The 72,089-nt window shown below is 34.1% G+C and overlaps 2 protein-coding genes across 3 annotated transcripts; one reads left to right on the plus strand and one right to left on the minus strand.

Moving 5' to 3' along the window:
- Window positions 1-8,095: 8,095 nt before the first annotated feature.
- Window positions 8,096-12,759, minus strand: LOC113350974 (protein trichome birefringence-like 2). The gene is made up of 8 exons (XM_026595065.1): window positions 12,549-12,759; window positions 12,010-12,095; window positions 10,244-10,405; window positions 9,465-9,610; window positions 9,190-9,364; window positions 8,886-9,082; window positions 8,613-8,771; window positions 8,096-8,523 (listed from the first exon to the last, which is right to left on the minus strand). The coding sequence occupies exons 1-8, from the start codon at window positions 12,757-12,759 to the stop codon at window positions 8,133-8,135; spliced, it is 1,527 nt and encodes a 508-aa protein (XP_026450850.1). The 3' UTR covers window positions 8,096-8,132.
- A 17,230-nt stretch (window positions 12,760-29,989) lies between these two features.
- LOC113347605 (phospholipid:diacylglycerol acyltransferase 1-like) lies at window positions 29,990-35,505 on the plus strand. 2 transcript variants are annotated; one of them, XR_003359132.1, is made up of 7 exons: window positions 29,990-30,588; window positions 32,017-32,239; window positions 32,643-32,926; window positions 33,053-33,380; window positions 33,998-34,257; window positions 34,365-34,908; window positions 35,011-35,505. XR_003359132.1 is itself a non-coding variant. In XM_026591268.1 (6 exons), the coding sequence occupies exons 1-6, from the start codon at window positions 30,140-30,142 to the stop codon at window positions 34,852-34,854; spliced, it is 2,034 nt and encodes a 677-aa protein (XP_026447053.1). In that variant the 5' UTR covers window positions 29,990-30,139; the 3' UTR covers window positions 34,855-35,505. The 2 variants fall into 2 exon arrangements, 1 of the variants encoding a protein (XP_026447053.1); XM_026591268.1 differs by having other exon boundaries at window positions 34,365-35,505.
- The last annotated feature ends 36,584 nt before the right edge of the window (window positions 35,506-72,089 follow it).

The following is a 72,089-nucleotide window of genomic DNA, read 5'->3' on the forward strand; positions in this document are numbered from 1 at the left end:
TACATACGGATGGGAATTCTTATTTTCCCAACCTTTTACCTATTTAAAGGCTAGGAATACACATTTTTTCATCTGTAATACATGATTTATGATTGGGAAATTAAGGACTCCCAGACGTGAACAGTTTTAGAAACTGGTTTCGTCGAATCGAAATTTTCAGCCACTTATAAGTAGAAATAAATTACGGATTTTCTTAGTTTTTCTTTTTTATGATCATCATTTTCACCATGATGAAATTGTGATCATCATAGTTTATAAATGAGAGGAGAAGGAAAATGAAAAGATAATAGTTTTGGGTTTTTTTATGATCATCATCATGATAATGAAATTATGATCATCATATTCATCATAATTTATGAATAAAAAGAAAATAAGTAGATAATAGTTTTGTTTTATTTTTTTATGATCTTCATTTTCATCATGATGAAATCATGATCATCATTTTCATCATGATTCGTGAATGAGAAAAGAAGAGAACCAGAAGATTATAGATATAGTTTTATATATATAATGAATAATTAAATCTAAGTGAGGGTATTTTTGACTTTTGATTTACCTTAAGTTCCCCTCCAAATCATATGGAGCCCCCAAAATCCTATTGAGTTGAAACCTTAATAACAGGATTCTTAAGTTAATCTACTAACAAGAACAACATCCGAGAAATTGGTTATTTTCGAATAATAATATTGTCCCAAACATCCTTGTGCATTGACCCAAGAAATAGCAACAACGTAGTACGAAATGAGACATCCCTTAACCAAAGAGATCATTTAACTCGACCGGGTGTTGATCATCAGGGGCCAGTTATTCACTTTTTAAATTAATAGCAAACGGTAAGATTGATTTATAAGAAATCAAAATACACCATGTGTCGACTATTTAAGGTTGTCTAGAAAACGGGACGGAAATTCGTTTGTCATTTTGTAGTAACAGCACAGTGTTTCCCATTTCCTTTTCGTAAACCTGGGTTTTGTACACACACTTACACTCACATGGTATAAAAGTCGGTCATATGTTCCTCCCATCAGCTGCTTCACTAACTAAACCCTCTTCTTCCATATCAAAATTTAAGTTTTTTTCTTCAGAACAAAGAAGATGACTGGAGGTAAAAGAACAGGAAGTGCTCACATGATCCACCTTGTTCTTGGCAACCACAATGATGCGAAGAAGTGTAAGTATTTCTTATGCCTACCCAAAAAAAGTGTTTGTTTCTCTAAGATTTTAGATTCAAAGCTAAGTAAGGGTTTGTTCGAAATACATTTATTGCTTGCTATAATGGTATCGTAAACAACAGATAATAGTAAATGATCTAAATATTTCCATATCTTTCACATCTTTGTCTTAATTATCAAAATTGAATCTAGGTTTTAACATATAGGAAAATGGATTACATCATTACTGCATAATTTAGCCCAAAATAAAATGTTGCAGCGTTTGCCCCTTGAGTTGTATGCAAAACAATTGGTGTGTTTTTCCCCAATAAACTGGAATTTTTTGTATTTTTCTTATCGCAATCATTGTAATTGCATGAAAAGAAGATTGTTTAGTAACTGCAAATCTATGTATCATATTTGTTTACAAAATAAAACTGATGAATTTGAGTTTATAATTTCATAATAATTACAGTATTTATCATAAATGCAATTGTTTTAATGTTTTGTGAAAAATTGCAGATGAAGGTAAAAAGGAAAAGTCAAAAAAGGTTAAGACTCAACGTGCGCGCAAAGTTTCGAGACCCGTCACCAGTAGCGATGAGGACCCCGAGCAACCAAACAGTGAAGTGGTGGTTGTGCTTGACAACAATACTCTAGTTCAGTAGATAATATGGGAGTATCTTCATGGAAACTTATCTGAATTAAGTATTTTGTTGACGTTCTAGTTGTAAGGATTTTAGGTTTTTGTGGTAATCTGATTCATGGGTATCAGATGCTTTAAAAATTATCCAGTGTGTATGGTAATCTGAATCATGGGTATCTAGTTATGTGGTAATCATGCTTTAAACTTATTTTAGTTATGCAATTGAAATTCAAGATATAATCAAATTATTATACATTGCATTGTGTTTTATGATGTAGAAACTTACCATATGAATCTCATCTATATATGGCTTCTTCCATATTATGCCTGATCGACCAATACCAATGTCAATGGCAGCAAAAACTAGTATTGGTTAAATACAACCATTTATATGATATTTGTATCAAGTTTTATAATTTCTATCATTACTCAGAGAAAGTAATGACTTAATTTTGTGCAAGTTTTAAGGAGGCAAAGCCGCAAAAAACAGGATGAAGAGTTCAGTTATTCTATCATTTCTCACAAGGATATATGAAACCCTAAAAGGGACTGACTCCACAACTTAATGTTCTCTATTTTCCTAAAAGTTGGGATGATAATGACACGGGGACCTTGAATCCAATCCCATACCCGTTATCCATAAAAATTAGGGCGGAATGGGTAGGAAAGTATTCAAAAGGGATGTGTTTTTAATGGGTTACTCGTACCATTTGTAAAGATATTTAGAACTTAAAAATAGAGAAAACATAGATTCTAACATAATGGTCTTACAATGATAATAACCCAAACAGTGCATCTTGGATCTTTAAGTTCATAATAAAATACTTAAGACGAAAAATAAAAGAAACAATTGATCCATAAATGAAGATTGTATTACCGCCATTTCTTCTTCGTAATTCTTCATTAATAATCATTTTCTTTTATATTAATCATCTCATCAGGATCATTAATAGTATAACTTGACCTTAAAACTTAATGGAGCCCAAAAAGAAAATAATAGCACGTACACGTGTGTTTTTTTTTATTATTTTACTTATTTTTGTATGTGTGGAGTCATTTTTTTCTTTGGAGGACAAGCTAATAGTTGTTCAAATACGCGTCACCTTGAATAAGAGGATTGAGTTATATGATTGTTTGAATCAAGACCAACGCCACCTAGAATAGGGGTCAGAGTCTTGTGCAAGCTCCAAATTATTAAGCATCGGCCCGCTAGTTTTCCCTTGGATTTTATTTTTATTTGGTGTGTGCTAATATTTAAAAATCAACACATATGCTAGAATAAATATGGAACACCATAATATTAGATCTTCTTTTTCTTGTTCTACAGATACTAAAGCGAAACCCCGTGGTATAAACTAAATTTTTTTTAAGTTGGTTTCTATAAAAAAAAAAAAAAAGCGAATGGACTACGGAATCCAAAGTAGTAATTGCATAATGGTTACTTATTTTACTCATTTAGTCTCATATATTAAAATTATTTTTTAAGTTCAGAATCTTATTTTAGCAAAAGAAGAAGAAAAAAACGATGTCGTTTCACTTGATTCACGTAAGACACACAACCATTAATTTTTTTTCTTTTTTTTTTAACCTTTGGACAGGATTCCCTATTCTTGGCTTGAGTTTGGAGTTTAACTTCCCCAAATCCACTTGTTAACTTGTATCTCAGGATACATGTTAAGGATAATTATTATATAATTTAGCTGCATTCGGTGTTGTAAATATGTGAAGTTTCTTGGAAATTTAATTTTTATGATTTTAGAGACAAGTGTACATTTACCCTTCGGAAAAATAATTTTATTTTATGGTATAAGAACTCACTCAAATTAATCTAACTTAGAAAAAATAATTTTATATTATAACAGAAGAACTCGGATACATGAATCTTAATTGTTTATGTATTTTAAGTACCATCATATCTTTCTTTTTCTTTTTTAATATTTTTCTCTAAGTACCATAGCACTATTAGTCTATATTATTGATATAGTTTTTCAAGTCGTAAATAAAGTTCGTTCAACTCGGACTTGTGTAAACTCGATTCTAGACTTAAATATTAACTCTAATAAATATATACAAAAAGATGATATCAATATCGGAGAAACTGGGACTTAGGATTCCACCAAACTCATAACATAAGGTTCAAATATTAATTCTTTTAACAATTATAGTTTAACAAAGGTATGGACTCTTATTTTTGCCAAGGCAGATTCTTAAAACATTAGTTGTAAATCCTAAGCATGGGACATAAAAACATCTAAGCAAGCATGACCCATCAAATGAGATGACAACTAATTAATTAAAATCATAATTCAATTTTAATTAGTGCAAAAGTCATATAAGAATTAAATATAATTACCCACGTATGAAAATTGGCTTCCTCCGTCATCCCAGTGTTTGGGTTTAGCTCGTTATGGTAGAAACACGCTCAAAATATTTAATCAAGGCTCAAATGGGTGTTTTTATTGAAGAAGCGAATCTGTAACAAATACAGAATCCACTGTTACAGAGTTCAGTGTTACAGAGAAAAGGCTAACAGGAATAATTGTTGCAGAATTGTTACAAGGATATTGAATTTGAAAGATTAGGCAACGGTTATGGCCTTCTTCTTCCTCGATCCTGTTGATGATGAACACAACTGAAACTATTGATTTTTTCTCTGCAACTCCTCCAAACCCTCCGTTCGGTCCCCCAACTCCCGATTTTCTTTCCTTGACCTCACCACAGGCTATATATACATCTCCGGGAAAAAATATCTCGATTAATCATTCCAATATTATCTCTTTTCCTCCACCACAAGTTTCGGGAATAATTCTCTCCAAATCTTTCTTTACGCGTCTTCTGGCGTATTTTACACTTTCCAAACTCTTTAAAGGATGTATTGATATCAAATAGAGCATCTTAGTTACTCATCTGGCCACGTAACTTCCATAAATAGAGAAACAAATCTCAAAAATTTTCTCCTTCTCTGTTTTTACGTAACTCACGTTACTCTTCTATTTCTTCGAAACCAAACTTCTTACCGTTCCTATCTTGTCGCAAAGTGTTGGTCTGAATTTATTCCCATGAAAAACTCCGGCTATACCTCTCTCGAATCTTTCCCTGAAAACCCGATAAACCCATCCTCCACTGTTTCAATCAAACTCGGTGATCCAGCTCTACTTAATCAAATCTGATGGACCTATCCACCCTGTTTAACCTTAAGAAGTCTGTCCCAACCAATATTAACGATCGAGTCTCTTTAAATCTTGCCGAAAAATCCAACCCTAAGTCTGAACTTTGTTGGACAAACTTTCCTGCCAAATTCGAGATTTGAATCGTTGAAGATGACCTCCCCTTATTTGTGACTGGTCTCCCTTAAGCAATTGGGGTGTAGATAGACATATAGCAGGTTCCTCCAGGTGCTTTTATCAACTTTTCGAGCCAAATTTCTCCGCACAAGTGTATTTCTCCAAAAACACCTACAAAAACATAAAATAACCAAATAAGCACAAAATCGAGCACTAACAATATATACAATTGGGATCAAAATAGACACATAAATGCGTCTATCAATTATCTGATATGGCATTTGGATATTATCAAAAGAATACCAAGTATAACATTGTACAATCTCTTAAACATATAGGTATACCATTCGCATATCACACTTGTCATGTTAACATAATTTTCAGTTCAAGAACAACACAATGAAAGTTAGCACACTATTAAAATGATGTCACGTTTTATGTCTTAATTAGGACAACAGATATTCTCAGTGTATCAACAGGTCTACGGTGTGTATTTGTCTCATGGTGATATGGTGCATAATGTTTTATTTATTTATTAACAAAAAGTTCAAGTTGAGTAAAATATTTAACATCAAATAAACTCTTGATACTTGATTAAAATAGTTTTTTTTTCCCGATGACATCCAAATGCCTCACCATTTACCATTTTGGATGGTGTAGAACCATGGTGCATAAAAGTATAATATTAGAGTGGAACCATGTACTAAAATAATGAGCAATTGTGGAATACTTGTTTCTAGAAACAACAAAATTAAGTTTCCAAGAAATTTCAAATATCAAAGAAACGTTACAACCTCCAATCCAACTAAATTATAAGATAATCCATTAGAGCATGCTCGGTCGAACTCGCATGCGTTGCTATCTCAAACATGTTTGTCAATGTTAGTGCTTAAAACTATAAGTCTTGATTTCTATCCTATTTATAGATGTCTCGGACTAGGACATAGATAGTGTAGTTGATCTTTGATCTCTCGGCGTTAATCATTTGAAGACGAAGAACTACTAAGGGGAGCTTGTGGAACTTCATCAACAAAAGGTATGTGGAGACTTAGACTCATTTATCACTTGGAAAGTCTATTTCTAGTCTATCTCCTATATTGAGACATAAGTCGTGCTACGATATAGTTTTCTATTACACATTTGAGATTTCGAGCTGAGTTTATCTCGCTTATATATTTCTCGAAATATGTGTTGGAAAGCTTTCACTTTAGCCATGTTCATCTTACATCGTGACGAAAGTCCGAATAAGATCATATGAAAATCGTCGATCATCTAACATGGTTTGTGTGATACAATCATTTGGTGTTGCCTTGGAATGTTTCATTATAAGAAATTCAATAACTTGAAACTCGCTTTGACGAAAAATAGTTTGTGAACAACAACTATATAACGTCCTCTAAGAAAGTTTCAATGATTGAAATTAAGATTCGATGATATAACCATCTTTGGATATAAGCATATATAGTGTGTTCTCACATCAATACTTCTTTATATAAAGGAGGATGTTGAGGCTGACGTGTCAATACCATATTCAACCTCAGCAATATTGAAAAATTAAGAGGCCACGTCAACAACCACCCTTTGCAAACGGCGTCTATGCCGAAGGACACAACGTTTGGAACAGTTGGTCCGAAACTAACATGTTCCATGAAAGTTTCTTTTGGTAAGAGATTTTAATCCTTTGAAACGTCGCAACTTGGATTTTGGAATCCTATAAATCGGTTATGAACCGGCATCTCCTTAGATGACTGTGACAAAAAATTCTTTAGCCAGCCATTTTGGTAAAACTCTGATCCATTTTTTTGGTTTAGTCTGTTTGTTGTTGCCCGATTAACTGATATTTAGGAGTATATGATTTTAGCCATTTCAATGCCCAATATACTTGAAGGAAGTCCAAGAAGACACACGACCCCCGGGTATTTGATGAATTTCTAATGCGAGAACGGTTCTTCAACCATGATAGTTCTGTTTGGAAGCTTTATAGCAAAATTGTACAGACAGAAAGCCTTATCAAATCTAATCAGAACATATTTAATCGGGTATAATTTCCTAAGAATAGTTTTATGGTGTTTGATTTAGTTTCTTGAAAAATACATATTCTTTTATGGTGTTTGGTTTTGTTAACTATTGATATTAGTTTCGAGTTCGCTGGAGTTCGTCTGGACTAATTGCGTCATAACTAAGACGACATAATGTGCACCAGTTCTAAGTGTCCATTTGATTGATGAAACCCAATCAAAATCAGATCAAGTACACTACAATTGTAAGTGTCATCGGCGATCAGATTCTGTAAGCCAATAATGTCAATTTGGTTCAATCTTTTTTTTTTACGAAATGGCTTTCCATGGACTTATTAGTGGTTCAGACAATTCGACAAGACATGTTTTGGTACAGATGGAGGGATAAAAAGTTTGGTCAACCTATAAACTAAATCATGTTTTGGTTCATACGGAGGGAAGACAACTTTTGATCAACCTACGTGATCTGTTAATTTATGATTTTGCTACAGTTTGGTCGTGGAAAGCAATTATACCCGCTTGAGAGGTATTTTAGGACTTGGGTCAACAATGTCTTTCTTCACTATTTGCTCTTAGTTTCTTTAGATTTTCTATTATATGTTCACCATTTTATGAAACAAGTTTCTATATAGTTGATTGAGGACAAGCAATTAAACTTCCGTTATAATCCACACTGTATATATACTGATAAAAAAAAAAGCCCATTATAGAAAACTGGGGTGTTATGCAATGGCAAATACTTTTGGATATTGGCATTGTCAAAACAACAAGTACTCCAAAACGCTTCTCTCCCCTTCTGATGAAGCACATTCAGAACTTTTCAGACGATTGTTCAATAGGTCTTGCAGCTGCTTTACAAGTGATTGATTTCTGGTAGAAAAAGGAAATTGGCTATTTCAGAGTTTGTTTCCGGGTCAGTGAGGAATTATAGAGAAATATTGTTGTTGACACCCTACAATTGTCCATTGGGTATTCTTTCTTCCTAGTTACAGATGCCTAGTGTGATGCCCCTTGCTTGTGCATTAGCACGGATTTACTGAACTTTTTTCCAAGGGAAAAAGGTTAAAAAAATTATTGATAAAATGAAAAACAAGAACAAGAGTAGAAGCGCCAAGGCGAAACAAGAAGGAGGGCACGGCCAAAACTCCGAAACAACAAAACAAAAACAAAAAAACCAAAGGGGATTCCCCAACAAAACTCCGAAAGCGCAAACTAAATTTCTATGTGAAGCCTCCTTGCTTCTATTAATTGGGAATCGGCATCCTTCTTTAGTGATGTTTAGATATATTACAGGAGTCTTCATCTGACGTAGTGTGTCTTCTATTGATTTTACTCCCGAAGGATTCTTCTCTTTGAATGTTTCTTTACTCGTGAGTGGTTCTGTCACTCCGTCGCATCTTCCACCTTTGTTCCATGGACCTCCACTGGATAAAGTTTACGCATCAGAATTGAGCTCGGCAATACATTATTAAATTGCAATTAACAATTAAAAAAATTCATTTGCAGGACTCACACGAAATGGCTGATTGAATGTCCTCTAAAAACAACTTGGGTTTTGTTCGAATCGATGTTGTTGTCTATCCATTTTCCCCGGGTACTAAGAGCTTTCTTAAATGCTTTATTTATCTCCAGTGTCGGGTATAAGTAATCGCCTTCTTGAAAATAGTTTGTACTGCAATTTAAGTAATACCAATAGTATATTGTTAGCTTGGCGCATCATATATTTAAAACTATATAAGCATGTGCACATTGTATATATTCTCTTTGTTTTCATAGTCTTACTCACCCGTTGTGAACTTTATTTTTAGCCCACCAGTGCCATGAATTAAACACTACAACATCAGCATCGCGATAGAATAATGATGCGCGTGGATCAATCAAGTCCAATCTCATTGTCACCAGCTCTTGCTTTGACTTGCTCTGGGGTATTGTTTTATAAACCAGAAAAGGAGACGGCACAAATCCTACCGTACAATTGTAGTCCTAATAATAAGAAGATGAATAATTAGAAAGCCAAATATACAAAACTTACCTCAAATCTCACAGACAAAAGTTATCGACAAGGCTTACATTTAATAGACATAACTTACCTCAAATCTCACAGACAAAGCTCCTCCCTGGAGCCAATAAACTTTACTCTTATCCGGAACCACATTCCAAAAAATACATGCTAATGATGAAAACATATTCCGGTTCAGAGAATCCCCTGCAAATGCTACCTTTTTCCCTCTCAACCTCTCTAAGAAATCTGTTGCATTAAGATTTCTGTAAAAGAAAATATATTGGAATTCAAGTTCTGTATCCAAATATCTTACTGCATTTACATGGTATTTCTACAGTCTGAAATCAAGGAAAAAAAATGTACCTTGGGATATTGCTATCGCACCCTGCAGACAGCCACTGCCATCGCCATTTTAAAAATTGATGGTCAGTTCTCCCATTCTTGCCGCAATCAAAATTACTTCCTTCCACGACATAAGGACATGAACCGGGAGGATAATCTGGTACTGTCTTCAACCCATACCCATTTACCATCAAAAATAGTACAATCATCACCATCTTCTTGTCTACTGTTAGTAGGGAAAATACTAGAATTGGAAACATTATTTCTTCCATTAACCAATCCTCCGACTTCAGGAGGATCAATTGAAACAATATTACTAGAGTAGTTTGTATATGTTAAGCTTTTTGTTCCTTTCGTTTGAGTTGAGTTCGGAGATGACAAGTCTGAAGCAGAAGTAAGAGCAGTAATACTAGTACTAGAGTTAACATTGAATGGTGAATGTGAGAAAGTAAATTTGTTGTAAAATCTGCTAAGATGATTCTGAAGCATGGGATATTTCATAATCGATGATGGCGAGATAAAAATAATAACTGCGAAAATGAGGATTGAAGCTCCTAAGACAAAAACAATCCCAGAAAGGATTGGTGACCTTAGTCTCTTTGGATGCCATACTCCTAGAAGCTTTTTCATGAATTGCCAATTTGAAAAATGCGTATTGAATTGAAACACGGAAAGAAGCCTAGAGAATCTGTTGTTCAACTTTGAATACTGGCTCTCTTAAAATCTGAGTTCTTAATACGAAATTCAAATCATCACAACAATTTCTTTGATGATCAAATAGTTTCAATTTTCGATCTTACCACACAAATGTTCTGGAGGAGTATTGCTAATTTTGCATCCAGACCCGCTATTATTAGTGCAACACCTAACCGAATAAGAGAAAATTGAATAACACAGGGAGTATCCTGTTCATTACAGTTTCTTCCTATTAAGAATTGCAGGACTAAACTCCTCCTTTGGTCCTATCCTGCAAATTCACAAACTCAAAAATTTAGCAAAAACCCTGATAATTTATACAAAATTTAAGCAAAACCAGTCAGGTAAATCCAAGAATCGATTCGATATAGCCATACAGAGAAATCTTTAGCACAATTTAACAAACAGAAAGACTACAATGATGAACTCCATCTACTTACACAACAGTAGTGATTCGTTGTAGTTTTGAGATAGATCTAGATGAAGAAGAGTAAAGTTAATTTAGCAGATGAGGAGTTGTGGCAGAGGTTCAGGCGTGAAAATCAAAATGGTTTTATTTAGAAATATGCCTCCTTTTTAGTCTCACATAAAACTAGGCCTCGTTTTTAGAATCTTATAATTGGGGCATAGAAAGCATTATTTATAAAAGGGATACAGTTCTACTAAGTGCTGATACCGTTTTATATATCTCACCGATCCTGGTCGTTGGATTGATGAAATAGTATCAGCACTTAGTAGGACTGGTATCCCCTTTATAAATCGTGTTAGAAAGTCTTGATCTTTTGACCATTTTGGGGCTTAAATGCTTTGGGGAGGTAAAAAATGGTTACGGGACTCAAGATATATCAAAAAGTCAAAAACACCCTTACATAAATTTCACTATTCATTAAAAAAAATAAAAATCCTAAATCTATAATTTTCTTCCTCTTCTTCTCCTCTCATTTACTAATCATGATGATCATGATTTTATCATGATGAAGATCATTAAAAAACAAACTAAATCTATTATCTTCTCCCCATCCTTCTCTTCTCATTCGTAAATTGTGATAAAGATGATGATCATAGTTTCATCACGATGAGAGCGATGATCATAAAGAAAACCCAAAACTATTATCATAAATTCATAGATATAAAAATGGTGATCATCATAAAAAAAACAAACAAAGAAAACCCACAATTTATTTTTGCTTTTAGATGGTTAAAAAATATGATTCCCTAAATTTCGGGTAAAAAAAAAAATTCTGAAGGTGTTTACGGCTGGGAGTTCTTAGATTCCCAGCCGAAAGAACATTTTTCGGCTTGGTTATCCCAACCGAAATTAGTTTTCTGATTTTTTGGGGTTTCCAGAATCAATTACGGCTGGGAAAACCCAGCCTTAACTGGTTCTAAAAACAAAAACAAAATCAGAAAAATGATTTCGGCTAGGAATTCTTTATTTCCCCGCCGTAAATAAAAAATACGGCTTGGAACACCATCATTTCCCAACCGTTTTTTCGTTTCTACGGTTGGGTCGACAAATTATCTTAGCGGTAACCGCACTTTCGGCTAGGTTATGAAAACGAAAAAAAATCGAAAATTCTTTCGATTGGGGAAACCAAGCCGAAATATGGACTTTCGGTTGGGTTGACAAACTATCCCAATCGTAATCTTGATTCACGATTAGGAATCTAAGAACTCCCAGCCGTAAACATCTTTAGAAACTATTTTCTTTTTACCCAAAATTCATCGAATTGGATTTTTTTAACCATTTAAAACAAAAAGAAATGGTGGGTTTTCTTAGGTTTTTCTTTCTATGATGATCATTAGAGCTGCACATGAGCCGGTACAGTCCGGTTTTCTGTTGGACCCGGTACCTGTACACGGAGTTGACCAGTTCTTCAATTTGAGGACTTGTACCTGGACTTGTACGTTTACCTGTAAGACCAGTCCGGTTCCACTCCGGTGCCGGGTTTTTACCTGAATTTTGAAACACAAAGTATGTATGACAGTAATATAGTAGTATGACAGTAAAGTAACAAGCTAAGAGTCTAAGACTAAGTTCAACATTACAAAGTTCAAAATAACAACATTAAGTTCACAGACTTCAATTCAAAGTTAAGGTTTAAAAAATCACAGTATCACTTAAGTTCAAAGTTCAACATTAAAATATAGTACTAAAAAGTAAAAACAACATTTCCATAAGTCTGCTGTCTGCGACAAGAAATGAAATGCAATCCTTGCAAAGGATGGGGGACTTCTCGAACAATGACACTGGCTGCACTGACATGGAGTTTACTTCAAGTTATTTTTAGCAGAGAATCCCATATGGCTGCAACATGGAACAAAAAAGTAAAACAAGAAAGTAAGCAAGCAATACAAGAAAACTTGAAAAGTAAGTACTATTAAATAGAACAAAACCCAATATATTACCTGCCTCATCTTCAACAGCATCATCAGGTATATAGTCACATAGAATATCAAGAGCAATGGGCTTTTGAAGAAAGCTTTGCGTACAGAGCAATGCTTCAACTGTCCTTGTAGACAAAGAAGCTCTCCATGGAGTCAGCACGCGCTTCCCGGTGCTAAAAGCTGATTCAGAGGCCACTGAAGACACAGGCATGGCTAATATATCTGTTGCCATGTATGAAAGTATCTTATACCTGCTTGCATTATCCTGCCACCAAGCCAATATGTCAAACTAGTCAGGTTGACCTATTTCACGCATTCCACCTTCAATCACATCTGTCAAATAACTGTCAAGCTCAGTTGTTCTTGCCTCTTCAACACAACTTGGGCTGTCCCAATACTGTTTCCTCCTTGATTGAATTCTAGCAAACAGACCATGAGATTGCACACTAACTGGATTGGCAACAGTATGAGCATCACCACTTGATCCCTCCTCATGAACTGAAAACAAGGACTTATAATCTTCAAAGAGTTCCTCAAATTCTAATTTCACCTTTCTCATAACTCTTTGAACCTCCCATGTATTATTCTCATACAAACAATAACAGTAAACTCCAAACCCTTTTGTTTCTCTCTTGGATCAAACAGATGAGCAATAAACATTATAGAATTCATTGTTTCATACACACCCCAATACTTATGGTATATAGTACACATTAGAAGAAACATACTAGCAATAAAAGGATCTGATGCTACATTGTTTCTAAATTCTACTAAATGTTCATTGATGAGTAACAATTGCCATAAGAACATATGAGTAGTGACTTGTGTAGATGCAGAAAAGTTAACAGTAGCATCGAAGAATACCTTTAGACACTTCACAAGACCTCTAGCATATTTCCAATCTTCTTGATAAGGAGCATGTTGACGAGGAATCTTTTTCTTCTTTTTCTTCTTATTCTTCATCTTTGCCTTGTTCTTGCTTGTTGGATCCAACTCCTCAACCTCTTCTTCCATATCCTCAAGGACCTCAACCTCTTCCTCTTCTTCCATATCCTCAAACACATCTTCTATGAGAACATCACTAGCTATAGCTGCTTCAATATCAGCATCAGTAGGTAAAACAGATTCTTTTTCTTGTTCAAAGATAAACCTTTCTTGAAAGTCCTTATCAATCTGTGCTAACATTGCAAAAAAAAAATTCATATTTTTCAGCAGCGTCTAACATCAATTAAGTGTTATTCCATCTAGTGTACACATCTAAAATCAGAGATTTCTTACAATCTACCTTTGCTAGGGAAGCACGTTGTTTAAATTTTTTGTACCTAGAAGGAGAACTAAGAACGTATTTTACAACTGACCTTATTCTTCTAACTGATACATTAAAGAGCCTTAATGCATCTTTAATGACAAGAGCAAGAATATGGGCTGCACACCTCACCTAGAGAAAGAACAAAACAAAAAAGATACTGTCAAAGTCAATGCTTAAAAATGCAACACAAAAAGATACTCAGAGAAGCTATGTTCATGAAACAGTCACCATTTATATCTATATTTCAGTAGCTCAGTTGAGAACAAAACCAAAGTACTAATTTTGACTAAGATGAATGATAAACAATAACTTGGTTTCAACCTATTAACAGAGAGATATTTCTTAAAAAGGTGTATGCAAGGATATCAAACAGAAGCATAATATCAAATGATATATTACAGATATTCATTATATTTATACAATTTCTTCAATAAAACACCTTTTTGAGCTATGGATTATTATTTTGTGCGTGTTTTGGATACGAGGAGCTAAACCCCACCACTGGGATGACGGAGGAAACCTAATATCATACTTGGGTAATTATATTTAATTCTTATATGACTATTGCACTAACTAAAATTGAATTATGATTTTGATTAATTAGTTGTCATCTCGTTTGACGGGTCATGCTTTCTTAGATGTTTTGATGTCCCATGCTTAGGATTTACAACTAATGTTTTGAGAATCTGCCTTGGAAAAAATAAGAGTCCATGTCTTTATTGATCTATAATTGTTAAAAGAATTAATATTTGAACCTTATGTTATGAGTTTGGTGGAATCCTAAGTCCCAGTTTCTCCCGATACTACTACCATATTTTTGTATATATTTATTAGAATTAATATTTAAGTCTAGAATCGAGTCTACACAAGTCCGAGTTTAATGAATCTTATTTACCACTTCTACAACACATCACTTATGACTTGTGAGGGTAGATAGATTTTATGGGTTTTTTCCCCCGGTCCGATTAATATTTCCACTTTACAAATTGGTTGTGCTACCGTCATCGTGGGTGGCGCTGCTAATTATGATGTTGGTAGTCATTGGGACTGGTATCAACCTCTCGAAGGTTGCGAATTGTGATCAGCATTTTATTCAATCTAATGACCATGCATACATGTACCAATCATAACAATGGGAAGTTGAACAATTCTGTACTCCCTTGACCGTTGAATTTTCTTTCTGTGGTGATCCTCATGAACAACCATGTACTGAATACCCTGAAATGAGGACACCCACCGTTGAACACTCTACTTCTATTGAACAACTTAATATGCTTTTAGAATTGAATCTAATTCATTTACAAAATGAAGGAAGGGATGATTTCAACACGAAATATTTGTTAGTCCTAGAGTGAATTTTGAAAATAATGTATATGTTCCTACTCAGGCTACTAATAAAGAAAATGAACCCAATCTAAAGGTAAACAAGTGTGCTAGAGACACTATGATCTTGAATACGGCATTGCATTATTGATATGATGATGATGATGATGATGTTATGTTAGAAGAGCATGTTTATTCTGAGAATTTTGTGGAACCTCTTGTTTCGGAGACATTATGCTCCTCTAATGTGACCTTCATGAATGATATTTCTTCGAGTCTTTAATATGCATATACATGTAATGTTGATCATGGTTTAAGGCTTGTGCAATTATTATGTGAAAGTGAACATCCTTCACAACTTGTGTGTGACTTAGGAAAAACTGAATTATCTGTTGAAACCAATAATCATATACATGAATATAACTTTTATGTGCCTGATTCCTTGCCTAGATGCATGAGACCAATTTTTTTTTGATAGTCATGATTTTGAATTTGGGCTTGTTGAACTTTTCTATGAATGTGAACATGATGCGACACTTGCAGATGACTTAGGAGATATTGATGTGACAAATAATGATGCGCCTATATTCATAAGTCACAATATGATGGTCTTGTACCCAACCTAGGTTTGGTTAGTCACAAAAATGTTAAACCAACTATTCTGAGAGTTCCTAATCTAGGTCTAGAATTGTGTGTTTCTCAAGTCCTTTTGGACCATTTTGCATCTAAATATAGTATATCTGAAGATCCATATTTGGAATGCATCGATATGTATGTGCCCGACCCTATCAAAGTCCATTTTGAATTAGATCTTGTGCATGTAACACCTCCAAAATTGCAATATTTTGTGTTAGAAAACACTACTGTTGAAAATTTTAGGTTTGGGGGTAGCTCATTAATATCTGCAGTTTTACTTACCTTGTCATGCTGTATATGCTTGAGGGTGTCGATATTTATGCATGTCGTTTTCTGGGTTGATCCTCAACTCTTTAGGTTGTATATTTATGGTGAATCATCTTTGTATATAATTCAGTAGGTTCAGTTTCTCTACCTTGAGTCAGATTGATTTTTTTTTTTGTATATACGTGTGCTAATCCAATGTGACTATCAGCTAATTTCCTTGGGTTCTAGTGTTGAATAGCAGAGTTCTAATCTTGCTTTCGCTGACATCCGGTAATCTCTTTCCTTTTGATCTGGTCAACATGGTTCTCTTGGTATATATGTTGTAGTATAATTTTGTTCATCTTTAGAAACATTGAGGACAATGTTTAGTTTAGGTTTGGGGGTGAAAAGTAGATACCATCGACTATCACTGTGCTATATTTTGAAATTGAACTCTGCAATATAAAATAAAATAAAAAATGAAAAATGGAGCTCGTTTACCTTGATTTGTGATACATGTTCATGTATGATATCATAGGGTTCTTAGTCTAGATGATGAGGCACCCCTGATTCTAGCACAATTCACATGTGATATAGAAAATTTGCACATGCACGATCTACCAAGATTGTATAGCGTCAGTGTTTCATAGGTTAAGTAGGACGCCAATCATCTAGAATATTGAATGAGACTTGACTAGCTTGTTCTTAGGTTGGCTGGGAAAGATGTTAGAGGATACATTAAAAAAAGCAAACATTGAATTTGACCAGGTGCATCGGAAATGGCTACCTCTTGCTAAAATTGTCATGTAATGTATTTTTCTGTTTTTTTGTAAAGTTATTATCATCTTGTGTTTGTATCTCTTGTTATTCCAATATCAGTTGAAAAAAAAATCAAAAAAAAAAAAATTCAACAAAAGAAAAAATAATATGAAAAAAGAAAAGAAACTGAAATGAAATGAATTGTTATTTGTCGTTTGTTTCAAACAATTTAGTAGTTTCTTTTTGTACATATGTTGTATATAGTCTTGTAATAAGCAAGGAGGGTGTGGACATCGATGTACAACGCGGGTAAACTAAAATATCACCAGTTGTGAAGGTGAACATCACAATTCTTGTAAAGGCGTACATCTAGCTTGGCTTTGAATTCAGTTCTTTGCCTAAAAACAATCTCTAAGTAATTGGCAGTCATAACTTCCTACAGTAGACCATTATCTATGCATGTCTAAGGTGATACGCTTTACACCCTTATTACATGTCTTTAGTTGTTCCAGTACTAGAATTGTGCCTTTGAAAGCTAGATTGACATATCCAATTGCTGTGAGCTAAAACTAAAATACAATTATCACTTTCATGGAATGTGAGCTTATATTTTGTCCTAGAAATTTGTGGGTATGTTCTAAGCAAACCCTCACGAGACTTTAACTCGTACACTAGGGAAACTTAGTGGTTTAAAAGGCTTATTGCATTCGCTAAATGCAATCGAGAGACCAGCGACAGTGGTGTAAGTGGGACTTTTCTTTTAGTTTTGTGTTTTACTCGAGAACGAGCAAAAGGCAGGTTTTGGGGTATTTGATAGGCACCTAATATTGTATATATTTTTATCATTTTGTAGGTGTTTACTGTATATTGGTACACTAGTTTTCAATATTTATGCCAAATTATATATTTTGTATCACTTGTTCGTATGCGAGTAAAAGTTGTGGTAATTGTTCCTGATTTTTGTTTTGTAATGGCAGGAGACTAAATAGAAGCGGCAAAGAAGGATTGAGCAATGGGAAGTTGTCGCACCGTGATAATCTAGACATTTCAATGGAGTATATAAGTGGATTCTTGTGCAGCAACATGAAGGGATCAGAGTTGAGGTGGTGTTTAACAATTGATAGTTGGTGTCTTAATGGGCCTAAGATCAAAGTAACAGATGCTACACACGTTTGGAAAGAAAGAATCCCATCTAAGTTTTGTGCTAGCCTTGTATACCTAAGCTAGGTATTTTTTCTTAACACCTAATTAAACATCCCTTTATCATCCTTCCCAATATCATTTCCAAGATAAGAACCTGTTCTCCATTTCTCCTTATTTTGTCCGACAATAGTACTTGTACCTCCTCCCTACAGCCAAACCAGCAGCATCTCTTATCTTTCTCATACCCATATCTTCTCTCCATCTTTCCCTAATCACTCAGATGTCGAATTCGTACCCCTATTGTTTTACTCATTTCAAGCTTGGCCTAGATATCAATAGCTGTTACTCGAGGAACAATAAGGCGACGAGTTTGTCTTCAAAGAGCAGTGAGAACGATAAATGAAATGGTCTGAATTTCAAGATCTCGTGAACAACAACATCAACAGACAATAGGGTGGCTATAATGAAGACTATGCATTAGTGGTGAGTTCCAAAAACATCAAATCCCTAATTTTCTAATTGTACTTCATTGAAAATAAGATTGAGAATTTGGGAGAGTTTTATATAAATGGGGGAGGCAGATATATACTGAAACCAAGCCCGAAGTAGCCGGTGCAAGTTGTTGTAGTAATTTCTAGGTTTATTTTCAATTCTTAAAATGTATTAGTTTTCTAATTAGGGTTGAGATGAAACCTAAGTTTAATTTGATATCTCTGGTTCTGTTGATTGTTCTTGCAAACGGGTTTAATTGGTAAAAATGATTTCTGAATTTCTTTATGGATTATAGTATGCTACTTTCACAAAGTATGTCATGCATCCATGGTGGTTAGATTCATCTTATACTATGTTCAAGCATGTTTTCTAATGATATAGTTTAATATGTGATTAGTTGTGCCTCAAAACGGACAATTAATATTAGGGGATGCTGAAATTCGAATCATGCATTTATATTTTTGTTATATCACGATCAAATATTCAAGTGGGCTCCGAGATCGCTTTCTCTAGCTTTGCTTTAGGAAACAAAAGAAGAACAATTTGCTTAACTAGGATATTTTAGTAAACTAAATGGTGGATTCAAAGTCCTAATATTTCTGTTCTTTGGATATTATTCATCATATTTAGTTGTTGTAGTATCACTTCATATCGTCGTTAATCAACATCCATTTCGGTTGAAATTAGTAAGAGTAAAACTTAGACGTTTAGCATCACTCCGTAACAACTATTTGTGGGATCCACCTGTATTTGCGTTGTTATGATAGACGATGTGCACTTGCAGTAATTGTGGGTGCCTTTCCCGACCTACCAGATAGAAGAAATAATAATAGACGTATTATCTAATTAGGATCCTAATTTTATAATCTAATAATTGAAATATTTTGTAAAAGAGTCGTATGTTTATAATCTGGTTAGGGTCTGGGTCGAAAATATGCCCTTGGTGCAAAAGGGTAATAAACTAACCCAAAACTAGTTAAACCGCTTATATTTTTTAATAAAATAATATCCTTATGAAAATGATAAATATTATTTTATCTTAACATTGGTTTTCAAAGTTTCATAAAAGGGTCGACCATTTGTGTTTAACTTTTCGAAAAGGGTCAACCATTTGTGTTTAACATTTCGAAAAGGGTCAGGCGAAGTTAACTGGACCATGTTGAAAAAGTCAGTAGTTATTGGCCTGATGGTCATTAGTCAGTCTAGAATCCAAACGCATCAACTGCATATTGCATTTTCCATGCCCAAAAAGGCAATAAAGTTACGACTCTTTACAAAATATCTCTTATTTATATAACCTTCATTGGAAAATATCTAGCATATAATACGTTGTTAAATCCGGAACAATCATCTATTGTATGTATCTCTAAGAAACTGAAGGGTAGTAAGAGTCACGATTTAGTAAAAGAAGTTTCAAAGATATCAAGAGATTAAACTTGAATTTCTTCGTCCTAGACGAGTTTGGCTTTTGTAAAAATCTCACTTCTTTTGGAGTGGTATAAAACAATCTTAAAGTTAAAGGTATTCTACCACCTACAATGGAGTTTCTGATCTCATATCCAGACAAATTTAGTTTTTTTTTTTTTAGATCAAGCCTAAAGTAACAAGTAAGTTATGCTTCGTATCAGGAGCAAAGTAGTTTAACTCGATCCAAGTTGGGAAGCTTGGAGCAATGAGTTTGGATTTGGAACCCGCTTAAGCTCGGCCTAATACTCAGAGGAATTTATTAGAAGCTTAGAGTGTCGCTGATAATATGTATTGCTACTAACATGACATACACCTGATTAAATCAAAATTTTAACATTATCATTATTGATTTAGCAACACCAATACAATGAAAACTCCTTCTCCATTTGAATTTACTTGATAAATAAGGGTTTTGCAAAGGTATTAAGAAATTAAAATTGTTTTTCTTTTTAAATACACTAGTGTTTTTTTTTTGAGAGAAAAGGGGAAATGTTTTATTAAAAAGAAAAAGATGGAAAACCAGCCCATTACAGATAATTTAGAACAAATAGTTCTCAATGTCTAATATCTAGAACTGCTTCCAGTTCATAAGAAAATCGCTAAAAGTTATACACTGGAACCATGAGTGTAATGAACCCCATCGGAAGAGAAGTATTTTGATCTCAATTATGATCATGTCTTTATTCCTGCCTCTCTTCTTCGCCATAACTCTTTGATTTCTTTCTCCCCAAAAGACCCAACAGATTGCAAAAGGTAGTATGTACCACATTTTTTTTTGCTAAACTTGTACAGTGGATAGAATGCCATTCTTTAAATTGATTTTGAATGTTATCCTTGTGCGACCAATCTTTCTCAATAGGGATGGTGAAATAATCCCATATTTCTTTAGTAAATTAACAATGCAACAAAATGTGTTTGATGTCCTCTTGGTTTGATCCACAGAATGAACAAAGAGTATCTGTAATTTGACATCCTCTTTTTAATAAATTATCCACCGTAGGAATAGCGTTGTTAAATGCTAACCAAGCCAATAATTTTGCCTTGGGAGGGACCTTCTTCACCCATACATAACCAAAATCATCAGAAGCTGTATGTTGTTGGCTTTGCATTATCCAGCTGTAACCTTCTTTTACAGTATAGCTGGAGGAAAGCATATAACTGATGGAGTCTGCAGAATCATCCTCAAAAGTAGGAGGGGGTCCTAATAAGGATATCAAGTTTGATAATTCAACAGTTACCTATGTAGAGGGGGATGCCGAAGTTGAATTCTCCATAGGCCTCCATGAATTAGTTCATCTACCTTTGCATCTTTAAGTGATGCTTCTTTGAAAGATTTTTTATGAGACTCACAATATGGAATATTACTGTTCCAAGGATCTCTCCAAAATTTAATATATTTTCCTGACCCAATTTGCACTACAGAGTTCCAATGAACAATTCCTTTCTCATTTTCAATTCCTTTCCAGAAGCCTCTGCCATAAGTAGAATTATAAGCTTTCTGGAAAATGTCCTCTTTTTTTCAGAATCTGTTTTGTGTTGGATTATTTTCCTCCAAAGTGCTTCCTTTTCCTGGGTATATCTCCATCTTTATTTGGACATTAAGGAACTATTAGTAGCTTTGAGATTCCTAATTCCCAAACCACCAAATTTCATAGGCTTTTGCACCCTATCCGATCTGATCCGATCCAATCCAACATATTTTTCTTTTCTCCACAGAAGCTCCCAAAGAAAATCCCTTATGTATTTCATCATTTTCTTTTCAACTGAAGCCGACATTTGAATCAATGCCATGGAGTATATGGGTAAACTTGCTAAGGCACTATTTATCAGCTCGATTCTTGCATGTTTAGATAGAAATCTTCTTCTCCACTTTGCAAGTTTTGACTTGAGTTTTTCCAGAATGTCATTCCATATGCTGGTTTGTTTTCTTGTTGCACCAAGAGCCATTCCAAGATACTTGATAGGTAAAGCTTCAATTTAATAGTTGAGAATCCTCGCTAGATCATTAATTTTATGGTCAACACCAATACTTATCACAATACTCTTCTCCAAATTCACCCTAAGGCCAGTGATTGCTTCATATACTTAGAGTATCATTAATAAGTTCTCCACCTCCTCCTCCTTTGCATCAATGAAAATTTGTGTGTCATCTGCAAATTGCAGATGAGACACACTAATATATGGAGGAACTTTAAATCCTGAGATCATTTGAAGTTGTTCTGCTCTTCTAAGTAGCCTTGTGAGAATTTCATCCACTAAGATGATGAGAAATGGAGATAATGAATCTCCTTGTCTGATCCATTTGTGATGTTTGAATTGCTTAGAAGGCTTTCCATTAAAAATAACAGAAGATTGTGCAGAAGATAGACACTACATGATCCAGTTCCTCCATTTTTCTCCAAACCAGCACTTTTTAGAGCATAATCCACACAAAACCAATTATCATTGTCAAATGATTTTTCAATGTCAAGTTTGCACAATTTACCTGGTTTCTTGGATTTTAATCTGGTATCAATCCGTTGTCCTGCAATGAGAATGCCATCTTGTATTTGTTTCCCTTGTATGAAAGCTCCTTGATGCTCACTGATGAGTTTGGAATGATCATCTTGAGTCTTGCTGCTAGCAGTTTATTGATAATTTTGTATATGCAACCCACAAGACTAATGGGCTTAAAATGTTGTGGCATGATAGCATCTTTTTTCTTGGGTATAAGACTGATGAAAGCACGATTCAATCTCCAGTTCATCTTCTTCTCTTCAAAGAATTCTTTAATCACTGCCAATACATCACTCTTGATCACCTTCCAAGCTATCTTGAAGAATTCCATTGGGTACCCATCAGGCCCTGGAGATTTGTTTAAGCCACAATTCTTAAGGACTTGCCACACCTCAGCTTCCTCAAAAGGTCTTTCTAGCCATTATTGTTCTTCATTAGATATTTTAGGGCATTTTGTGTCCTCCAATTGAGGTCTCCAAGAGTGGTTTTCACTAAACAAATTTGAGAAATGCTCATAAAATTCCTTTTGGATATCTTGCTGGTTGAAATTATCCTCCCCATTAATCACTAGCTTGTGGATAGTATTTCTCCTTCTTCTTATACTAGCTAATTGATGCAGATATCTTGTATTTTTTTTTCAGTTGCGCAGTTTTAGCTCCGGCTTGCCATTTTCTATGCTCATCAAATCTCAGCTGTTTCAGTTCAACTTTGTATTGAGCTCTTACAGAGAATTCATCAATAATAAATTTGCCTTCTTCTTCTTTAAGATTTAGCTCATCTATTTTTGTCTTCAGAAAATTCTTCTTGTCTTTCACATTTCCATATTGCTCCTTAACCCATCTTTTAATGAAATATTTCATATTTTGTAGCTTTTTTACCATAATGAAACCAGGAGTGCCATTAAAGATCATTGAATTCCACCAAATAGCTAGGTTGCTGAGAAAGGTTTTGTTGTGAAGCCAAAATGTCTCAATCTTGAAAGCTGGGTTGGAGTGTCTCACATTACCTGTAGTTAGAAGAATAGGGGAATGGTCAGATACATTCCTAGAGAGAATAGTGTGAGCCACAGTTGGAAATTTGGCTTCAAAATCTGGAGATATGATTATTCTGTCTAATCTACAAAGAATTGGGTCTTCTTGCATATTGGACCATGTGTATAATCCTCCTCCCACTAGAAGATATATGAGGTCTTGATCAGCCATGGACTCATTGAAAAGTCTCTTTCCTAGACTTGATCCTCCTGTTATGCACCAAGCACCAGCAATCCACACAGCAGCGGTGTCCAACTCTTCCCAAAATTCCGTTCTTTCTTTCTGCATTACACGGAGAGTAGATATTTTAAAGTGTCCACTCAAAACTATCTACTTGTTTCCAAATTTTTGACTTAGTGTGTTAGCTGATACCACTTCATCAATGCACTCTAGTCTTTATGTATCCCAAATTGTAAGCATGCAAATCATTCTCCATTCATTTTTATCATTTCCTCAAATATGGTTAACAAACCAATTTGTAATTTTCATCATTTTTGTTTCCTGAATCACTACTGCTATTGGCTTGAATTTTTGAATTAATTCCTTAAGATTATCCATCTTATCTACAACATTTAGACCCCTGGCATTCAATGAAATTATTATATTCCACTAATACCCTTTCATTTTCTTTAGCTGCAGCATGAGCCCAATTTCTTTCATGCCTTTGAATGATTTCAGAGAATATACGTTGAACAGATTGGTGTTTACCCATTTTATCTACCCTCAAGTTGCTGCTGACTTCCATCATGAGTTCGACGGTGTTGAAAATTTCTTCCACATTTGCATCTGTGTCTGAACTGAGTTTATTTAGATCAACTACAACTTTGACATTTGAAACATCTAACGGAAAAATTTTGGCAGTATTTTGAATGATCATTTGTCTATCCTGATTACCTTCCATGATTTCCTCTAACCCCAAAGGACTCTCGTTCAAGGAGTCTTCTAATTGTGAATAGTTTCCGGCACTATTTCTGGTGTTATAACTGTCTCTGTTAACTGCCTGTTTTTCTCCTTCTGTTGTCTGAATTTTTCAAACAAAAAATGAATTCTGTTATTTACCCCCCTTGAGTCAGCTCCAGAAATGTTGTTTTGATTTTGCACTACCCCCTGAGTCGACTTAGTCAAGGCTGACTGAGTGGTTTGTCGCTTTTCTACTGACACATTAGAATTAGAATTTAAATTTTGAATTTTGAATTTATTCAACTCAATGATAAGATAACGGTATTCTTTTTGCGACGGTGCCTTTTCCTGAGTATATTCCGATACACACCGGACGGCCAAAAGAAATTTGGTTCCGTCGATTTCTATGTCTACTGCAACTGGGATTTTCTGTAGATCTCCCGTGATTGAGAGACAACATATGCCTGGATTGCATAAACAAGTTGCCTTATCGATTTCCGCCAATCCCCCAAGCTTGTTACCGATGACAATAAAATTTGATTCTGACCAAAGATGCAGTGGTAGCACGGTTGTTCCAACCAAATACACTAGTTTTCACATACTAGTTTTTGGTTTCTTATTGATAATCAAGAAACTTTAGGGAAAAACTATGAATTTTTTTTGGTACACTTTTGTTTCAAAAAAGTTATTTTATTAACCAAACTCGGACGGAGGGAGTATATAAGTTCTCATAACATCTATTCAACATTAAAGTAACTAAAAAAAGCATTGGACCTAATACTTGTTTTATGAATTGTAAAACTTCCACTTGAAGTTATGAGTTGCCAACTTGCACCTTTTCTTTGCCTCTAAAGGAAAAAGGTATTCTGCAGAACTCTCACACCTCTAGTCATATGTGAAATTGCACCAAAATCAGCAAGTTATTGTGGAACATCATATGTAAAAGAACCTGAAAAAGGTATATCTTCACTGAAAGAAGTAAAATCATATTAGTGACAAACATTTATTGCACCATTCGTAGAAGCAAAACTGAATGTGGGAGGATTATATATAAAATGACACCTACTGACATGATGATCCTTCCTTCTGTAATTATGACATTCCATTTGAGAGAAGTCTCTTATGCTATTTGCCTGAATTCTAGAGCTTTCCTAGCCCTTTACAACAAAATTGTTACCGAAAGTTACATTCCTACTACCCAAAGTTGAGTGATGTTGTGCATGAAAAACCATACTAGAATCTTGTTGTTGATCAATGAGTCATTGTTCATGATTCAATACCCTAAGTTAATTTTTGTAAAAGTAAATTGGACCTCTCTATTTTGTATAGAGATAAAAAAAGTATCATACTCTTACTATGACCCATTCTAAACATGCGTTATAAAAAATCAGATTCACCGGCTCTCTCACCTATTGCAGCTAAAAAACTAGCTAGTGTTTTGATGTTATGAAGATAAATATGACCAGTAATATTACCTTTCGTTGAATTGTGAAGATTATTTCTTGACGTATTCTTTCTTACCATAAACTGATTCTTGAAACTTACTCAAGAAAGGACCATATTTTCCTATCAGTTGAAAGACTATATATCACCAGAAACAGAGGAGTAAAAGTTTCCTTCATACAACTTGTAACAAAATAACCTAGCTATCTCCAATAGACCCCTTTTGGGTTTAAGCTTGGCACCACTAACCATTATTTCACTGGTTTGTTCTTCCCCAGTAACATAACCATACAAATCAATAGAAACAACGGTTGAATGTAACTGATCTCGTCATTGTAGGAAATTTATAGAACATAACTTTGTTGGAATAAAATATAATATGCTAGAAAATAGCAAAGATAGATTAAGATCATTACCATATTGAGCAGTACAAGTATATCAATCATTAGCCATACCTTGTCTTCTAGAGTAAACCAACATGGACCTGGACGGATCAGAGAAAAGATATTGATAAATATCAAAAAAATAAAATAAAGATGAACCTTGAATTTGAAAATTCGCGAGATTGGGGTATACCAGAATAATTGGTGTATATGAATTTTGTTCCCAACCATAATAGCAGGGTAAGGGGTGCCTAATGTGTATAAAAGTTATTCAATTACTCTTCCCCTAATAATAACCAAAGCGTTTACTTGCTTTGAATCTTTATTGGGTGACCTAGCTTAGCAATTAATGTCGCCAATCAGGACGGTTAGGGACTAGACCTAAGATTAAACTACTCCCTTTTTGGTTTTAAATCCAAACCTTATTCTTTTCCTTCTCCTTTAACATCAATCTAATGATCAATTCTTTTCTCTTTCTATGTATTTCATCGTTTTCAAATGAAAAAAAAATCCTCAATTAATTCTTTCAAACTCTAACTAGTATTTTGTTTCGTTGGTTGAATGGCATCTTAGGTCTGAAAATTTGAAATTATTGAATTGTAGTTATACGTCGTCATGGTATTTCTTGGTCCAGCATGATAAGTTTTCATATTTATTTTTAGTCGTGAAGGTTGTAAGATGAATAACAAATTTTTTGTCATTATCTTTGTTAGGTTTAAATTTCTTTTCTGATAAGATTCATAAGTTTGAATTAGTGCTAATTACTTAAGGATAATTTAGCCATTTTCAAAATACGTGGCTAAGGGGATTTCAATTGACTTCCTAATGATCCTATTTTATCTTGTTTGGTATACCATAATTAACCTGAGTATGCCCCAATCCGGTGAGTATTTGAAAACGGACCTAAATCAGTAAAAATTATGTCAAAAATTTGATTTAAAAAGAAATAATAATTCAATGATCTGTTTAAAAGATCATTAAGAAATTTATGTGTAGGAGATGTAAATTTTAGATTTTAGGCCGAGCCTAAAGATACCATGAGGATTGCGAATGATTTTGTCTAACTCTGATAAGAATTTATTACATGATATTCTTATAGACAAGATATATGTTGTAAGAACAGTTTGGACAAAGAACATGTACAGTAAGACTCGAGTCAACACTTGGCTACTTTTCACTTCATTTACACATACATGATACAGGTGTTTGCTAAGAATGCAAATATTAGTCAGGCTATGACAAGTCCAACCATGGATGCAGACGACAAAATACCATACTGGAGATTAGTCAAGTTCAAGGCTCTTGATTTCCCGTACCAGCAATACATGCACCACTCTCTTTGCATACTACGGGTTCCACTCACACCAGTACTTGCAATTACTCCCCCATCAATATAATTCAACAAATTCCTCAGAAGTAACTCTGGTGTGCACCAAAAAGTTTTTTTCGACTGAATTTGTACCCAATGCTGACTCTGTATTTTTAGATACAACTCCCACGGAAATATTTTCAGATTTCTCTGCTAGGTTAAATATTTCTTGTTGGTGCTGCCATCAATATTGCTGCTCAGAAAGTTGCAATGCTTTTGCGTTCTTTAAGTTTTCTTCAATATCTCAAACTTCTCTTGTACAAGAAAGAAAATACATAAACAAAAGATTTATGGAGAACAAAGTTGTTGATAAATTTTCCATAACCAAGCAGAAACAAATGGATGTATAAATAGTTTCAGAGCTCCCTTGCAATCTCGACGAAGTATATATGTGTGTGTTAAAAAATGGTAGTTGACTAATCCAAAATGCATGTAACTTCACGCATTTGGAATATTAACAGTAAGCTCATCTCAAGTGACTTGTAGTTTCCGCATGGACTCCAATTTCAGTCGCCTATGGACCGGTGAGAGCATCTCCAATGCAAGGGATAAAGGGCCTTTAAAATGTACGTAAACATGCCACAGGGTGAGGTGAGGTGTTTCTTCAATGCCTTTGGAACCCTTTGAAAGTGTATGGGCTTTGTGACATGGGGGAAGACATCGAGTAGTTTAAATAATAGGGATAAGCTGCTGAAGTCGTGTATGAGCTAATATTTCACATGTACGTATTTAATACGTAGTCTCTTCTCCAACCGTCAACTACAACCATATTGTAATGTATGTACTTAAATTAGATGTATGCTCCTCATTCAGGAAATGCCATACCCAACGTGCATCCTCATTCTTTGTGGAAAACAAGAGATTGTTGTTTACTGATTTGTTTCCTTCAAATTGATATTTGACTAAAGAAAAAGCATCCCATTATTGACAATGGTGAGGTCACATTGTCCCTGCTTTCACCTTTAGCAACTTCATGTCTTTGATTTATTATTTTTCAGTTTCCCGAAAGACTATTCTCTTTCTTTAATCATTTTTTTTCTAGATAGACTTCAATATTCCAGCAAATTTGTTATTTGTTTACAATCTTGCTAGACCCATCAAGATCGCACGGATCCAGGGCAACGTTTGGTGCATTGGGATAGGGGTGGAGTTGAAGTGGATCCCACCCATCCTCTCACACGGTGAAAATGTGGTGCAAATTCTTTGCTGAGTAAATCATTTTCGATTTGTTTGAGTTCAATAATCAAACTGCTTCCCAGAAAAAAGGGAAACTTTATAAAGCACACCCTTTTTTTTGACCTCATTTTTAATACCTCAGATATTTACAAATTTTCTAAAATGTGCCAACATTTTAGTTTTCCATCCTAGTTAGTGAACACTAGTTTACTTTTTAAAGTTTACTTATTTACCCTTTACTTGTTGGCACGTTGACCTTATACATCATTTTTCCGGTTCGTCGAACTCGGTTCAGGATCGTGTCATCATTTTCAAATTCCTTACATCATTTCCAAGTGTCTTGAGGTTTTTGGTTGGTGGAGAACCGATCTTCTACAACATTTTTCAGGTTAGTCAAGCCCGGTTCGGGATTGTACTTTGAGGTTCGTTGAGCCTGGTTCATGATTGTTACACCCGGTTTCAGGAACGTTGAATCATTTACCCCCTACCAAGGAGATGTGTTCAGGGGTGAATAAGACTTTCAATAGGTGAGATAACTGCCACCTAGTATTTAACTGGATGGAAACTGTTACATGAAAAAAAAAACGGACAAAAAAGGGTACTTGAAATTTTTTATAAAAACGGTGGTATTTTAGTTGTTCACATTTTTAAACAGGGGTACTTTATAAAATGTCCCAAAATAAGTAAACAAAGTGAAATCCCTCCAAGCCACAACATGAATATATACACCGAAATATCTTGCTATCAGTGGCGGAAGCAGAAAATGAATGTTGGGTGGCTTGAAAACAAATCGATTTGATTTGGGATGGCTTGAAAACAAATCGGGTTGACTTGGGATGGCTGAAGCCTAGTGTTTAGATTTGATTTTTTGTAACCAAAAATAATTGCACTATAAAATAGAAGTTTTTTTTCACTACAAAGATCCGCCCCTGCTTGCTATACTCCAAACATGGATATCAACACCGAAATGTACATGACTACTCTGTCAGACACCGGCTCGAACACTTTCCACCGGAACAACAGCTCCATTATTCATCTACCGGCACTGGTCTCGTAGTTTTGGAGTTGAATACTGGCAGATGAATAATGGAGTTGAGTTGGTTGTTGTTCATTTTCCCCCATGACAAACTCCACTTGTAAATATCTCCCTTTTCCAACACTCTCTACGAACCGTCCGATCAACCCCATCTAGATTTTCGCCACGTAGGACTCTTGCGAAAAATGTGGGACCCACATTTTTTCCAACCTCAAAAAGCCAGCAAAATCTCATTCATCCTGGAAACAATCCCCATTGCCTGAAAAATCTCCAGCACCACCATCACCACCGCCACAACACCCAGATCAACTCTGTAACAAGTATAAGAACACCCCAAATCATCAAATTTCCAATCTTTTCACAGCCCCTTTGATTGTATTTATTTATTGTATTTGGATTTCATATGTCAATGTTGAGAAGGAGAAAAGGACCAGAACCACCACCACCGGAAAAGACTCATGAGAATGAAATTGAAGATGATAACGACAATAAGAAGAAAAATAAATCACCGTCAACAGAGGAATCGACTAAGAAGAGAGGGGGGAGATTCTCTTGTGTTGATAATTGCTGTTGGTTTATAGGATGTGTTTGTTCAATATGGTGGTTGTTATTATTTTCATATAATGCTATGCCGGCATCATTTCCGCAATATGTAACGGAAGCAATAACTGGTCCATTACCTGATCCACCTGGTCTTAAATTACATAAAGAAGGGTTAATTGCTAAACATCCGGTTGTATTTGTACCTGGGATTGTTACTGGTGGTCTTGAGCTATGGGAAGGCAAGAGTTGTGCTGATGGATTGTTTAGGAAAAGACTTTGGGGTGGTACATTTGGTGAAGTCTACAAAAGGTATTATCTTTTCTAATTCTGTTGGAATTTTAATTGGAAATTTTGATGTTTTTTTAGTGATTTAATTGAAGAGAAATTTGATTAGGAATTCGACATTGCGTGTTGATAAGTAGCATACCTTGCGAATTACTTCATCAGGAAGTTTTTTTGTTTTAGAAAACCCCATTTGTGGAAAGTAGTGTTGACTGGTGAGATTTGGTTTTTGGTGTGTATATGAAGCATCTGTGATGTCATTTAGATAAGGAATTTTTTCTATATGCTATTAGAAGAAATACGTTTCGTAGAGAAATTAGCTAAATTTCATTCTGTCTTTTGATTACTGTGCAAAGAAAAAAACAGTACCTTAAAATTACTTTTTAAAGAAATTTGTGTACTTTAGAGAAAACCTGAATGATGACATATTGTTGGTAGTAAAACTCTAATCTGGTTACTCTGGAATTTTAGGTAATGTCTGATGTGTATAAAAGCTAGTAAATGATTTGTTCTGTTAACGGTAGAAGGTAACCAAGTGAATTGTCATAGATGTCAGCAACTTAGAATGGCTGTTGGAGTGTATTGGGTATTCCTGTTGTTGGGAGTTTCATTCCCAGGTTTAGTAAGCCTGTGTACCTCTTATCATGGAGACCGAAGTTGATTTACATGTGAAGTTGTTATGATTTTGGGAGAGACATTTGTAAGTAGTTATAATGGATCTATGGATCAAACAGTTGTGTAAATTCTACCTTTGTATAAAGGATTTGGCCTTTCCAGAATTGACTTGTGTGGAACTGTTCTTATTTGGTTACTGTCATGATCGGAGTATTAGTTAGTTGGAGGCTTCAATGTTGGACTGGATTTTGTTCCTCGTGAGATGCAATTATGCATCCCATCATCATTTCCCTAAGTTGTCAGTAGGAGGAGATTGTTATACCTTATTCTTGTAGTTGGTAAAGAATTGTATGAGGTTGTTGAACTTGGGATTTCAATTTTCGGATTTATTTTTAGGAAATGATATCTCTAAATATCTCAATTTTATAGTCGGAAAAGTGACTTTGAAGGAAGCTATATCTAGTGGTCACGAGGCAGATTTTGGAACAGTAGATGCTAAGTTGATATAGGATAAATGTCATATCAACCGCAAACAACCAAATCGATGACCTAATTACATATTTACATGCACTTTCTAATACTGATAAGAAGACTTGTGAGCACCTTGCTGGTAATCAATGGTACCTTGCCTTTATTGCTTATTAGATCAGTAAAGCTTATTATGAAAGCAAACATATTAGATGTAGCATAGCTGCATTTTTCTTGCTAAGAATGTGGTCTGTTATCAATAAATTTTTGTACCATAATATGAATGTCGGAATTGAAGTTTGCCTTTCTCATGTCTGTTGAAATATATGCTGAAAGATATCACTGAAACCTGTTTGGTTGGATGTTCTGCAGACCTTTATGTTGGGTCGAACATATGTCACTGAACAATGAGACTGGTCTGGATCCTGATGGTATACGAGTTAGGCCGGTCACTGGACTTGTTGCAGCAGATTATTTTGCACCTGGATATTTTGTATGGGCAGTCCTGATTGCCAATTTGGCACGCATTGGGTATGAAGAGAAAACCATGTATATGGCTGCATATGACTGGAGAATATCATTTCAGAATACTGAGGTAATCACTTGTTCGCACATTTCTTCCTTTTTTGTTCATTCTATTTCTGCTATTTTCAGATTGCCTGCCTCAATCCTGAATCCCGATGAGCATAAATCAAAGCCTCATTTTGTGTTGAATCATACACTGAGAAATTCTTAAAATGAGTTCCTTGAAAAGTTGATCCAAATATATGAATGTGTTCCACATCTTTGGGCTATATGTACCCACTCAATTATGGTCATTGAATCAGATGAAACTTTGATGAACACTAAATTCATTTATTTGTTTCAATCATTCTTACCCGTCTCCTGGTCTATCAGTAACTAAAGGGCATATCTTAGTGTAACTTTTCCAACCACTTGTGTTTTGCATCTGTGACTTTCTTGCAGCAATAATCAATTTCAAATATTGAATTTATTAGGTGCGGGATCAAACCCTTAGCCGAATTAAAAGTAATATAGAAGTCATGGTGGCGACAAATGGTGGTAAAAAGGTTGTCGTCATTCCACACTCAATGGGTGTTCTGTACTTCTTGCACTTCATGAAATGGGTTGAGGCACCAGCTCCCATGGGTGGTGGTGGTGGATCGGATTGGTGTGCGAAGCATATAAAGGCAGTGATGAACATAGGTGGACCATTTTTAGGGGTTCCAAAGGCAGTTTCAGGACTTTTCTCCTCTGAAGCAAAAGATGTTGCCGTTGCGAGGTACTATTTGAGATTATATAACCTGTATTAAAGGAAACTTACGGTATTAGGTTTTATTTGTGATATTCACCCTCATGCTTTCGGTTTTGCTATTTACCGTTGACTGATTAGATTTCCTTCATGTAGGGCCATTGCACCAGGTGTCTTGGATAAGGACTTGTTTCGTCTTCAAACTCTGCAACATGTAATGCGTATGACCCGCACATGGGATTCAACGATGTCAATGATACCAAAGGGTGGAGACACTATATGGGGTGGTCTTGACTGGTCGCCTGAAGAGGGCAATGTTTGCAATCTGAAAAAACGAAAGAGCAACAGTTCTCAGGTTGTAGATCAAAATGGGACAGTCGCCGAAGGATGTACGACGAAAAAGGCACATTACGGGCGGATGGTATCATTTGGGAAAGATGTAGCAGACGCTCCTCCATCTGCGATCGAACGTATAGATTTTAGGGTAAGCTTTCTCTTTTCATATCTTATTATATCTTTCAGTTGTAAAAGGTTGAACAAGCGTAACAGGTCAATAACTGTTTATTCTTCCATTTTAGTTATGGAATTAAATTTTATACCCCTTGAAATGTGGCTGATGGCTGTGGAACCATGAAAAGGCCAAAGGGCTCAAAGCTGAGTTCTGCCAAGATCCTACGGGATCTGCAGAAAACAAATACCAGTCTGTAAATGTTTTTAGTTCTCTTTGATGTTGACCATTAGGAAGTTTTGAAGTTGGTATGTCTGCATGATGCCTTCCTGTAGCTATCACCTCCTTGAAAGTAAGTTAGTTGCAGACATCCAGATGACCCCTATTGACAAATATTATTAAGCTGTTTAAAGGGTCGGCAAAGCCCTTTTCTGTCATGCAGTAACTAAGTCTTAGGTTGATTGCTTCCATAAACTTGTTGTAAATGGTATTTTAGGCTTAAGATCTCTTAATAATGGCAGGAAGCTGATAGTGCCAGAGTTGAAGCTTAACAACGAACTTGTTGAATGTTGTTCAGTATCAAGTTATCATTAACAACTTCTAAAAATCCTCCATAGTTATAAATCGCTGACGTAACTGCTTCTATTTTACAGGACGCTTTTAAAGGTCACAACCTTGCGAATTCGACTTGTGATGATGTATGGACGGAGTACCATGATATGGGCTTTGCTGGTATCAAAGCTGTTGCAGATTACAAGGTCTATACTGCCGGATCAATTATAGACCTGCTCCATTTTGTTGCTCCAAAGATGATGAAACGTGGAGATGCTCATTTCTCACATGGTATAGCTGAGAATCTGGATGATCCTTTGTATGATCACTACAAATATTGGTCAAACCCCTTGGAAACGAAGTAAGGATTTACATGGTATCTTTGTCGTTGGTCTAGTATGAATTTGGATGATCCTTTCAATGATCATTACATTTTGCTGCTTCATCTAATGTTTTTTTCACTTGCAGATTGCCGAATGCACCTGACATGGAGATATTTTCTATGTATGGTGTTGGAATACCTACTGAGAGATCATACGTATACAAGTTGACTCCAACCAGTGAGTGCTACATCCCATTTCAGATAGATACCTCAGCTGAGAGTGGCAAAGAGGAAGAAGGGAGCTGTCTTAAAGGCGGTGTCTATACAGCTGATGGAGATGAAACTGTTCCTGTTCTAAGTGCTGGTTACATGTGTGCAAAAGGTTGGCGTGGGAAAACTCGGTTCAATCCTTCTGGAATTAAAACTTACAATAGAGAATATGATCATGCTCCTCCCTCTAACCTCCTAGAAGGTCGAGGAACACAGAGTGGTGCACACGTTGACATAATGGGAAACTTTGCACTCATTGAAGATGTTATAAGGGTAGCTGCAGGAGCTACAGGAGAAGAATTAGGCGGTGATCAAGTTCACTCTGATATCTTCAAGTGGTCTGAAAAAATCAAATTGAAATTGTAGTTTGATACATCTTACTGCTATACCATTCATTACGGATTTGGCTATCTGTACATTGTATGTTATTTTTCATTCTATTTTTTTTTATTTTTGAAAGGGCAGTGTAATTTAAAAGGTCAGTGTAACTGTAACCCTTTTATTGATTATTATGTAAAGCAGGAGAGATGATTACACGAGTAGTGGGGGATCTGGTCAGTTCATTTACAATAACGTTACGAAGAAAATCCGCCAAGACACAAGGACACAAATTTTGAATTTCATCTGCAGCATGAGATGCCAGACCATCCGCAGCTTGGTTGCTTCTCGGTGGACGTGGTTGTCCCAATTAGTTGGAATTGTTGACATAGGCACCATATAGTGTGCATTGAAGTAGCTAATACCATGGTGTTGGAGGTTTACTTTGTACCGGTTGTATCAAAAGTGTTAGTCTGATGAGAGGTGGTTGTGTAAAATAACTCATGCATCAAGCTAGCAGTGAAAAAGATTGTTGGATGCTAGATTCTTGGTAGTTGACACAACGAGGCTAAAACGTAGATGGTCTTGGTAGCCGGCAGAGCGAGGCTAAAGCCACGTTTGAGATTGTTTTTTTCCTTACAAAATATACTTTGTAACCCACTTGTAATAAAGTTACTGGATGGTAAAATTTTTCCAAAAGCATTTTTATTTTACCCCAAATAAATTTTAAAAGCTATCCAAAAATAGCTTTTCAAAGCAGTAAGAAAAAAATTTATGGACCCACTAAATTTTAATTAGTTGGTTCTCTATTTTAACGTGGTTATTATGATTAAACTAAATATATTTCAAATAAAAGGTATTTTTTATTATTAATAGATATGTGTTATTTAAAAATAACTTTTAAACCATGTTTATTTTCCTCATTATTCGCATTATAAGCACTTCAACATAACAATTTTTCCAAGCTGAATATACAATTTATTGCTTCTACAACACTTTACATATTATAGTTTATCAAACGTCGAATTGTTTTATTTTTTTACAGTACAGCACTACAAAAAAGCGTTTTTGTAAAACTCACGGCAATAGCAAACTCACCTTAAGGCTTAGTTTGGTATTATTGTGCTTTCTATAAAGGCAGTTGAACGTTTGGTAAAATATAAATTTAAAGCTGATCAAAAAAAACGATGAAACTGTTGGGTTTCACTTATACTAAATGACTAGAATTGATGTATCTTTGGGAAATAGTTTTGTTCAATTTTTATTGGGTATAAAAATAATAATTATTTTTACTATTAAATATATATATATATAAGATTAAAATTATTATTGTTGTTGTTAGCGGAAGTCTACTGTACATGAGCGTAATCGTAATCGACATGGAACGCCCAAGGAAAAGCTGAACCTTCGTTCAGCATCTACAGGCAACAATGTTGTACACCTAAACGCTATAAGGAGTTAGACCCTCAACAACTAGGTAAGTTGTAGGTAGGAAGATAGCTTTTTACTAAGACGAGTGTCTTATCCAAAATATTGCAGTGACTTGATTCACCTCGACAAGAAAATCACGCATCTGTCAATATAGCTTACGCTATTTGAATGCTATCGGTCGGAGAAAACTAACATAAACATAATGAACTAATCTTTTTAGTTTATACTAATGCAAAAATTAAATAATCCGTATGCAACAAATGAACAGTTAAAGAAAACATTATTTCTCAAGGTAATGCAGTAGTTAGTGACATTACTGTTGGAGTCTTGCAACAATAGAAAAAACGTCAGATGTATCAAACAATAAATATAAAGAACCGTATCAAACAACTCTACCACGAACAATTGATGAGGGCAGAATCACAGGTTCAACAAGCTGTCCTTAACACATTAGTTCGCGGGTATACTCTGAAGTAATGCTAAACCCCAACGTGCGAAGATGTGTCCAGGATAAGACTGCCCGATATCACTTGAGTCTTGAGTTAGCACAACGCAAGTTACCCACTCTTGAACTCAACAACAGGGATGGAAGTAAAACGCCGCACAAAAAATAATAATAAGAAGAAAAGTAAACCTAGAGATAGTCGCTGCTTGTGTGTTTTGAAAACAGAATTTCGAGTCATATTGATAGGATGAGATACTTGCAAATCAAGTTAGGTTTTGGTTTTCTTCAAAAACAAGTAAAACTCGTAAAAGAAATTTCCCACAAATAAAACTCTTAAGAAAATATTTTTGGAATTAATTTCTAAAGAAAAATTCGCCAAAAATAAATACGAGTAGAAGAGGAACTTGGTGCATGGTATACGCGCATGGGCATGTGTCGAAACATGTATTTTTCGAGTCATATTGATAGGATGAGATACTTGCAAATCAAGTTAGGTTTTGGTTTTCTTCAAAAACAAGTAAAACTCGTAAAAGGAATTTCCCACAAATAAAACTCTTAAGAAAATATTTTTGGAATTAATTTCTAAAGAAAAATTCGCCAAAAATAAATACGAGTAGAAGAGGAACTTGGTGCATGGTATACGCGCATGGGCATGTGTCGAAACATGTATTTTTCGAGTCATATTGATAGGATGAGATACTTGCAAATCAAGTTAGGTTTTGGTTTTCTTCAAAAACAAGTAAAACTCGTAAAAGGAATTTCCCACAAATAAAACTCTTAAGAAAATATTTTTGGAATTAATTTCTAAAGAAAAATTCGCCAAAAATAAATACGAGTAGAAGAGGAACTTGGTGCATGGTATACGCGCATGGGCATGTGTCGAAACATGTATTTTTCGAGTCATATTGATAGGATGAGATACTTGCAAATCAAGTTAGGTTTTGGTTTTCTTCAAAAACAAGTAAAACTCGTAAAAGGAATTTCCCACAAATAAAACTCTTAAGAAAATATTTTTGGAATTAATTTCTAAAGAAAAATTCGCCAAAAATAAATACGAGTAGAAGAGGAACTTGGTGCATGGTATACGCGCATGGGCATGTGTCGAAACATGTATTTTTCGAGTCATATTGATAGGATGAGATACTTGCAAATCAAGTTAGGTTTTGGTTTTCTTCAAAAAAAGTAAAACTCGTAAAAGGAATTTCCCACAAATAAAACTCTTAAGAAAATATTTTTGGAATTAATTTCTAAAGAAAAATTCGCCAAAAATAAATACGAGTAGAAGAGGAACTTGGTGCATGGTATACGCGCATGGGCATGTGTCGAAACATGTATTTTTCGAGTCATATTGATAGGATGAGATACTTGCAAATCAAGTTAGGTTTTGGTTTTCTTCAAAAACAAGTAAAACTCGTAAAAAATTTCCCACAAATAAAACTCTTAAGAAAATATTTTTGGAATTAATTTCTAAAGAAAAATTCGCCAAAAATAAATACGAGTAGAAGAGGAACTTGGTGCATGGTATACGCGCATGGGCATGTGTCGAAACATGTATTTTTCGAGTCATATTGTTAGGATGAGATACTTGCAAATCAAGTTAGGTTTTGGTTTTCTTCAAAAACAAGTAAAACTCGTAAAAGGAATTTCCCACAAATAAAACTCTAAAGAAAATATTTTTTTGAATTAATTTCTAAAGGAAAATTAGCCAAAAATAAATACGAGTAGAAGAGGAACTTGGTGCATGGTATACGCGCATGGGCATGTGTCGAAACATGTATTTTTCGATTTATATTGATAGGATGAGATACTTGCAAATCAAGTTAGGTTTTGGTTTTCTTAGAAAACAAGTAAAACTCGTAAAAGGAATTTCCCACAAATAAAACTCTTAAGAAAATATTTTTGGAATTAATTTCTAAAGAAAAAATCGCCAAAAATAAATACGAGTAGAAGAGGAACTTGGTGCACGGTATACGCGCATAGGCATGTGTCGAAACATGTATTTTTCGAGTCATATTGATAGGATGAGATACTTGCAAATCAAGTTAGGTTTTGGTTTTCTTCAAAAACAAGTAAAACTCGTAAAAGAAATTTCCCACAAATAAAACTCTTAAGAAAATACTTTTGAAATTAATTTCTAAGGAAAAATTCGCCAAAAATACATACGAGTAGAAGAGGAACTTGGTGCATGGTATACGCGCATGGGAATGTGTCGAAACATGTATTTTTCGAGTCATATTGATAGGATGAGATACTTGCAAATCAAGTTAGGTTTTGGTTTTCTTAAAAAACAAGTAAAACTCGTAAAAGTAATTTCCCACAAATAAAACTCTTAAGAAAATATTTTTGGAATTAATTTCTAAGGAAAAATTAGCCAAAAATAAATACGAGTAGAAGAGGAACTTGGTGCATGGTATACGCGCATGGGCATGTGTCGAAACATGTATTTTTCGAGTCATATTGATAGGATGGGATACTTGCAAATCAAGTTAGGTTTTGGTTTTCTTCAAAAACAAGTAAAACTCGTAAAAGGAATTTCCCACAAATAAAACTCTTAAAAAAATATTTTTGGAATTAATTTCTAAAGAAAAATTCGCCAAAAATAAATACGAGTAGAAGAGGAACTTGGTGCCTGGTATACGCGCATGGGCATGTGTCGAAACATGTATTTTTCGAGTCATATTGATAGGATGAGATACTTGCAAATCAAGTTAGATTTTGGTTTTCTTAAAAAACAAGTAATACTCGTAAAAGGAATTTCCCACAAATAAAACTCTTAAGAAAATATTTTTGGAATTAATTTCTAAAGAAAAATTCGCCAAAAATAAATACGAGTTGAAGAGGAAGTTGGTGCATGGTATACGCGCATGGACATGTGTCGAAACATGTATTTTTCGAGTCATATTGATAGGATGAGATACTTGCAAATCAAGTTAGGTTTTGGTTTTCTTCAAAAACAAGTAAAACTCGTAAAAGAAATTTCCCACAAATAAAACTCTTAAGAAAATATTTTTGGAATTAATTTCTAAGGAAAAAATCGCCAAAAATAAATACGAGTAGAAGAGGAACTTGGTGCATGGTATACGCGCATGGGCATGTGTCGAAACATGTATTTTTCGAGTCATATTGATAGGATGAGATACTTGCAAATCAAGTTAGGTTTTGGTTTTCTTCAAAAACAAGTAAAATTCGTAAAAGGAATTTCCCACAAATAAAACTCTTAAGAAAATATTTTTGGAATTAATTTCTAAAGAAAAGTTCGCCAAAAATAAATACGAGTAGAAGAGGAACTTGGTGCACGGTATAGGCGCATGGGCATGTGTCGAAAAATGTATTTTTTGAGTCATATTGATAGGATGAGATACTTGCGAATCAAGTTAGGTTTTGGTTTTCTTCAAAAACAAGTTAAACTCGTAAAAGGAATTTCCCACAAATAAAACTCTTAAGAAAATATTTTTGGAATTAATTTCTAAAGAAAAATTCCCCAAAAATAAATACGAGTAGAAGAGGAAATTGGTGCATGGTATACGCGCATGGGCATGTGTCGAAACATGTATTTTTCGAGTCATATTGATAGGATGAGATACTTGCAAATCAAGTTAGGTTTTGGTTTTCTTCAAAAACAAGTAAAACTCGTAAAAGGAATTTCCTACAAGTAAAACTCTTAAGAAAATATTTTTGGAATTAATTTCTAAAGAAAAATTCGCCAAAAATAAATACGAGTAGAAGAGGAAATTGGTGCATGGTATACGCTCATGGGCATGTGTCGAAACATGTATTTTTCGAGTCATATTGATAGGATGAGATACTTGCAAATCAAGTTAGGTTTTGGTTTTCTTCAAAAACAAGTAAAACTCGTAAAAGGAATTTCCTACAAGTAAAACTCTTAAGAAAATATTTTTGGAATTAATTTCTAAAGAAAAATTCGCCAAAAATAAATACGAGTAGAAGAGGAAATTGGTGCATGGTATACGCACATGGGCATGTGTCGAAACATGTATTTTTCGAGTCATATTGATAGGATGAGATACTTGCAAATCAAGTTAGGTTTTGGTTTTCTTCAAAAACAAGTAAAACTCGTAAAAGGAATTTCCTACAAGTAAAACTCTTAAGAAAATATTTTTGGAATTAATTTCTAAAGAAAAACTCGCCAAAAATAAATACGAGTAGAAGAGGAAATTGGTGCATGGTATACGCGCATGGGCGTGTGTCGAAACATGTATTTTTCGAGTCATATTGATAGGATGAGATACTTGCAAATCAAGTTAGGTTTTGGTTTTCTTCAAAAACAAGTAAAACTCGTAAAAGGAATTTCCTACAAGTAAAACTCTTAAGAAAATATTTTTGGAATTAATTTCTAAAGAAAAATTCGCCAAAAATAAATACGAGTAGAAGAGGAAATTGGTGCATGGTATACGCGCATGGGCATGTGTCGAAACATGTATTTTTCGAGTCATATTGATAGGATGAGATACTTGCAAATCAAATTAGGTTTTGGTTTTCTTCAAAAACAAGTAAAACTCGTAAAAGGAATTTCCCACAAATAAAACTCTTAAGAAAATATTTTTGGAATTAATTTCTAAAGAAAAATTCGCCAAAAATAAATACGAGTAGAAGAGGAACTTGGTGCATGGTATACGCGCATGGGCATGTGTCGAAACATGTATTTTTCGAGTCATGTTGATAGGATGAGATACTTGCAAATCAAGTTAGGTTTTGGTTTTCTTCAAAAACAAGTAAAACTCGTAAAAGGAATTTCCTACAAGTAAAACTCTTAAGAAAATATTTTTGGAATTAATTTCTAAAGAAAAATTCGCCAAAAATAAATACGAGTAGAAGAGGAACTTGGTGCATGGTATACGCGCATGGGCATGTGTCGAAACATGTATTTTTCGAGTCATATTGATAGGATGAGATACTTGCAAATCAAGTTAGGTTTTGGTTTTCTTCAAAAACAAGTAAAACTCGTAAAAGGAATTTCCTACAAGTAAAACTCTTAAAAAAATATTTTTGGAATTAATTTCTAAAGAAAAATTCGCCAAAAATAAATACGAGTAGAAGAGGAACTTGGTGCATGGTATACGCGCATGGGCATGTGTCGAAACATGTATTTTTCGAGTCATATTGATAGGATGAGATACTTGCAAATCAAGTTAGGTTTTGGTTTTCTTCAAAAACAAGTAAAACTCGTAAAAGGAATTTCCTACAAGTAAAACTCTTAAGAAAATATTTTTGGAATTAATTTCTAAAGAAAAATTCGCCAAAAATAAATACGAGTAGAAGAGGAACTTGGTGCATGGTATACGCGCATGGGCATGTGTCGAAACATGTATTTTTCGAGTCATATTGATAGGATGAGATACTTGCGAATCAAGTTAGGTTTTGGTTTTCTTCAAAAACAAGTTAAACTCGTAAAAGGAATTTCCCACAAATAAAACTCTTAAGAAAATATTTTAGGAATTAATTTCTAAAGAAAAATTCCCCAAAAATAAATACGAGTAGAAGAGGAACTTGGTGCACGGTATAGGCGCATGGGCATGTGTCGAAACATGTATTTTTCGAGTCATATTGATAGGATGAGATACTTGCAAATCAAGTTAGGTTTTGGTTTTCTTCAAAAACAAGTAAAACTCGTAAAAGGAATTTCCCACAAATAAAACTCGTAAGAAAATATTTTTGGAATTAATTTCTAAAGAAAAATTCGCCAAAAATAAATACGAGTAGAAGAGGAACTTGGTGCATGGTATACGCGCATGGGCATGTGTCGAAACATGTATTTTTCGAGTCATATTGATAGGATGAGATACTTGCAAATCAAGTTAGGTTTTGGTTTTCTTCAAAAACAAGTAAAACTCGTAAAAGGAATTTCCTACAAGTAAAACTCTTAAGAAAATATTTTTGGAATTAATTTCTAAAGAAAAATTCGCCAAAAATAAATACGAGTAGAAGAGGAAATTGGTGCATGGTATACGCGCATGGGCATGTGTCGAAACATGTATTTTTTGAGTCATATTGATAGGATGAGATACTTGCAAATCAAGTTAGGTTTTGGTTTTCTTCAAAAACAAGTAAAACTTGTAAAAGGAATTTCCCACAAATCAAACTCTTAAGAAAATATTTTTGGAATTAATTTCTAAAGAAAAATTCGCCAAAAATAAATACGAGTAGAAGAGGAACTTGGTGCATGGTATACGCGCATGGGCATGTGTCGAAACATGTATTTTTCGAGTCATATTGATAGGATGAGATACTTGCAAATCAAGTTAGGTTTTGGTTTTCTTCAAAAACAAGTAAAACTCGTAAAAGGAATTTCCTACAAGTAAAACTCTTAAGAAAATATTTTTGGAATTAATTTCTAATGAAAAATTCGCCAAAAATAAATACGAGTAGAAGAGGAAATTGGTGCATGGTATACGCGCATGGGCATGTGTCGAAACATGTATTTTTTGAGTCATATTGATAGGATGAGATACTTGCAAATCAAGTTAGGTTTTGGTTTTCTTCAAAAACAAGTAAAACTCGTAAAAGGAATTTCCCACAAATAAAACTCTTAAGAAAATATTTTTGGAATTAATTTCTAAAGAAAAATTCGCCAAAAATAAATACGAGTAGAAGAGGAACTTGGTGCATGGTATAGCGCATGGGCATGTGTCGAAACATGTATTTTTGAGTCATATTGATAGGATGAGATACTTGCAAATCAAGTTAGGTTTTGGTTTTCTTCAAAAACAAGTAAAACTCGTAAAAGGAATTTCCCACAAATAAAACTCTTAAGAAAATATTTTTGGAATTAATTTCTAAAGAAAAATTCGCCAAAAATAAATACGAGTAGAAGAGGAACTTGGTGCATGGTATAGCGCATGGGCATGTGTCGAAACATGTATTTTTCGAGTCATATTGATAGGATGAGATACTTGCAAATCAAGTTAGGTTTTGGTTTTCTTCAAAAACAAGTAAAACTCGTAAAAGGAATTTCCCACAAATAAAACTCTTAAGAAAATATTTTTGGAATTAATTTCTAAAGAAAAATTCGCCAAAAATAAATACGAGTAGAAGAGGAACTTGGTGCATGGTATACGCGCATGGGCATGTGTCGAAACATGTATTTTTCGAGTCATATTGATAGGATGAGATACTTGCAAATCAAGTTAGGTTTTGGTTTTCTTCAAAAACAAGTAAAACTCGTAAAAGGAATTTCCCACAAATAAAACTCTTAAGAAAATATTTTTGGAATTAATTTCTAAAGAAAAATTCGCCAAAAAAAATACGAGTAGAAGAGGAACTTGGTGCATGGTATACGCGCATGGGCATGTGTCGAAACATGTATTTTTCGAGTCATATTGATAGGATGAGATACTTGCAAATCAAGTTAGGTTTTGGTTTTCTTCAAAAACAAGTAAAACTCGTAAAAGGAATTTCCCACAAATAAAACTCTTAAGAAAATATTTTTGGAATTAATTTCTAAAGAAAAATTCGCCAAAAATAAATACGAGTAGAAGAGGAACTTGGTGCATGGTATACGCGCATGGGCATGTGTCGAAACATGTATTTTTCGAGTCATATTGATAGGATGAGATACTTGCAAATCAAGTTAGGTTTTGGTTTTCTTCAAAAACAAGTAAAACTCGTAAAAGGAATTTCCCACAAATAAAACTCTTAAGAAAATATTTTTGGAATTAATTTCTAAAGAAAAATTCGCCAAAAATAAATACGAGTAGAAGAGGAACTTGGTGCATGGTATACGCGCATGGGCATGTGTCGAAACATGTATTTTTCGAGTCATATTGATAGGATGAGATACTTGCAAATCAAGTTAGGTTTTGGTTTTCTTCAAAAACAAGTAAAACTCGTAAAAGGAATTTCCCACAAATAAAACTCTTAAGAAAATATTTTTGGAATTAATTTCTAAAGAAAAATTCGCCAAAAATAAATACGAGTAGAAGAGGAACTTGGTGCATGGTATACGCGCATGGGCATGTGTCGAAACATGTATTTTTCGAGTCATATTGATAGGATGAGATACTTGCAAATCAAGTTAGGTTTTGGTTTTCTTCAAAAACAAGTAAAACTCGTAAAAGGCATTTCCCAAATAAAACTCTTAAGAAATATTTTTGGAATTAATTTCTAAAGAAAAATTCGCCAAAAATAAATACGAGTAGAAGAGGAAATTGGTGCATGGTATACGCGCATGGGCATGTGTCGAAACATGTATTTTTCGAGTCATATTGATAGGATGAGATACTTGCAAATCAAGTTAGGTTTTGGTTTTCTTCAAAAACAAGTAAAACTCGTAAAAGGAATTTCCCACAAATAAAACTCTTAAGAAAATATTACCCTGTATTATAGTTACGGTTTCGGGTCGGGTTATACCCTCGAACTTGTTATTTAGATTGTTGTTCTTTGGCCTTATCATAGGTGAGTCGCTTGAACTAGGAAATTATAGGTGGAAATAGAGTCCTTTTAATAAATACATAAAATTAAGGTAAAATGAAAAGATAAACAAAATAATAAATTTGTATATTAGTGATAGTTTTAACATTGTATTAGTATAGGTTTTATAATTATAATTAAAATTAAGAGAGAGAGTTAGAGGTTAGAGAAGAAAAGGCTAGAAAGAGAGGAGAAGGAGATGGAGCTAGGGTTCTTGAGGAGGAAGATTAATTAGAAAAATCAGTGGAGGATCAACTCAATTGAGGTAGAATGCTAGATCCTTTCTCTTTTGTTGTTTATCTTTGGTGTTGCTTCGTATGTCTTTGTATAGTTAGGTTTCTGTAAATTATTTAAATAAATATATATGTTGTATTGATGATCAGGCATCTTCCTTTCATAGACAACATGATTAGGTACCTCTTGTTAAATTTTGAGAATTTTCCAGCATAAATTCAACGGTGAATGTTTCTTGTAATTTGGATCATAGTTTCTGAAATTCTGGACAGTTTCATTTTACAGTGGTTTTGATGCTCTTAGGTAGTCTTAATGATTCTAAAATTATTCGGAGTCTTAACCAAAGTTGTAGATAAATGTATTATCTTCATTATACTTTGGGTTTTCTTAATTTGAGACTAATATCAATTTATGGTGAATATTATGGTAAACTGGTGTTATCTGCCCAGATTTTGTGATGCGTTTGTAAAATCATTATCTTTTTATTGAGCCGTTAGTTTGACGTGAAATTTGGATAGGTTATACACTATGGTATCAGGAATGTTCAGTAAAAAATTTAGGGAGATCGGAAAATGTTATCACCTGAAACAAATAATGTAAAATGTCTGCAATTAGTGTGTTTGGTTAAATGGTTGAAAGAAATTCATGTTGTTAAGCCATGGTTGCTTGTTTGTTGTTCGTAAAATGATTTATAAAATTAAATGAGTTCATGTTTTACCGTTATATGTAACATGTTTCATGATAACGGCGGGTAATGATCCCCGAGAGTTAAATGGTAATGATCCCCATGGGAAATTGGGTTTCCCGACCATCGATGATGACTGTCGTGACGATAAACGATAAGTGGTGTACGAACCAAAGTTTTCGTACTGTTAATGAAACGGGTAATGATCCCTGAGAGCAAATGGGTATGATCCCCATAGGAACTTTCGTTCCTGACCATCGATGGAGGCTTTCCGTGCCGTTAAACGATAGGTGGGTGTACGAACCAAGGTTTCGTACCGTGAACTCAAGATTTTTTGGTTGTGAGATGTGTTGAAATATAGATTAAATGATTTGTTGGAAACATAATTGGTTTTATGAACTCATGATTGAATCTTAAATGGATGAATTATGAATTGATGTGTTAAATCCCAAATGGATGATTAGTGAACTCATGTTTTCTCTGTGTATATTAATACGTGAATAGATGTATTAAATCATTGATGAATGAATATTTGACAATTATATTGGTATTGTAAACTCATGGTTTGTTGGTGACAATATTAATTTGTGAATCGTTTGTTGAAATCTCTATTGACTGATTTGTGGAAACCTTATTGGCTTTATGAACTCAAGCACTGAAATACGATTTGAAGTATTTATAGAAAATATTGATAGTGTTATGAATTCGTGTGTGAAATCTAATTGGATGAGTTATTGAAAGTATTATTGGTATTATGAACTCGTGATTGAAGGATGATTTGCTGATATAATATTAATATTGTGAAGTCTTGTTTTGAAATCTTAAGATGATTTGTTAGAAACAATATTTCATTGTGAATTCATGATTAAACAAATGAATTGAAATGATTTGTTGAAAATAATATTTGTTGTAATAAAAAAAAATAACTAAGAGAAATATATGTGCATAAGTCTCTTTCCGACCCGTAACGCTTCGAGTTCGGATCTCCATATGGGTTTGACCCTGGTCCGGAACTCGGGGTGTTACAAGTTGGTATCAGAGATCTAGGCTTTAGATCTTGAATGGGAGCGTCAAGAAATTGTTTCGTGTGTTGATATGCGGCTTGTATGATTTGAATGTTATATTGCTTGTTTCATCTAACTAGTTGTATCATGGCTTTGTAAAAATTCATGTGAATTGCTAACCGTGTGCTGGATTGTATTGTCATATTGTTTAATGTATTTATTTATTTATGTGACATTTTGAACTTATAGGTATAATCTAAATTTCGGGACAGAATTTCTTTCAAGGGTGGTAGAATGTAATACCCTGTATTATAGTTACGGTTTCGGGTCGGGTTATACCCTCGAACTTGTTATTTAGATTGTTGTTCTTTGGCCTTATCATAGGTGAGGTGAGTCGCTTGAACTAGGAAAATTATAGGTGGAAATAGAGTCCTTTTAATAAATACATAAAATTAAGGTAAAATGAAAAGATAAACAAAATAATAAATTTGTATATTAGTGATAGTTTTAACATTGTATTAGTATAGATTTTATAATTATAATTAAAATTAGGAGAGAGAGTTAGAGGTTAGAGAAGAAAAGGCTAGAAAGAGAGGAGAAGGAGATGGAGCTAGGGTTCTTGAGGAGGAAGATTAATTAGAAAAATCAGTGGAGGATCAACTCAATTGAGGTAGAATGCTAGATCCTTTCTCTTTTGTTGTTTATCTTTGGTGTTTGCTTCGTATGTCTTTCTATAGTTAGGTTTCTGTAAATTATTTAAATATATATATATGTTGTATTGATGATCAGGCATCTTCCTTTCATAGACAACATGATTAGGTACCTCTTGTTAAATTTTGAGAATTTTCCAGCATAAATTCAACGGTGAATGTTTCTTGTAATTTGGATCATAGTTTCTGAAATTCTGGACAGTTTCATTTTACAGTGGTTTTGATGCTCTTAGGTAGTCTTAATTATGCTAAAATGATTTGGAGTCTTAACCAAAGTTGTAGATAAATGTATTATCTTTCATTATACTTTGGGTTTTCTTAATTTGAGACTAATATCAATTTATGGTGAATATTATGGTAAACTGGTGTTATCTGTCCAGATTTTGTGATACGTTTGTAAAATCATTATCTTTTTATTGAGCCGTTAGTTTGACGTGGAATTTGGATAGGTTATACACTATGGTATCAGGAATGTTCAGTAACAAATTTAGGGAGATCGGAAAATGTTATCACCTGAAACAAATGATGTAAAATGTCTGCAATTAGTGTGTTTGGTTAAATGGTTGAAAGAAATTCATGTTGTTAAGCCATGGTTGCTTGTGTTGTTCGTAAAAATGATTTATAAAATTAAATGAGTTCATGTTTTACCGTTATATGTAACATGTTTCATGATAACGGCGGGTAATGATCCCCGGGAGTTAAATGGGTAATGATCCCCATGGGAAATTGGGTTTCCCGACCATCGATGATGGCTGTCCGTGACGATAAACGATAGGTGGTGTACGAACCAAGGTTTTCGTACTGTTAATGAAACGGGTAATGATCCCTGAGAGCAAATGGGTATGATCCCCATAGGAACTTTCGTTCCTGACCATCGATGGAGGCTTCCGTGCCGTTAAACGATAGGTGGGTGTACGAACCAAGGTTTTCGTACCGTGAACTCAAGATTTTTTGGTGAGATGTGTTGAAATATAGATTAAATGATTTGTTGGAAACATAATTGGTTTTATGAACTCATGAATTGAATCTTAAATGGATGAATTATGAATTGATGTGTTAAATCCCAAATGGATGATTAGTGAACTCATGTTTTCTCTGTGTATATTAATACGTGAATAGATGTATTAAATCATTGATGAATGAATATTTGACAATTATATTGGTATTGTAAACTCATGGTTTGTTGGTGACAATATTAATTTGTGAATCGTTTGTTGAAATCTCTATTGACTGATTTGTGGAAACCTTATTGGCTTTATGAACTCAAGCACTGAAATACGATTTGAAGTATTTATAGAAAATATTGATAGTGTTATGAATTCGTGTGTGAAATCTAATTGGATGAGTTATTGAAAGTATTATTGGTATTATGAACTCGTGATTGAAGGATGATTTGCTGATATAATATTAATATTGTGAAGTCTTGTTTTGAAATCTTAAGATGATTTGTTAGAAACAATATTTCATTGTGAATTCATGATTAAACAAATGAATTGAATGATTTGTTGAAAATAATATTTGTTGTAATAAAAAAAAATAACTAAGAGAAATATATGTGCATAAGTCTCTTTCCGACCCGTAACGCTTCGAGTTCGGATCTCCATATGGGTTTGACCCTGGTCCGGAACTCGGGGTGTTACAAGTTGGTATCAGAGATCTAGGCTTTAGATCTTGAATGGGAGCGTCAAGAAATTGTTTCGTGTGTTGATATGCGGCTTGTATGATTTGAATGTTATATTGCTTGTTTCATCTAACTAGTTGTATCATGGCTTTGTAAAAATTCATGTGAATTGCTAACCGTGTGCTGGATTGTATTGTCATATTGTTTAGTGTATTTATTTATTTATGTGACATTTTGAACTTATAGGTATAATCTAAATTTCGGGACGGAATTTCTTTCAAGGGTGGTAGAATGTAATACCCTGTATTATAGTTACGGTTTCGGGTCGGGTTATACCCTCGAACTTGTTATTTAGATTGTTGTTCTTTGGCCTTATCATAGGTGAGTCGCTTGAACTAGGAAAATTATAGGTGGAAATAGAGTCCTTTTAATAAATACATAAAATTAAGGTAAAATGAAAAGATACAAAATAATAAATTTGTATATTAGTGATAGTTTTAACATTGTATTAGTATAGGTTTTATAATTATAATTAAAATTAGGAGAGAGAGTTAGAGGTTAGAGAGAAAAGGCTAGAAAGAGAGGAGAAGGAGATGGAGCTAGGGTTCTTGAGGAGGAAGATTAATTAGAAAAATCATGGAGGATCAACTCAATTGAGGTAGAATGCTAGATCCTTTCTCTTTTGTTGTTTATCTTTGGTGTTTGCTTCGTATGTCTTTCTATAGTTAGGTTTCTGTAAATTATTTAAATATATATATGTATTGATGATCAGGCATCTTCCTTTCATAGACAACATGATTAGGTACCTCTTGTTAAATTTTGAGAATTTTCCAGCATAAATTCAACGGTGAATGTTTCTTGTAATTTGGATCATAGTTTCTGAAATTCTGGACAGTTTCATTTTACAGTGGTTTTGATGCTCTTAGGTAGTCTTAATGATGCTAAAATGATTTGGAGTCTTAACCAAAGTTGTAGATAAATGTATTATCTTTCATTATACTTTGGGTTTTCTTAATTTGAGACTAATATCAATTTATGGTGAATATTATGGTAAACTGGTGTTATCTGCCCAGATTTTGTGATGCGTTTGTAAAATCATTATCTTTTTATTGAGCCGTTAGTTTGACGTGAAATTTGGATAGGTTATACACTATGGTATCAGGAATGTTCAGTAACAAATTTAGGGAGATCGGAAAATGTTATCACCTGAAACAAATGATGTAAAATGTCTGCAATTAGTGTGTTTGGTTAAATGGTTGAAAGAAATTCATGTTGTTAAGCCATGGTTGCTTGTGTTGTTCGTAAAAATGATTTATAAAATTAAATGAGTTCATGTTTTACCGTTATATGTAACATGTTTCATGATAACGGCGGGTAATGATCCCCGGGAGTTAAATGGGTAATGATCCCCATGGGAAATTGGGTTTCCCGACCATCGATGATGGCTGTCCGTGACGATAAACGATAGGTGGTGTACGAACCAAGGTTTTCGTACTGTTAATGAAACGGGTAATGATCCCTGAGAGCAAATGGGTATGATCCCCATAGGAACTTTCGTTCCTGACCATCGATGGAGGCTTTCCGTGCCGTTAAACGATAGGTGGGTGTACGAACCAAGGTTTTCGTACCGTGAACTCAAGATTTTTTGGTGAGATGTGTTGAAATATAGATTAAATGATTTGTTGGAAAATAATTGGTTTTATGAACTCATGAATTGAATCTTAAATGGATGAATTATGAATTGATGTGTTAAATCCCAAATGGATGATTAGTGAACTCATGTTTTCTCTGTGTATATTAATACGTGAATAGATGTATTAAATCATTGATGAATGAATATTTGACAATTATATTGGTATTGTAAACTCATGGTTTGTTGGTGACAATATTAATTTGTGAATCGTTTGTTGAAATCTCTATTGACTGATTTGTGGAAACCTTATTGGCTTTATGAACTCAAGCACTGAAATACGATTTGAAGTATTTATAGAAAATATTGATAGTGTTATGAATTCGTGTGTGAAATCTAATTGGATGAGTTATTGAAAGTATTATTGGTATTATGAACTCGTGATTGAAGGATGATTTGCTGATATAATATTAATATTGTGAAGTCTTGTTTTGAAATCTTAAGATGATTTGTTAGAAACAATATTTCATTGTGAATTCATGATTAAACAAATGAATTGAATGATTTGTTGAAAATAATATTTGTTGTAATAAAAAAAATAACTAAGAGAAATATATGTGCATAAGTCTCTTTCCGACCCGTAACGCTTCGAGTTCGGATCTCCATATGGGTTTGACCCTGGTCCGGAACTCGGGGTGTTACAAGTTGGTATCAGAGATCTAGGCTTTAGATCTTGAATGGGAGCGTCAAGAAATTGTTTCGTGTGTTGATATGCGGCTTGTATGATTTGAATGTTATATTGCTTGTTTCATCTAACTAGTTGTATCATGGCTTTGTAAAAATTCATGTGAATTGCTAACCGTGTGCTGGATTGTATTGTCATATTGTTTAGTGTATTTATTTATTTATGTGACATTTTGAACTTATAGGTATAATCTAAATTTCGGGACGGAATTTCTTTCAAGGGTGGTAGAATGTAATACCTGTATTTTAGTTACGGTTTCGGGTCGGGTTATACCCTCGAACTTGTTATTTAGATTGTTGTTCTTTGGCCTTATCCTAGGTGAGTTGTTTGAACTAGGAAAACTATAGGTGGAAATAGAGTCCTTTTAATAAATAGATAAAATTAAGGTAAAATGAAAAGATAAACAAAATAATAAATTTGTATATTAGTGATAGTTTTAATATTGTATTAATATAGGTTTTATAATTATAATTAAAATTAGGGGAGAGAGTTAGAGGTTAGAGAAGAAAAGGCTAGAATGAGAGGAGAAGGAGATGGAGCTAGGGTTCTTGAGGAGGAAGATTAATTAGAAAAATCAGTGGAGGATCAACTCAATTGAGGTAGAATGCTAGATCCTTTCTCTTTTGTTGTTTATCTTTGGTGTTTGCTTCGTATGTCTTTCTATAGTTAGGTTTCTGTAAATTATTTAAATATATATATGTTGTGAGGAACTTGGTGCATGGTATACACGCATGGGCATGTGTCGAAACATGTATTTTTCGAGTCATATTGATAGGATGAGATACTTGCAAATCAAGTAAGGTTTTGGTTTTCTTCAAAAACAAGTAAAACTCGTAAAAGGAATTTCCCACAAATAAAACTCTTAAGAAAATATTTTTGGAATTAATTTCTAAAGAAAAATTTGCCAAAAATACATAGGAGTAGAAGAGGAACTTGGTGCATGGTATACGCGCATGGGCATGTGTCGAAACATGTATTTTTCGAGTCATATTGATAGGATGAGATACTTGCAAATCAAGTTAGGTTTTGGTTTTCTTCAAAAACAAGTAAAACTCGTAAAAGGAATTTCCCACAAATAAAACTCTTAAGAAAATATTTTTGGAATTAATTTCTAAAGAAAAATTCGCCAAAAATAAATACGAGTAGAAGAGGAACTTGGTGCATGGTATACGCGCATGGGCATGTGTCTAAACATGTATTTTTCGAGTCATATTGATAGGATGAGATACTTGCAAATCAAGTTAGGTTTTGGTTTCCTTCAAAAACAAGTAAAACTCGTAAAAGGAATTTCCCACAAATAAAACTCTTAAGAAAATATTTTTGGAATTAATTTCTAAAGAAAAATTCGCCAAAAATAAATACGAGTAGAAGAGGAACTTGGTGCATGGTATACGCGCATGAGCATGTGTCGAAACATGTATTTTTCGAGTCATATTGATAGGATGAGATACTTGCAAATCAAGTTAGGTTTTGGTTTTCTTCAAAAACAAGTAAAACTCGTAAAAGGAATTTCCCACAAATAAAACTCTTAAGAAAATATTTTTGGAATTAATTTCTAAAGAAAAATTCGCCAAAAATAAATACGAGTAGAAGAGGAACTTGGTGCATGGTATACGCGCATGGGCATGTGTCGAAACATGTATTTTTCGAGTCATATTGATAGGATGAGATACTTGCAAATCAAGTTAGGTTTTGGTTTTCTTCAAAAACAAGTAAAACTCGTAAAGGGAATTTCCCACAAATAAAACTCTTAAGAAAATATTTTTGGAATTAATTTCTAAAGAAAAATTCGCCAAAAATAAATACGAGTAGAAGAGGAACTTGGTGCATGGTATATGCGCATGGGCATATGTCGAAACATGTATTTTTCGAGTCATATTGATAGGATGAGATACTTGCAAATCAAGTTAGGTTTTGGTTTTCTTCAAAAACAAGTAAAACTCGTAAAAGGAATTTCCCACAAATAAAACTCTTAAGAAAATATTTTAGGAATTAATTTCTAAAGAAAAATTCGCCAAAAATAAATACGAGTAGAAGAGGAACTTGGTGCATGGTATACGCGCATGGGCATGTGTCGAAACATGTATTTTTCGAGTCATATTGATAGGATGAGATACTTGCAAATCAAGTTAGGTTTTGGTTTTCTTCAAATACAAGTAAAACTCGTAAAAGGAATTTCCCACAAATAAAACTCTTAAGAAAATATTTTTGGAATTAATTTCTAATGAAAAATTCGCCAAAAATAAATACGAGTAGAAGAGGAAATTGGTGCATGGTATACGCGCATGGGCATGTGTCGAAACATGTATTTTTTGAGTCATATTGATAGGATGAGATACTTGCAAATCAAGTTAGGTTTTGGTTTTCTTCAAAAACAAGTAAAACTCGTAAAAGGAATTTCCTACAAGTAAAACTCTTAAGAAAATATTTTTGGAATTAATTTCTAATGAAAAATTCGCCAAAAATAAATACGAGTAGAAGAGGAAATTGGTGCATGGTATACGCGCATGGGCATGTGTCGAAACATGTATTTTTTGAGTCATATTGATAGGATGAGATACTTGCAAATCAAGTTAGGTTTTGGTTTTCTTCAAAAACAAGTAAAACTTGTAAAAGGAATTTCCCACAAATAAAACTCTTAAGAAAATATTACCCTGTATTATAGTTACGGTTTCGGGTCGGGTTATACCCTCGAACTTGTTATTTAGATTGTTGTTCTTTGGCCTTATCATAGGTGAGTCGCTTGAACTAGGAAAATTATAGGTGGAAATAGAGTCCTTTTAATAAATACATAAAATTAAGGTAAAATGAAAAGATAAACAAAATAATAAATTTGTATATTAGTGATAGTTTTAACATTGTATTAGTATAGGTTTTATAATTATAATTAAAATTAAGAGAGAGAGTTAGAGGTTAGAGAAGAAAAGGCTAGAAAGAGAGGAGAAGGAGATGGAGCTAGGGTTCTTGAGGAGGAAGATTAATTAGAAAAATCAGTGGAGGATCAACTCAATTGAGGTAGAATGCTAGATCCTTTCTCTTTTGTTGTTTATCTTTGGTGTTTGCTTCGTATGTCTTTGTATAGTTAGGTTTCTGTAAATTATTTAAATAAATATATATGTTGTATTGATGATCAGGCATCTTCCTTTCATAGACAACATGATTAGGTACCTCTTGTTAAATTTTGAGAATTTTCCAGCATAAATTCAACGGTGAATGTTTCTTGTAATTTGGATCATAGTTTCTGAAATTCTGGACAGTTTCATTTTACAGTGGTTTTGATGCTCTTAGGTAGTCTTAATGATTCTAAAATTATTCGGAGTCTTAACCAAAGTTGTAGATAAATGTATTATCTTTCATTATACTTTGGGTTTTCTTAATTTGAGACTAATATCAATTTATGGTGAATATTATGGTAAACTGGTGTTATCTGCCCAGATTTTGTGATGCGTTTGTAAAATCATTATCTTTTTATTGAGCCGTTAGTTTGACGTGAAATTTGGATAGGTTATACACTATGGTATCAGGAATGTTCAGTAAAAAATTTAGGGAGATCGGAAAATGTTATCACCTGAAACAAATAATGTAAAATGTCTGCAATTAGTGTGTTTGGTTAAATGGTTGAAAGAAATTCATGTTGTTAAGCCATGGTTGCTTGTGTTGTTCGTAAAAATGATTTATAAAATTAAATGAGTTCATGTTTTACCGTTATATGTAACATGTTTCATGATAACGGCGGGTAATGATCCCCGAGAGTTAAATGGTAATGATCCCCATGGGAAATTGGGTTTCCCGACCATCGATGATGACTGTCCGTGACGATAAACGATAAGTGGTGTACGAACCAAAGTTTTCGTACTGTTAATGAAACGGGTAATGATCCCTGAGAGCAAATGGGTATGATCCCCATAGGAACTTTCGTTCCTGACCATCGATGGAGGCTTTCCGTGCCGTTAAACGATAGGTGGGTGTACGAACCAAGGTTTTCGTACCGTGAACTCAAGATTTTTTGGTGAGATGTGTTGAAATATAGATTAAATGATTTGTTGGAAACATAATTGGTTTTATGAACTCATGAATTGAATCTTAAATGGATGAATTATGAATTGATGTGTTAAATCCCAAATGGATGATTAGTGAACTCATGTTTTCTCTGTGTATATTAATACGTGAATAGATGTATTAAATCATTGATGAATGAATATTTGACAATTATATTGGTATTGTAAACTCATGGTTTGTTGGTGACAATATTAATTTGTGAATCGTTTGTTGAAATCTCTATTGACTGATTTGTGGAAACCTTATTGGCTTTATGAACTCAAGCACTGAAATACGATTTGAAGTATTTATAGAAAATATTGATAGTGTTATGAATTCGTGTGTGAAATCTAATTGGATGAGTTATTGAAAGTATTATTGGTATTATGAACTCGTGATTGAAGGATGATTTGCTGATATAATATTAATATTGTGAAGTCTTGTTTTGAAATCTTAAGATGATTTGTTAGAAACAATATTTCATTGTGAATTCATGATTAAACAAATGAATTGAATGATTTGTTGAAAATAATATTTGTTGTAATAAAAAAAAATAACTAAGAGAAATATATGTGCATAAGTCTCTTTCCGACCCGTAACGCTTCGAGTTCGGATCTCCATATGGGTTTGACCCTGGTCCGGAACTCGGGGTGTTACAAGTTGGTATCAGAGATCTAGGCTTTAGATCTTGAATGGGAGCGTCAAGAAATTGTTTCGTGTGTTGATATGCGGCTTGTATGATTTGAATGTTATATTGCTTGTTTCATCTAACTAGTTGTATCATGGCTTTGTAAAAATTCATGTGAATTGCTAACCGTGTGCTGGATTGTATTGTCATATTGTTTAATGTATTTATTTATTTATGTGACATTTTGAACTTATAGGTATAATCTAAATTTCGGGACAGAATTTCTTTCAAGGGTGGTAGAATGTAATACCCTGTATTATAGTTACGGTTTCGGGTCGGGTTATACCCTCGAACTTGTTATTTAGATTGTTGTTCTTTGGCCTTATCATAGGTGAGTCGCTTGAACTAGGAAAATTATAGGTGGAAATAGAGTCCTTTTAATAAATACATAAAATTAAGGTAAAATGAAAAGATAAACAAAATAATAAATTTGTATATTAGTGATAGTTTTAACATTGTATTAGTATAGATTTTATAATTATAATTAAAATTAGGAGAGAGAGTTAGAGGTTAGAGAAGAAAAGGCTAGAAAGAGAGGAGAAGGAGATGGAGCTAGGGTTCTTGAGGAGGAAGATTAATTAGAAAAATCAGTGGAGGATCAACTCAATTGAGGTAGAATGCTAGATCCTTTCTCTTTTGTTGTTTATCTTTGGTGTTTGCTTCGTATGTCTTTCTATAGTTAGGTTTCTGTAAATTATTTAAATATATATATATGTTGTATTGATGATCAGGCATCTTCCTTTCATAGACAACATGATTAGGTACCTCTTGTTAAATTTTGAGAATTTTCCAGCATAAATTCAACGGTGAATGTTTCTTGTAATTTGGATCATAGTTTCTGAAATTCTGGACAGTTTCATTTTACAGTGGGCATGTGTCGAAACATGTATTTTTCGAGTCATATTGATAGGATGAGATACTTGCAAATCAAGTTAGGTTTTGGTTTTCTTCAAAAACAAGTAAAACTCGTAAAAGGAATTTCCTACAAGTAAAACTCTTAAGAAAATATTTTTGGAATTAATTTCTAAAGAAAAATTCGCCAAAAATAAATACGAGTAGAAGAGGAACTTGGTGCATGGTATACGCGCATGGGCATGTGTCGAAACATGTATTTTTCGAGTCATATTGATAGGATGAGATACTTGCAAATCAAGTAAGGTTTTGGTTTTCTTCAAAAACAAGTAAAACTCGTAAAAGGAATTTCCCACAAATAAAACTCTTAAGAAAATATTTTTGGAATTAATTTCTAAAGAAAAATTTGCCAAAAATACATAGGAGTAGAAGAGGAACTTGGTGCATGGTATACGCGCATGGGCATGTGTCGAAACATGTATTTTTCGAGTCATATTGATAGGATGAGATACTTGCAAATCAAGTTAGGTTTTGGTTTTCTTCAAAAACAAGTAAAACTCGTAAAAGGAATTTCCCACAAATAAAACTCTTAAGAAAATATTTTTGGAATTAATTTCTAAAGAAAAGTTCGCCAAAAATAAATACGAGTAGAAGAGGAACTTGGTGCACGGTATAGGCGCATGGGCATGTGTCGAAAAATGTATTTTTTGAGTCATATTGATAGGATGAGATACTTGCGAATCAAGTTAGGTTTTGGTTTTCTTCAAAAACAAGTAAAACTCGTAAAAGAAATTTCCTACAAGTAAAACTCTTAAGAAAATATTTTTGGAATTAATTTCTAAAGAAAAATTCGCCAAAAATAAATACGAGTAGAAGAGGAACTTGGTGCATGGTATACGCGCATGGGCATGTGTCGAAACATGTATTTTTCGAGTCATATTGATAGGATGAGATACTTGCAAATCAAGTTAGGTTTTGGTTTTCTTCAAAAACAAGTAAAACTCGTAAAAGGAATTTCCCACAAATAAAACTCTTAAGAAAATATTTTTGGAATTAATTTCTAAAGAAAAATTCTCCAAAGATAAATACGAGTAGAAGAGGAACTTGGTGCATGGTATACGCGCATGGGCATGTGTCGAAACATGTATTTTTCGCCCTACCCGCTCCACCCACATTGTTTTACAACATATGCATGAGCACATGGTTATATAGTGGGGCACCTCTTTAGTTTTCCACAATGTGGGACTAAAGGTTCCATTTCATTCACTCAAAAATGAGTGAGTATCGTTAGACCCTTAGGTCATGAGATCAAACCACACCAAGACCAAAAATCCATTTATTAAATAACTCATTTTCTCCGATAATTGCAACATTTGGTCCTCGCAGAAGTCCTTGAATTATTGAACAAATTAAGCATCCTCCGGAAGAAAAAGGCCAGAAACATTGTTATGAATCGGTGGGTTCAGATAATGAAAGTGCCAAGAAAAAACTTCGGGTAGAGGCGCGTCGTACTGCAAACAGCGCAAGGAGAAGTTCAATGACTGCAATGGAAAGAGAGCAGATCCTTAAAAATCGCATGGGCATGGTATACGCGCATGGGCATGATCCTTAAAAACCACACAGCACTTTCAAACGCAACCTGAAATATATAAGCATATTCTAATCACCATGTACCAAGTAATCAGTTCCCAGTTTTGGTTTTGGTTTTCCCTTGAATCATGTTCATTGTTGATATTGTTTTACATTCTATATTAAACTGTAACATAAAACATTTATGGTATACTTTTTTTTTTATAGCTCAATCTCGAAAACTCGAAAACATTGTCACAAGTAATGAAAAAAACATGAAACGTCCTCTTCAGAAAGATCAATTACTAGAGCATCATGCTAAATATAAGGAATTTTTTTTTTTGTAAGAAACAATGACCGAGGAACGGGAAGAAGTAGTGGTAATCTGAAACAAGTAGATTTAAATATTTTTATTGGTTCTTTAAATTTGAACTCATCACACTGAGATTTTTTAGTTGATTATTATTAGTTTCTTAAATTAAAATCCTTACAAGGTGACTAGGAAAAAACAAAGTTTGATTTGTAAAGTTCCATTGGATAACGATTAATATGATGACCGTTTCATAATTCAGGTTTTACACTACTCCCTTTTCATTTTAGAAAAAAAAATCAGATTTCACAAAAATCAATAGAATGTTGTTTGAAAAAGTTGTACTATAGTATATTTACCCTCAATACATCTTGAAGATCTTGATTCTCATCTAGGTTATTCACCATCCAAGTCATTTCACTTGCTGATTTTGATCTTGAAAAAACAGGTGGGATGATGATGCCTTATTTAGAAAGTATTGATACATAGAATTGCATCCTGAATTATATATGGAAGAGAATTCCAATTTACCTTGATTACGTTTTTTATGTGTAGGGAAGCGTGGAGACGGATTATTTTTCTAGTGAGAACTTAGTTATTGATGTGGTATCCTTTCCATACATGCAGACGATGCAGTTGGTGAAGTTCCATCCACGACTCAAGTTTATGGGGAGATTAATCCAATTGTTAAAGCCATATTTTCAACTCTAAGGTCCTCTGTATCTTAGATTACGAAAATTGTAGTCTTAATTCAGAATGGTCGCATTATATTTTCAACCTCTAAGTCCACTCCATCTCGGACTACGACAACAATTGTTCGGTCCAAGAATGGTCATGTTAGATTCTTCGTAAGTGTGTAACATTTTTTCACTTAGTTACTAACTAAAATTTAACCATATTATAAGATTCAACTCTATGTGTACTATATTTATCTCTCTCTCCCCGATGCCATATACTATCATTTAACTAATGATGCCCTCAAAATTCAGTGGTTTTTATTCCCTGCATATTCCCAAAAGTCGCAGAGAAAGTTCAGCGTCGAAAGAAAGAAAGAGACCGTTAAGATAATCTAGTACCATTTGTTCCACGCCGGAGTCCCAAATTTATCGGGCAAACTAAACCTTAAGATAATGAAAACGCCACAAAGGCATCCCAAAAGAGTAAGGGAAAGTCGGTTGCAACACACAAGGTATGCATTTTACCCAAACGTTATTTGCTTATCTTCTAGGTTGGTATTTATAGTTGTAGGGGTTTGAATTTAACTTCTTATGATTATATTTGCATATTTCTGGATGTGTTTGTAGATTATGAATATATTTCTGAATTTAAGGTTCTCAATGTGCTTCTTTAGTTGCATGGGTTACTCTATATTAGTTATTTCAGTATACTCATTTCATTCCATTACGTCTTCATCTTATATATATATTATATATATTATAAGGGACAGTGGTGTTTTTGAATATGGACGGTCATCTATAGTTGGAACATATAAAGAGCGATTGAGATCGCATCAGAATTCCAGTTAAAGAAATTCTCCTGATCAACGGTGATTCACATTTTAGGCACATAAAAGACGGTCGTGATTACACTCTCCTTTCCGGATCGTTTTTCCAGCCCGCACGCACGCACCCTAAACTCCAAGGTTGCTAATAGGAGGGACCAGTTTGCTTGGGATGTACCAAAATATAAATAAGGAAAAACAACATTTTTCTTTGGGTTGGTACACCCCCAAGCAGATTGGTACTCCCATTAACAGCCTTCTAAACTCATTGATTCCGCTGAGTTATTGTATCATTCAATGCCATACGTTTTTTTTCTCCCCAAAGACTTTTATGCTATTCTCACTAATTCTACTTCGTTCAACTGTGGGTTTCTCTACATTTTTACTGTGGGTTTCTATAAGAACTTCTTATTGATCGATGATTCCCAGTTCTTCGGAATGATTTCTTATTTTACCCGATGGAATGAAAAACTGAATTCGCAAAGGTATAAAGTATACAAACCTAACTCAAAATATTTTACAGAAGATCTCTTTAGATTGATTATATGTAAATAAAAATTCAATCAAAATGTTTTGGATTCTCTAATTTCAGTATTTACTGCCGTAGTTTTAAAAATTCTTTTTTAATATATTGGTATATTGTGCAAGTTATGCAAATGATTTTTGTTTTTTGTTTTTCATAATTTTTTCTTACATGAGAGTTGGGTTTTCATTTTATCAATACTTTTTCAATCCCTACCTATCACAACAAACATGAACTGGGCTTATTGAAAGTCATCTCTAATCTTCCATTTTCTGATTTCAGGAGATTTTTTGTAGGCAAAGAACAAATAGGTTTAGGGAGCAACACAATGAGGCGTAATTTCTTTTTGTGTGATGCGCCACTATATGCCTGTAGGTCGGGACTACAAATTGCCATTCCATGCATTTTGTCATTGGCGCAGATGAAGAAGTTTTGGTATTCTGGGAAGGTACAAGTCTAATTGTTGTCTTCTAATAATTCTGAATTGATAAGCTCATCCGATAAGCTCATTTTCACATCTTTGATTGATATGACCAAGTTCTCGAGTTTTCTTAATATTATCTTAGAGAGCTTATTGCTTAGGAATCCATAAAGATCTTGCATCTAAAGATACCATCTAATACATGATCCTTCACCTACCAATCACTTCGTAGATATCATCTAATAATACCCGAGCATCTTTTATTTTATTGAAGATACTAGATATCATTTATTGATTCATAATATCATTCATGGAATAACGCACCAAGATAAGGAGGAAGAAAAGGTTACTCATAGGGTTTTCTTACTTATACTCGATTTTGGTTAATTCAGATTAGGGTTTTCTTTTCTCCGTTGAACTTCTAAGTGATTCTGTTTGATTCGATTTAATTTTTTTTCCCCAAAATATTGATTTGATTGAGCATACCGTGCATTTAACTGTTCATGTCCTTACCCTTCCGCCTCCTGAGTGAGCTATACAGGGAGAGCTTGAAATATTATCTGTGGATAACTTGATAAGGTAAAGCTAAACTATGTTTCTGTAGTTCGTGTATATTGAGCTATTTGTAGTGAGTCATTATATTTTCCATTGGATTTAATGTTCGTGTATAACATTAAATCCATTAGTGACGGTTATATATATATTTGCATTAGAGGGTGCTTCATTAATTTCCCTCTTATTTGATATATTACTTATTTGGAAGTTAATTTAGCCTTAATCCTTCCTTATTTATCTGTGGATAACTTGATACGGTAAAGCTAAACTGTGTTTCCGTAGTTCGTGTATATTGAGCTATTTGTAGTGAGTCATTATCTTTTCTATTGGATTTAATGTTCTGTATAACATTAAATCCATTAGTGACGGCTTTATATATATTTGCATTAGAGGGTGCTTCATTAATTTCCCTTTTATTTGATGTATTACTTATTTGGAAGTTAATTTAGCCTTAATCCTTCCTTATTTATCTGTGGATAACTTGATACGGTAAAGCTAAACTGTGTTTCCGTAGCTCGTGTATATTGAGCTATTTGTAGTGAGTCATTATCTTTTCTATTGGATTTAATGTTCGTGTATAACATTAAATCCATTAGTGACGGCTTTATATATATTTGCATTAGAGGGTGCTTCATTATTTTTCCTTTTATTTGATATATTACTTATTTGAAAGTTAATCAAGCGTTAATCCTTCCTTATTTATCATAACTGTTGTGTAAAATAATTGAAGCAGGTGAACTACAATTGAGATATCTCGATTGGATGCTTGGTATTCAACCAAGGAGGGATCTATGGAAGGCCCTGATGTCGTCCTCCTGAAATTATTCTTCGCTTTATGCAGGTAATCTTTCATCTTTCCAAGGGAAAATTATCTCTTAGTAATGCAGAAATTCATAATTATTTAGCAGTTTTTAGATTTTGTGTTTTATGGGCCTTGACAGCTTAGTTTACATAAATTGTTTTAAAGTTATCCAGTTTCTCCAAATATATGGAACTATATCACATCGAATGTTTGGACCCCGTCCTTCTCAAAGTGCGTCGTTTTATAAATCAAACCTAAAACTTTTAGTAGAATTTATAGAGCATTTTATAGAAGTTTCTTATACTATTGTTGAATGTTTCAATGGTAAAGTATACCACTTTCCATGGTTATTATGTGAATGATAATTGATAAAGTTTTATGTTTATTTTTAAAGATAACTGACAGAAAAGTGAAGGCGATGTTTGAATTCATCGTGAGGAAACCATTTCTATTATACATAGGGATTCAATATTAGATTCACCGTTATGTATTCCAATTTTGGAATTGTAACCTCGGGCTTGCTTACAAGCGCTAAATTTGAAGTTGTGTGGTCAGTTTTTTAAGATTTCTCGTTCGGTTACTTTGTTGAGCATAAGTTCTCACAGGATCGAGTTCGTTAATGATTTTTAGTGGGCTTATGCATCTACCAAATTTTGGAACTTTGGAAAAAAAATTAGATTCAATACAACTGTCCTAGAACCTGTTTTTTCAGCTTGATGCTTCAGAATTTGAAACAAACGAATCTGCGAACAAGATCTGCTGTTTTGCAAGTTTTTGTGCACATCTCTTGGATTGATAAGTATTACTCTTTTAAGACGTAGTAGGGGGTACACTCATAAATACTCAAAGTGCTGGTAAAATTCGGTAACACTCTGATTTATTACTCTTTTAATATGTGGTAGTTGATTGCGACAGGTCCTACAATAGCGGGTGCAATAGTGGACTCATGGATTACATATATAAATGGGTCATGAAGAATGGAGGAACAACACCAGGGGATATTATTCATATCAAACTGGAGACATACAGAACCTGCGATCGGAAAAAGGTATGACATAGCTCTTGGCTCTTCCAATCTATTATTTCCAATTCATTTAGCCTGAGTTATTGATGGATATATGTTTTTATAGTTAAAAAATGTCTGTTAACCATTGATGGTTATGCCGACATACCAGACACGGCGAAGGATTACTTAAAGATGTTGTAGCTCAACCTGTGAGTGTGGGTATATGCGGTAGTGATGCGGCATTCCAACTGTATCTACTGAAGGTGGGTACTTGAGAAATATTTATCATTTTATGTGGTTACGATACCTTATAATACAACGAGCAAATACGACCTAACTTGAAGGCTAAAATATTTGCTGCTTATTTATCAGGGGAGCTTCAGCAGATCATGTTCAATGCACTTGGACCATGCTATGCTGAATGTGGGGTAAGGGTTTGAAAATGGGGTCGATTACTGGATCTTAAAAATCTCATGGGAAACAAGTTGGGGATGAAAGATTACATTCATGTTATGTGATGGTCCAATTAAAGTAGATATTCGTGGTATAAACATCCTAACTTCATACCCACCTGAGACGAGGTTGTTTTATCTCGGCATTAAAGTAGATATTAGTTTTAACCAATTGAACAAATTAGTGGTTGTTTTTCTGTCATTTGGTAAAGAGGCATAACAAAATACTGGATGATGTGATGAAAGGAGCTTGAAGAAAGAGGCTCTTCTGGAAATTCGGAGGTTGAAGCGACTATGACAGCTGTAACAAAATTGACAATATGGCAGCCGTAACAAAAAAATTTGGCATTTAAACCATTACTATATCTTATGGTTCAACATCTCTTCACTTCTTATGTCTAAACTATGAAATGAGGTTGCGATTAACGATTTAAAATCTTTAGTAATTCTTTATATGTTGTCTGATTCCAGTTCCATAAATGCTTCAAACTTGGATTCATTGATATGTTATTCAGCAGGAAAAAAATAAAATAAAAAACACAAAACAAAACAAAACAAAACGGTATGGGTCATACCCTAGTATACTAATATAAAGAAAAGACCATTTTGTTTGGTGAAGCCTCATTTTGGTGAAGCTTTTTCACATGACAACAATACCCCTATTAAATGAACATTTAATTAATGATTGCATATTCAAAGGAATGCCATTGTTTTAAAAATAGGTCAAAAAAATTTAAACTTAGATATCTTTAAGAATATACATCGAACTTTTACAAAATTAATATATTTGGAAAGCTCTTTGAATTATCTACATAATGAATACAAACAAGAATATTAAATTTTTATTTTAAGATTTGTTTTTTCACTATTATTAAATTTGGTTAGAATCCAATTCAAACATGTGCATCGCGCATGTGGTCTTACTAGTAACAATTATATTTTTCTTTTTTTATTTTATTTTCTTTGTAATTGGTAACTCCACTTGCCACATTTTTATGGATAAACAAAAACGATGTCAAACAAAATATCATCCACATTGTTGGCAAAAACATGGGGGTGGGGGTGTTAGTTATTGGTTCCAGTAGAGAAAGCAACAACTATTAGTCGACAGATGATAGCATCTCTGAGAATGGATACACTACGATATGCATGAGAAAGTTAATGCGGAAGATGCTGCCAGAATTGCCATAAGTGAAGGCAGTCAGTCCATCCAATTTCCATTGCGCAGAAGTCCGAGATTCAATCAACAATATCGATCAACATAAAGTACAAGCATATGCACATAATGCGATCGACATAGTCTTATATTTCTTATATATATTTCGTCTTAGCATATATCCATCTATGTTAGTAGCTCTTTTGTAATGACCTAGTGATTGTTTCACTAACTCAATTCATGCAGCAATGAGTGCCCATCTTGCATTAAACCTTCGTAAAAGCCCTCGACTCATGGCGCAGGCTCAATCTCAAGAAATAGGCATACAAGGTAAACTATGTAAGTGATAAAACAAGATAAATAGTGGGTTCATTTATTTTTGTGTCCAAGTGTTGTCAAACCATGTTGGCCTTATTACAGTTGAAATAAGATAAAAAATTGTATCCACAATCAATCATGTTCTTCTTTTTGTTTTTCTGGTTAGGTAGCCTGAATTAGCAACACATTAAAAACACCAGCTCATCACACCAGCATTCATAACAAAACCCCCTTAGACATGTGAACATTTATAAGGTTTTTGGTTTGCTTTGTATGATAAATATATATATAGATTTTGAGCTCTCTCGGCTTATTTACATCAAATCCACAAGGAAATCAGATCGGGAGACGGATAGGTTGTCCACGTCGAAGTGTTGTGGGAAGATCTTCGTTCCACAAATGTGCAAGAGGACTTACTTACCGAGTTGGATTTGTAAATTACCATTTGCCACCATCAGAAACATGTCCAAAATGTCAAGCGAAAATTTGTCATCATGAATCAGAAATTTCGTTGTGGTAATGGAAAGATATATTTACCATTTGTTGATCCACCTATAGAACTTATGGAGTTGTAGGATGATCACGGCAGGAGAAATAGGGAAAGAGTTTAGGAACAACATTAGATCTTATAATCGGTGTTTTTTATTTGCTTCAATGGGGGTTTACTTCGATAAGGATCTCGTCGATGGTACCGTAGGAGTTTATACTTATGTATTTGATACTAGCTTTACCGTAGGATAAGTAGTGTTTTAGCTCCAGATAAAGCACCTCGGCCTCCATATCTACAAATATATTTCTATTATATGGGCCGGGAGATTAAGTGGAGGATTAAAGAAGGTAACGATGTGTTGGATAGAGATGTAATGAAGATGTTCATGGAAATCTTGAATAGACACAATAGTTTTTTCCATGTTTTTTGTCAAGGTGCAGAACGAGAAGACCTTTTGAAGTGCCAGTTAATTATTAAATAGCACCCGAAAGATCAGCTACAATACACTCTTCCAAGTTCTTCCCAGGTTGCAACTATTGTGCCGATAGCTGACGAAAGTTACCAATATACAAAACGTGAAATAGTAGTGCATAAAACGGTTTGGGAATCTCTTACAGACTATTGAGACAGGTGGTCATTACGAAAGCAACAACTATTAGTTATTGTGGATACACTACGATGATAGCATCTCTGAGAATGGATACACTACGATATTAGTCAACAACTATTATCAGTTCCAGTAGAGAAAGCAACAACTATTAGTCAACAGATGATAGCATCTCTGAGAATGGATACACTACGATATGTATGAGCAAGTTAATGTGGAAGATGCTGCCAGAATTGCCATAAGTGAAGGAAGTCAGGCCACCCAATTTCCATTGCGCAGAAGTCCGAGATTCAATCAACAATATTGATCAACATAAAGTACCAGCAGATGCACATAATGCGATCGGCATAGTCTTATCTTTCTTATATATATATTTCGGCTTAGCATATATCCATCTATGTTAGTAGTTCTTTTGTAATGACCTAGTGATTGTTTCACTAACTCAATTCATGCAGCAATGAGTTCCCATATTGCATTAAACCTTCGTAGAATCCCTCGACTCATGGCGCAGGCTCAATCTCAAGAAATAAGCACACAAGGTAAACTATGTAAGTGACAAAACAAGATAAACATTGGGTTCATTTATTTCTGTGTCCAAGTGTTGTCAAACAATGTTGGCCTTATTACATTTGAAATAAGATAAAAAAATTGTATCCACAATCAATCATGTTCTTCTACTGATTTGTTTTTTTGGTTAGGTAGAACTAAATTAGCAACACATTAAAAACACCAGCTCATCACACCAGCATTCATAACTAAACCCCCTTAGACATATGAACATTTATAAGGTTTTTGGTTTGCTTTGTATGCTAAATATATATAGATTTTGAGCTCTCTCGGCTTATTTACATCAAATCCACAAGGAAATCAGATCGGGAGACGGATAGGTTGTCCACGTCGAAGTGTTGTGGGAAGATCTTCGTTCCACAAATGTGCAAGATGACTTACTTGCTGAGTTGGATTTGTAAATTACCATTTGCCTCCATCAGAAACATGTCCAAAATGTCGAGCGAAAATTAGTCATCGTGAATCAGAAATTTCGTTGTGGTAATGGAAAGATATATTTACCATTTGTTGATCCACCTATAGAACTTCTGGAGTTGTAGGATGATCAGGGCCGGAGAAAGAGGGAAAGAGTTTAGGAACAACATTAGATCTTATAATCGGTGTTTTTTATTTGCTTCAATGGGGGTTTACTTCGATAAGGATCTCGTCGATGGTACCGTAGGAGTTTATACTTTATGTATTTGATACTAGCTTTGCCGAAGGATAAGTAGTGTTTTAGCTCCAGATAAAGCACCTCGGCCGCCATATCTACAAATATATTTCTATGATATGGGACGGGTGATTAAGTGGAGGATTAAAGAAGGTAACGATGCGTTGGATAGAGATGTAATGAAGATGTTCAGGGAAATCTTGAATAGACACAATAGGTTTGTCCATGTTTTTTGTCAAGGTGCAGAACGAGAAGACCTTTTGAGTTTTCAGTTAGTTATTAAAGAGCACCCGAAAAATCAGCTACAATACACTCTTCCAAGTGCTTCCCAGGTTGCAACTATTGTGCCGATAGGTGACGAAATTTACCAATTTACAAAATATGAAATAGTAGTGCATACAACGGCTGGGAATCTCTTACAGGTCTTTGAGACAGGTGGTCATTACGGTCCTATGCAATATCCACCTTTGCTCCCTTATTGAAGCTACGGGTGGGACGTAGGAAACAAAGATAAAAATGGAAGAAAAATGTCATGTCGTGGATACTATTCGTACATTCTGCAGGTATTAATACGGTCTTTAATTCTGCATTGTTTTTGAAGTCAAGATTTTCTTGAATTATGACACATCGTGAACTGTATCTTACATCATATCTTCTCTAATGTTTCCAACTTTAACTTCTGTAAGTATTATTTATTATAATCTATAAATCCAATGACCTGAACTCACATCTTTTTAAGTATTTTTCAATCAATTTTTTTGGGTGTTTTTATATCTTTTAATTGTTTGACAGATCTAAAACAATCATGATTTACTTTTTCTTCAAGGTGGGAGATTGTTGCAAATGTACGTTGTGGATAATTGGGTTAAAATTGACTCCTCTAGACTCAGATGGATTACATGTCATCAAAAGTAAATAAGGGCAGAAATCTACAAAGGATTACAAGATGCAGAAAGAGCGGGTGAAACCATCATAGGTAAGTTACGAGTAGAATACATAGGTATATTTTTTTTTTCCTAAAATCAAACTCAAACTCAAAGCTTCGTAATCTTATTTAGTTTTAGAAGAAAGCAAAACACTTGGTATATCTAATTTTATATCCTAAGTACATCACGAGTTCTTGATACGTTTTTTTACTCAATAGATGAACTAGGAAAGAAGATAGTGCTACCTTCTTCATGGAATGAAGGAACGCATGATATGTACCAGCAATACCAAGATACGATGGCATTGGTACAAAAATATGAGAAGCCTGATATATTTCTTACAATTTATTGCAATCCACTCTGGCCCGAGATTGTAACTGAGTTACGTCCCGATCAATCTGCATCAGATAGACCTTATTTAACAACTAGGGTATTCCGTGCTAAATTTGAAGAGTTTAAGGAAGATATCTTTAACAAGAATGTAGTTGGAAGAGTAGCTTCCCATGTTCATGCGATTGAGTTTCAGAAAATAGGTCTACCTCATGTACATATGTTGATCTTTTTGGGAAATGAAGACAAGTTACAAGGTCCTAATGATTATGATCACATGGTTAGAGCACAAATCCCTGATAAGAAGAAACAGTCCGAATTGTATAAGCGTGTGAAGAAATGGATGATCCATGGTGTGTGTCGAATCAAGTGCATTAGGGAAGGAAAGTGCAAGATATATAAGGTTTCCTAAACATTTTTCCAGAATGTACCGTGCAAGGCAAGGATGCATACCCGGCTTATCAGAGGAGAGACGATGGATATACTATACCAATGAGTAAGAAATGCATATCGGATAATAGATTTGTGGTGCCTTACAATACTTGGCTTCTTTATAAATACGATTGCCACATCAATGTAGAAGTTTGTACCAGTGTCCAAACCGTGAATTATCTTTACAAGCACATCTACAAGGGACTAGATTTTATTTCCTTTCGAGTGCAGCCAGTGCATCCAAAATAGAAAAATGACGAGGTAGCACGTTATATCAAAGAAATATGGGTCTGTGCTCAAGGGTAAATGTGGAGAATATACAGGTTTACAACCCACAAGACGTTTCCATCAATTTAACGGTTACAACTGCATCTCCCCAAACAAAATAGTGTCATGTTATATGAGCATCAAACAATCGATAAGGTCTTGGCAAATGAAAGAAATTCCAAAACGATGTTGACTGAGTATTTTGTGATAAATGCCTGTATCCTATGGCTAGGAAATTGTTATATCGGAAGTTTCTTGAAAATTATAGATGGGATAAAGCAAACATGAAATGGCAGAGAAGAAGAACAAAATAGAGGATCATTCGTAGGGTATATACTATAACCCCAATCGCAGTTGAAGTTTTTTTTTAGACTCATACTTATGCATTTTAGGTGTTCCACTTTTTACGAAGATTGTTAACAGTTGACGAAAAAAGTTGTCAAACATTTAAAAGTGCATCCAAGGCACAAGGATCGTTGGATAATGATAACAATGTAAGGGCATGTATGGTCAAAGCAGCAACAAACAAGATGTCATCTTCTTTGAGAACTTTTTTTGGTAGAATATTAGATTTTTGCAACTCAATAGACACTAGAAAGCTATGGGAGGAGTTTTTCAACGATATGGTTGAAGATTATTCAAGGTCAGGTAATACAAGCTCTACATGCTTATCAAATCATCTTCTTAGAGAGGTCCGGTCAAATGATTCGTCAATTGAAATGCGTCTAAAAGTTCAGTAATTATAGGCATATTAGATGATAGTTTACAAGTTTCTGATTTGATCGAGGAAGAGGTATCCATTTCGGTTTCTGAAGAGGATATGATTAATGTGAACAATTTAAATGAAGATCAGTCCACGGCTTATGATGCAATTATGGGTTCCATCGGGAGAAAAGAAAACATAATATTCTTTGTTGATGGTCCAGGAGGTACCGGGAAGACTTCTGTGTGTCGTACTATTTTTTCGACCGTTAGAAGAAATTGTGGCATTTCCATATCAACTGCTACATTTGGAGTTGCAGATACTATGCTACCTAGTGGAAGAACCGCACGCTCAAGATTCAAACTTCCATTTATCTCGGCAGCAATATATACATATGACATTGCTAAAAATGACAAGTTGGCTAACCTCCTCCGTCAAGCTATTGTGATTATGTGGGATGCAGCTGCCTTGGCACATCGGTTTTCCGTCGAGGCATTCGATAAGACTATGAGATATATAATGGATAATGAGAAGCCGTTTGGTGGTAAGATTTTTATTGTAGGATCAAGATGATTTCCTCCTACGCCAGTTATACCAAAATTTTCAGGGGGGGGGGGGAATTATCAATTCGTGTCTTACTCGCCTTTGTGGAGACATGTGGAGATTCTTCGTCTAAAGAAAAATATGCTTGCAGTAGATGATACGTCATATTATTTATTCGAGTCTTATGGGAATGAACCTTCTTCGGCAAATGAAATGATAAATACCAAACCATTCTATTTACTCACATGCATTACCATTATATTTATATATGGGACTATGTCTTATGAAGGCCAATATATTTAATATTGCAAATAAGAAATATCGAGTCAGGTTTGTCTTGTTAAATATCTCGAAATATGATTCAAGCAATGAGTGTTCATTGATCCTTAGCAATATTAGTTCGAAACAATTTATAGTTCAAAAACTACTGGTGTCATATGGATCATTTGAAAATTTTCCAAGAAATAATATTTATATCTATGGAAAATGAGAATTTTCCAACATCAAAAAGAGCTTATCATAACTATTATAATTTAGACACGGGATAGGTTGGCGAACCACTTTGGTAACCATGGATATCTGATGTTCTAAATACAATAAGGTTGGCGAACCCAGTTCGCAAATCGTAGAGTTCTGAAAGAGACAG

Source organism: Papaver somniferum, chromosome 2, assembly GCF_003573695.1.
Source record: "Papaver somniferum cultivar HN1 chromosome 2, ASM357369v1, whole genome shotgun sequence".
Lineage (NCBI taxonomy): Eukaryota > Viridiplantae > Streptophyta > Magnoliopsida > Ranunculales > Papaveraceae > Papaver > Papaver somniferum.

What these genes read in the sequence shown, in the direction of transcription:
- LOC113350974 (XM_026595065.1), bottom strand. Translation starts at nt 12,759, where the DNA reads ATGGCAACAGATATATTAGCCATGCCTGTGTCTTCAGTGGCCTCTGAA. An exon ending in TCCTCCAGAACATTTGTGTG is followed by an intron (nt 9,611 to 10,243) that starts GTAAGATCGAAA and finishes TATGGGTTGAAG; the next exon opens with ACAGTACCAGATTATCCTCC. An exon ending in CTTTGTCTGTGAGATTTGAG is followed by an intron (nt 9,083 to 9,189) that starts GTAAGTTATGTC and finishes TCTTATTATTAG; the next exon opens with GACTACAATTGTACGGTAGG.
- LOC113347605 (XM_026591268.1), top strand. Translation starts at nt 30,140, where the DNA reads ATGTCAATGTTGAGAAGGAGAAAAGGACCAGAACCACCACCACCGGAA. An exon ending in TTTGGTGAAGTCTACAAAAG is followed by an intron (nt 30,589 to 32,016) that starts GTATTATCTTTT and finishes GATGTTCTGCAG; the next exon opens with ACCTTTATGTTGGGTCGAAC. An exon ending in AAAGATGTTGCCGTTGCGAG is followed by an intron (nt 32,927 to 33,052) that starts GTACTATTTGAG and finishes TCCTTCATGTAG; the next exon opens with GGCCATTGCACCAGGTGTCT.